The following is a 72089-nucleotide window of genomic DNA, read 5'->3' as shown; positions in this document are numbered from 1 at the left end:
ATACATCCCATAAATGAATGGGGAATATCCCCCATGGAAGAAAAACCGATTATGGTTAATAATATTCATATGAAATATAATTACTGGGATTATATCCAGGCCTTTGATAAGGCACTATTATATGAGAATGAATCTCAAACTCATACATGGTTTATTAAAATCCATGTGGACAATTTAGATGTCCCTTCCTGGTTTATTAAATGGTGGAATTTTTATGGCACCACCCCAGATATACTTCCAGAACTCTTTAAAGAGTATTATGGAAAATGGTTAGAGCTTAAGCCCTCTGAACAGGATTATATTCCTGAAGATTTGAAATTTTTTATGGAATTTTCAATTCCGTGGATATGGGGAGCTGTTCCCACAACGGGTTATACCCAAGACCTATTCTGCCTAAAAAATAGGTCCTATTCAAAATTTTGGAAAACCATGATGGAGGTTGATGAAAATGGTGAGCTTAACTCCATCATCACGATTAATTTATTAAAAAGTAAGATAAATCTTTACTTGGAAGATAAGGAAAAGGCTGATAAAAGCCAAAGAGGAAAGGAGATTGATGCTGTCATCAATTTATGGGCTGAGGATTCTCTGGATATTGAAGAGATGAGTGAAGAAGAGATTAAGGCAGTTTACCAGAAAGCCTTATTAAAAACTCTGAAGAAAAAGAGAGAGGAGGAAGCTTCAACTTCCGATATGTCCATGGCTTCACTACACAGCCAAACCTCTTTCAGCAACCTAATGCAGGATGCTCAGGATCCGGATGATGATATGCCACTGAGCAATGAGGACAGAAAAGCAGCCGAGTGGCTGAAAAATTCAAACAAAACCATCCAGAAGAAGGACATGTGTCCATAACAGATGTTTAACTACTGTTTAGGATAATTATTAAGTTTTATCTTTTATAAAGATAAAGTTACTTTTGTAAAAGCAGCAATAATGCCGTCGGTTATGACGTAAGTGCTTACGCACGTTTATTTGTCTTTTGTTTTCCCCCTGCCTATATAAGGAGGGTTTGTATCATAGTTGAAGGCATCGGTTTTCTCTCCAAGCCTTCTCTCTAAAACTTCTCTTGTAAAAATCTTTAGAATAAATAAAAATCTTCTTCTGAGCACAACCTAAAGTTTGTAAGTATTTCTTTTATCTTTGTATTATTTTGTTTTAAATTAAATTTTTAGTTTAAGGATGAGCCTTATAGGCTAAATCCTTTATGTTGAACTATGACTAACTAAAGGATTTAATTTTTATTCTTCCTGGTAATAATACTCTTGGTGATGATGATACTGGAAATAACGACACTTTTAATACTCCTTTAAGATCTGGCTGATAGTTTAAACTCTTTATGGTTATCATAAACTCATGGGTCCGTTCTGTTTTGCCCGCTTTGCCGTGGATAGGCGTTTTAGGGTGTTTTGAAGTGGACATTGCGTTTATGATAATCTTCCTGTTTTGTTTAGTAAAACCTATCTGGCTAGATGAACAGTGTATGAACAGTGCCGTCGTGTCTAGGTCACCGTCCCTATGGTATCAGAGCCATATATATATATATATATATATATATATATATATATACACAGCCGGGATCCGATGAGTCTAGGGTTTTAAATGAGTCCGTCCTATCATTTCAGACCGTCAGATCCAACACAATGGACGCACAAGATGCTGACACGTTGCATGTCATACGTCAGCCTCCAGTTGAACAAAACCTCCAAAAAACGCGATGTTTCAAAATTTCAAAATTTTTTACTTTCTCTCTCCTCTTCAAACATCTCACAACCGTTTTCCCCAAAAAATATCACCAATACACCGTTATAACAATCAAAAAAATTAAAATCATCAGTTGCTTCAAAAATCAAGAACAATAATCGTTGATATCACTCAATAATAGGTATAATCGAAATTCAAATCTCCTTTTCATGGTGTATATAAGTTTTATCATTTTAATTTTAGTATTGTGATATTAGTTTGTTGTTTTCTACTTCAATAATGGTGTGTAACAATGGTAGTTTGTATACACGATGATGAATTGAAGCAATGTTAACAAAAAAATGCAGGAATCGAAGAAGTATAATGACGAAAACGAGTAAAAAAGTAGATTCAAGCCCGAAAACGAAAAAGGGGAAAAGAAAAAACAAGGATGCAGACGATGAAGTTCCTACTACTAATGCGAAGAAACTAAAGGTGACTTTGAAGAAGAATGTTGGTAATGAATTGGAAGCAAACAATATGGAGAAAGACGTTCTTCGAGCATTTGAAAAAGCCTAAAAGGAAACAAAAGTATGTAGTGTTTCTATTCTTCATTAAGTTGTAGAAAATGATTATGTATCATGTTATATTAATGAACTGTTGATGTTGTTTGTTTACACGGTTAACCTAATTTGTAAATGGATATGAATGTTATACTGAAGAAATATGTATGTTATAGTTTCTATTTGGAAAGTGGAATGTGTAATTGTATCTGTAAACTGTCATAGAAATGGATAGGAATGTTATACTGAAGAAATATTTATTCTGACTGTTAAGCAATGTGTCTGTTACTGTTATTCAATGTGTCTACATTACATTAGCATTTTGTTATTGCATGTTACAGTGAGTGAATTTGTTATTTCTGTAATTTGATTTACATGACTAAATTGTTGTTGTTGTTGTTGTTTATTTACTTTTTTGTAACATGTATAGTTTATGTTGCAGGCCTGTTGAATTTGTAATTAAATGTCGATCAACAACTTTGGTCGAAATTATTAACAGTCTCACAGATGAACAAAAACAAGCAGTTAAAGAGATTGGGTTTGGGGGCCTGTTATAATTGAAAATAACCGAATTCCCAAAGGGGATAATAAAATGGGTGATAAACGCATTCAACCACAACGACTTCTGTTCAAAGCTTTCGGTACAAAGGAGTTTATTCTCGAAAAAGGATGATATCCATGACTTTTTCATGTTACCTAGGCAAGGTAATGAAGTGGAATTTACACCGATTGGTCGTTGTAAACAGATCAAGAGAGGAGCCTTTAAAAGAACAATGGCGCCAAAGGTTCGGATTAGGAGGCACAACAGAGATGATCAAGATGAACCGATTATACGAAAGGTTAAAGCAAACAACCGAGAGTGGAGATGACTTGCGGATGTTTGTGGTCTACGATATGTGCACATTCTTAGCACCTAACACAAGTCATATCCTATATTTCAAGTCGCTTAACGCTGTCCAAGATGTTGCGAAAATCAAAGATTTAGATTGGTGCAAGTATGTGTTTCAGAAATTGGTTAAAGCAGTGGAAGAGTTTAAAGGTGGTAGTAAGAGTCTTTGCGGATGCACTATGTTCCTCATGCTGGCATACATGCATAGAATCGAGTTTAGAGGAGAAGTACAACCAACTGAACTTCCATTAATACAACATTGGACAGATGAAAAGTTGAAGAAAAGAGTTGGTGATGAGAAAGTTGTAGGATACTTGGGGGATGGGACAATGACAAAGACAAAATATCCAATTTGTCCGCAAAAATCGAAACGTTTCGCAAGTAAGGGGAAAAAAAGATGGGAGTCGAAAAACTGGAATTGAGAGAGGGAAAGTTTATGTAGCAATGGAACCGCCTCCGGGGAATTGAATCGACGAACAGTTAAAGAAGAAAGCCATTGATGTAAGTTCAGAACATAGTAGTTATTGTAAAAATCATTTTTAATGCTAATTCTTTTGAAAACTTAAATAACAGTAGTACTTATAATTCTTACTTATAATGTTATACAGAACATTCATTTGCTCTTCCTCGAGATGAAAAGGGATTCTGACCTTTTCCATGCAAGAAATGTTGAACGTATGCAGATATTCAAGCGAAAAGTAGGGTCAGAAACAGGTGTGCCTGATAAAAGCAATGCAGAATCGAGTACCCCAGTTGCTCCAACACAAACTCAGCAACTGTACAAGAATCCCATGTACCATGCTTATATGGACGAGTTGGTGAAGAGGACTAAACATGCCCAAAGCCTTGATATACCTTCTTTTGAAGAGTTTGAAGAATTAATTAATGCATACAACAAGTCCTTAGATGAAGAACAACAGAATGCTACAAAGGCAAACCAGTCGCCACAGAATATTGCAAAAGGCTTAGAAGAGATTGTTTTAAACATAGCCAAGGAAGCCGTAAACCCTGCTGCTAAAAAAACATTGAATGAGGAGACAACAGACAAAGGGGAATTGCTGAATTCACAGAATACAAACAGCAGCGACTTCAGCTACGAGTCTGACCATGGGAATGAGTATAAAGACGGGACAGAGACTCCAACTACAACAAACATGGAAGAACCAGCAAATGGAGATCCAGATGCCACCCAAGACAGAACAACTGATAAGCATTCATATCTACTACACACAAACAAAGAAGAAGAATGCATGGATGTAGTCGATTATGATTTCGGATGTTCTTGGTATGTGGACATGCGAGAAGAGGAGACAATTCTGTTGTCGGAGTACATGATTGAACATAGTGAGTTGATGGCGCCTCTTCTTCGACAAAGAAAGGAGGTAGTAGACTCTTTTTGTTACCTAACCGACCACAACTACAAGAATGAGTAAGTATACAACTCAACTGTTTACATTCGTATACATTCTCTATATTTGTATGATATACATTTGCATATTACAACTTTTTTTTTTTTTTTTTTTACAAAGTGAGAGATTAGCAACATTTGGTTTTTGCACTTTCTGTCAAAGGATGATGCAAAAAGTATGATGACCGATGAGTTGATAACAACATCAGTCATAGAATGTTGGTCAATTATGCTTAATGAACTGATTGTCAAGAAGGTGGTGACTGATGAACCCTACAAATTATATTTGGGAATTAATCATATGGTATGTTATTCTGAAGGGTTATATATGTTATAGTAATCTTGTAATAGTATGTTATCTTGGTAATTTTATTGTATGTTACTACGAAGGAATGTATATGTTATAGTAATTGAAATAGTATGTTATACTGGTAATTATATTGTATGTTACTCTGAAGGAATGTATATGTTATAGTAATTGAAATAGTATGTTATATTGGTAAGCATAATGACAACATTTAAGCTTTCAATTTTCAGGAACAAATCATTAGCTTATTGACAACAGAAGATGATAAAAGGGCAGGATATGTGGAAGAAATATTTAATGCATGGAGAGGTTGGTGCAAGTGTTGCAAAAGTCCATTGAATTTGGATTTTGACATGGTAAGAAAAAATAGTTTCAAACTTTTTCAATAAGAAACTATAAGAATCTATGACTTCCAATATCTAAAAGCTTGTTTCTTGACGTTTTCGTCGGTATTCATTCCAATGATATTTAATAAGCACTTCTTTTGTGCTTGTATAAATTTCATTGACAAGAAGATTGACTACTTAGACAACAGAAAGTATGGAGGGGTCTTTACATAAAATGAGTATGTCGACATGGCAATGATAACAGTACGTTTTCTAGTGGCTTTTGCAATTACAATTTGATATATTGGTGTAAGCTTAGAACTGAGTATCTGAATGTATTTAAAGTATCTGAATGTGTATTGTTGTAATGCAGGCCCATATGTTTGGAGCATTTCTAGCTGAAAATGGTGTTCAAAAGGGCGGAATGGTTAAAAGTTTTCCAATGAGAAATGTGCAATTCAAGTGGAAGTGTACAAAATTGTATGAGAATGTCGACTGTGGGGTGTTTATGATGTTTCACATGTTGTTTTACGTTGGTAAGCTATTTGATTGTGACCTTGGAAATGCGACAACGAGGATTGTATATCGGGCAGAGATATTAGCAAAACTTGTGATGAGTGACCTTAATAGTACAAGGGATAAACTGATGGAGAAGGTTGAAGAAATCAAGACTGAAAGAAAAGCTTTACTGCCTGTGCTTGTTGAGCAGCGTAAGAAAAAGGCTGAAGAGGAAGCAAAGAGTAAGGGTCTTGTACAAAGTCTTTGGATACATATTATATTACATACGTTTTGCGACTTGTAAGTAATATTATTTGCATGAACTGAAAACAGGACTTGAACAAGAACGATTATGGTCAACACCAAAAGCAAAAAATCAGAACAGCTGTGATGACTATCTGAAGACACCTATGTCAGTCTTAGGCAGTTGAATAAAGGGAGCATCAGATGGCATTGGTTGCACATTATACTGCGGAGAACCAGAACCTAATTCTACTCTCGTGTCAAGATTTATGAGAAATAATAAATCGCGTTTCTCATTGATATTGATTACGAGGAAGGAAGTGGCTGATTATTGCTTTCTGGATGACTACATATTTGATCAAAGGTATTAAAAACTGAATCCTATCTACTGTAAAAAAGAATGTAATTACACATGTAAGCTGTTAACTGGTCATTTTTTTTTGGACATAGAGAGTCCGTGGTGGTGTATAATGCAAAAAAGAGTTTAACAAGAGAAGATATACAAACGTTGATGCCAACAGTACATTTAAATCAAAATGCCGTAGAATGTTGGGCTATGCTACTGAATAACATAGCACACACTGAGAAAGGCATAAAAACACTTATGTTTTTTGGAATAAATCACATGGTAAGTAGTCATACTGATCATCTTTAACTGTTACTGTGATTATGCATGTATGTTACAGTGATTGAATAAGTCTGTTATTGTGAATGAATGTGCATTCATTTGACTTGTTATTAATATATCAGGAGGACATCAATGCTCTGGTTGAAAGAGAATCCAATGGTACACAGGTTGATACACAAGCTAACAGTGTGTATGAGTGTTGGGATAGGTTTATAGCTGATAACTCAGAATGCAATCTTGAGGCAGAACTGATTTTTATCCCCTTATATGCTGGAAGACACTACTTTTGCATGTGTGTCGACATGTCAAGCAAGAAGGTGGATGTACTCGACAGCGTGATTCGTAAATCATGGAAGGATAACAATGTGTATAATATTACAAGAGTAGTGGTATGTGTCAATATCTATTCGCACATTCAAATATTCAAATAACACTTTGTGAAAGTTTTAAAAGACTAATTAAAAGAGTGTTGTCTTGTTTGATGTAGGCTGGTGTACTCAGTGATTACTTGGAAAGTAAAGGAGTGAAAGATGCAGAGGCAATAGCAGGATTCCTTATCTTTGAGACAAAATTGCCATGACGAACACATGATGCCACTGACGAGGAATCAGGATATTTTTTAATGATGCACATGATTGCATACGAGGGGGAACCGTATGAATCTGAATTGGGCAAGAAGATTACAAGGCGCATATTTTATGCTGAAATGGCACCATCATTGGTCTTGGCAGACATAAATGAGAAGCGAGCTGAAGTTACTGCAAAGGTGGATGCATTAAAAAGTAAAAAAGAAGAGATGTGGATAGAAATTAAGCGTAGAAGGGATGAATCGACTGAGAAGAACAATGGCAACACTGAACCTGTTGCAACAAATCCCAACGTAACTGAGATTCCTGTGCTACATTCAAGTCCACAAACATTTGCAACGTATGGGAGGAGAGTGAAACAAGCAGCAAGGAGAGAAGGCTATCCAAAAAAGAAAAAAGTAGAAGGTGGAGATGCTGGGAATTAAAGTAGTTAAAACAGATTGTTAATGCATTTTGATGCATTTTGTAAATGTGTTCTGGAGAACATATGTTAAAGTAGTTAAAACAGATTGTTATGGTAATTGTGTTTCATTGTTACAGTATTGAATGAATGATGTTATTGTGAATTAATATTTCTGTTAGCATGTTATACTTACAAGTTGTTGATGTTATCAGTAACAATGTTCATTACGATAACATCATTAATATTTATTAAAGAGTGATATTACGATGTTGTAGTAACAGTTTGATGATGTTACAGTGGAACAGCGGGATTACCAAGAAAATAAAAAATGAAAAATAAACAGTGTCTGTTGCAGCAACACTTTAAATATGTTATAGTAACGTTAGAATGATGTTATTGAGAATCACAATGACATTTTCTCAAGAAAATTATTATTGCTGCCAAAATCATCACATTGACATTCTAAAATGTTGTTACAGTAGTTGTATTATGTTGTTTTAGTAACAGTTTGATGATATTACAGTGAAACAACATGATCACCTTGGAAAAGTAAAAGGAAACAATCAACAGTGTCTGTTGCAGCAACACTTTAAATATGTTATAGTAACGTTAGAATGATGTTATTGAGAATCACAATTACATTGTCTCAAGTACTATTACAGCAAGCATCATAGTTTCCAAAAAACTGTGTAGATATAAAACTGTATGTCTCAAAAAATCACAATAATCGTTTGATAGGACTCTATTTTCTTATAACCTAAAATATGCCGAATACAAAAAACGTAAAGTAATGGTAAAATTGAATTGTATTAATGTCTATCTTGATCATCACTAATTCCACAAGTGCAACAGCATCAGTCAAACAGCATCATCATCTTCTGAAGTTGCCTGTGAAGAAAAGCAACAGTAAAATGATGTTAATCACAGTAACAATGAAAGTTAATCTGAAAACAAAGCAAGATAATTAGATAAAATGTAAGAGAGAATACATCATCTAGTTCCTTTTGAGGGCAATTGCGTTTGTCATGGTTAGCCATCTGTTTGCAGCAGGCGCAACGTCTTTTAGGCTTCTGTGCTTTTGCTATCGACTCGTTCCTGCTGGACAAAAGCCTTTTGCCACTACCCTTGTTCCTGACTTGTTTCGGTGGTAAGATCGTCACTTCTGAAGAACTTGTAAAACCCAAAAGCTGCTCTATCTCTTTCTCTTTAGATAATACCTCTGATGAGGATGAAGGACTGAATTCTTCTCTGAAAGACTTCAAAAGAGCAGCTAATTCTTTGATGCGATCAACAGGCAAGCTTTTTGCAACACCAATTGTCGAATAGAACTCTGACCAAACATTAGAAATCTCCATCTTGATAACATCAGCAGGGTCACAGTCCTCTATGATATTGCCATGAAGAATTGAGAAAGGGTTTCTATATGAAGCCTTACACCAACGAGGAACGATGTATTTGGAAGGAATGCTTTTAAGGAGATTAGCTAAGAAAACCCAATATACATGCTTGCAAAGTAAACCTTTACTTTCAAAAAGTTTGCAACTGCAAGTAACCTCTTGTGTTGCGACATTATATGAAACCTGGAATGTAGAATATCTCAACTCATCATTAATGTCATATACACGAACGTCCCCATTTACAGGCATACCAGCAAGGCCGCAAGAAGAAGTGTTCTTCAATTCAACTTGAACATCATAAAACACTTTATGGGTGTAGACAGATGCAGCATGTAACTCAATTTTAGTAGCCAACGCAGAAGTGACTGGTAAACTGTGCTCACTGTCCTTATCATGACATTTTTGCAAATAACGCTGTTGTTCCATGGCAGTTTCAAACCGCATCCAAAACTCAACCAAAGTTCCAAAATGAGTCTGATAACGCTTATAGAAGGAATTTGAACTCTCGGATCTCTGAGTTGTTCTTAACAACCCTCCCATTGGCATGTCTCTAAAATAGGCAGGGATCCAACAGTGCTTCTCACGATACATGCTTGAAAGCCATTTATGGCCAACAAGGTTGAAATCATTCATAACTGCAAGCCACTTCTCTTCAAACTCTGTTGGTTCTAAAGTAGAATCCCAAACAACCGAATGCAAACGAGAGAGAAAATCAGTCTCTTTGCATATGATTGCACCTACTTTAGAACTAACTTTTTCCATAATATGCCACATACAAAAACGGTGGCGGGCTGTTTTAAAAACATTAGGAATAGCAAGTAACATCCCAGCATCTTGATCTGTTATGATACATAAAGGCTCCTTTTGACCCATACAATCCAAAAAAATTTTGAAACACCATGTAAAGGAGTCTTCATTCTCATGATCAAGCAAACTACAAGCAAATGTGACAGACCGTTTGTGGTGATCAACTCCAGTAAACGGAGTGAAAATCATACCATATTTATTAGTTCCGTATGTAGCATCAAAGCTAAGGGCATCACCAAACTCAGCATAGTTCTTCCTAGACTCAGCATCTGACCAAATCACCCTGCTTAAACACTTCTGATCATCAATCTCGTGTGCAAAGTAGAAACCAGGTTTAATTTTTGCTAGCTCTTCAAGATGATTAACAAAGAGAGTTGCATCCTTTAAACCTATATAACATTTGACATCCCTAGCAAAATTCTTAAAATCTGTCAAAGTTGCTCCAACATTAGCATAACCATCTGCATATTCTTTGCATTGCTGAAAACTAATGGACGCCCCCAGCTGCAACTTTGAGTTATCAATGATTAACTTTTTTTGGAAATAGAAAAGTTTCCTTACAACTTTCTGGAACTCTTTGTCGTTAATAGAGAGAAGACGGTGATTATGGAAAGCAACAAATTGATCAACTCTACAACCTCCACCCTCCGTCGCTTCAACCCTCATCATTGCTGGACACCCAATCCTAGTAACTTTAACATTCCTTGAAACATAAGGCTTAGCAGTAGAATCTTTCTCAACAGGACACTTCAGTTTATTTTTATTCTCTCTGTATCCTTGACGATTACAAACAATAGACTTCCTCAGTAATTCACCACCACGGGTACGTTTTGTAGTATACAGCCTTGGCTCAAACCCACAGGAAATTGCATATACCACAAAAAAACACATTGCTGAATCAAAGTCAACAAACTGCATTTTCAGTTTAGGTGTGAACGACTCCTCAACTAGCCTAGTACATCTCTCACTACCACCAGGAGTGTAGCTCAATTGAAGTGGATGTATTGCTGTTGGATGTGATGTGCAGGTTGGGGTAAAAACAGATTCACGACAAGATTGAACCTCTGAATAATGTAAAGGTAAAAAAAACAATCAGAGAATAAACAAGGTATGTTACAGGGGTATGTCATACATGTTACAACAATATATCATGGCTGTTACGTTAATGCAGCATATGTGTTGCAGTAACTGAAGATGTGAAATTAAGAATGAAACAAAACATGTTACAGTGATTGTTAAAATATCTTGATACAAGAATGTATATCATATCATTACTGATAATTGACATAGTGAAGTTGTGAAACTTTTAACTTATATTCAAATATAGCATGTAACAGTAATGTAGCATATGTGTTACAGTGGCATAAATATCTGTTAAAATAAACATGCGGATTAATGAAAATAATCAATTAAAATTCAACAATAAAATAGCAGAAAACACATAAATTAGCATAGCATGAGTTCTAATCAATGAAAAATAGGTAAAAAAATGCACATGCATGTATAGAGAAAGGAGTGTAAAACGAAAAACAGAGAAACGATGTTATAACCGGGATGAATGTCATCTTCAACGGAAACATTAGTCAACGGAGTAGACGGAACTGTCGACATTAAAACAGAGACCTGCAAACACAAAGTAAATACTGATTAAAACGATGAATAAGCTAAAACGAACAATTGAAATCATAATTTGATGAAAACGAAACTGAAGATGAATTACGATTGAAGCCTTGTACAAAAAAGTGCAGGAAATACCTAAATCAAAACAATAACAGAAACGGATTTAGATGACGATCAGAGTAAGCTTCAACAGCTGTGCAGAAATTAAACAATAAATCGTCTAAGAACAATAACAGTAACAAATTAGGAAAAAACAGTAACAAATTTAACATAAATAATGAGAAGTACAAGTAAAGATGATAAGCGAATTCACCAGAAAAAATTGCGAGTTGAAGGTGAAGTAACAACGTGAGAGAATTTTGAAGAGAGATAAAGAAGAGAGAGAAAGTTGTTATGATTTATGAGGAAGATTACGCAGAAATACGTGTTTATATAAAGCTGAGTTTGAATATAAAATCTGAGATTTAATCTCAGCCATACGATTGAGTTGATTAGGAGATGATCGGATGGCTAGGAATGGTAGGACGGACTCACCCTAAGAGGCTAGACTCAATAGATCCTAACTCTCTCTCTCTCTCTCTCTCTCTCTCTCTCTATATATATATATATATATATATATATATATATATATATATATAGAATCAGGAACCCGTACGAACTAAATTACGGTGCGAACCGTACGAACTAATAAAAAAAACCTTTATTAACGTCATTTTAGGCAAGTCATATCCCCACCCTTATAATACGGAGTACTGTTATCTATAGCACCATATCACACAACAATCATTCAACTACCCTGACCCACTGCTTCATTTCATCATTTTGAGACACCGGTGTCGGTGCCGGTCATCTCTAACAAACAACCAATAAACCCGTCGGAATCTGGCTAGTGTATACGAGTATTGCTTTATTTCGTACCTACCAGCACCATCGTTGGCCCACGACTACCACCATTGTCACCGACAATGTAATCTCCGGCCAAATATTACACTTTCCGATGCGACGGTTTCTGAATATGTCTCTAGTATAGTTGCTTTTTTGGAATTTATTTTCGTTTTTAATAGATATAACAATTAGTTTTTGGAAATTTAAAAAATAAAGTAACAATGTTTGGTTTTTGAGGTTTTGAGGAGCAAAGCATCATTTATTTCGTCTGTGACGGTTGTTGGTGTAGTAAGATAAATTGTTTTTATTTTTTATTTTTTTCTGATTAGATTGTAGATCTAGAACAAATGAAGATTATTTTCAAAAAATCGATTACACCGGGGTTCATGTCGGAGTATTTCGAACCACAAAATGTTATTGCCGGTCAGAGATGATGCACTCGGTGTCATATGTGGAGTCGGCAGCTTTGGTTGATCGGAAAAGGCTTAACGTTGTTGACAAAGATCCCAATCTGAGCTCGCTTTCTATGAGTTTATTTTGGTTAGCACCACAATTCGTCATTGTAGGAGCGGCGGACGGTTTCACCTATGTCGAATTACAGGAGTTGCGGACGGTTTTACCTAGGTCGCCGACATCATATATGGTGATAGATGGTGTCGCCGACGCGGTTAATGGTGACAGAGATGTGGGGTGTAGACGTGTAGTGGCCGGTGGGGTGGTGCGTGGTGGAGTTGTGGCGGTGTGGCCGACGTTGGGTCTGGGTGAGTTGTTGCCGGTGGAGTTGTGGCGGCGGTGGGGTGGTGCGTGGTGGCGGTGCGTGGTGGCAGTCGATGGTAGCTGTGCGTGGTGGCAGTCGGTGGTGGTGGGAAGTAGTGTTTGGGGTGGATACGTGTATAAATACTACTAGATACGTATATGAAAACTACTACATACACATACAATATGTGTATCTGGTAGTATAGACATGCGTATCTCACCGTACTGATATGCGTATCTGGGAGTATTGACATGTGTATCTAACAATAGTGATATGTGTATCCGCAAAAAGTATAAAATGTATCCACAAATAAATAAAACGTATCTGCAAAATATAAGATATGTATCTGCCTTTAGTGACATGTGTATCTGCAAAAAAAAAAAAATAGTATTAAAAAAGTGTAAAAGTGCATATAGAATTTTAGTGTGAAAAAAATGTATTTAGTTATGTTATAAAATGTATCTCAATAAGAAGTGTATATGACAAGCTAATAAAGTGTATCTGAAAAAAAAAGGTACAACTAAGCTAGTTATAGTTATATATATATATATATATTTATATATATATATATATATATATATATATATATATATATATATAGGGTCGGAAAAGTCGATTTAACTAAAGTTAAAAGATTTGAACCATACGAACTAACTTGAAATCCACAAACTTACAATCCGTACTCCCTCAATCACGCGCTGATAATGTGATGGGTTATCATCCTCACGCTACCAATACTACCTCCTCTCTCCTCTCTCCTTAACCTCCCACATACCCAACCACCTGACGATGTCGGTCGATCACCTGTGAAAGTCGCCGTCACTTGACACTCACCATTGCAATCGCAGGACGATCACTATTCAACTATTATAATGATCAATCATAAAAAAATGGAGCAAAGAGAGGATAAAAATGGCCTCAAACTAGCTGTGTTGGTTTCGGTGCATCACTTCTTGGTCCCGTTTCCAAAGAAGAAGCCATTGCTACTGTTTCTCTTGCATTTCAACTTGGAATCAACTTCTTTGATATTTCACCGTAATTTGCTTCCCTTTACAATATTTATTGTGTTTTAATGATTTTTATTGGAGGTTTTCAGATTTTATTGGTCCTCCCATGGTTTTTCAATCAGAAAGATTGAAAATTTTAGTTGCCCATGTGTGAATTATAATTATTACATGTCAAAATTTTCAAAATTTTCAGATTTTATTGGTCCTTTTTTTTATCTAGATGCATTTCTTTTTTGTATTTCAGCAAAGAGAAATGAATAATCTATCATCAAGCTTTGTGCTTTAGCAATTTCGTCCTCATTTGTACCATGTTTTTGTTTATGCACATACCCGTCTCCAATAACTTGTGGCCTTAGGATGTGGTGAAATTTGGCATTTTGTGATTTTTGGTTGGTCACTGGTATTCCCATTTCTGTTAGGGCTAATGTTTTTGTAGCAATGATAATGTTCCTGAAGCGGGGAGTTTTTGCCTGAGTACATGTGACTATGTATGGCTTGTGCTTTCTTCAAAATTTTAGTTGCCCATGGCGAGATTGAGTCTGACGAGCTCTTCACAACCCATTGTGGGCAATCCGGAACGAGCAGAATCAGAATTTCCATGTGGCGAGATTGAGAAGTGTAGGCAAGTGTTGGTTGTGAACGAATTAGGCGTGGTGATGGTTGGGCAGGCATGGCAAGAAGGAATAGCACTGGAACAAGTTCCTAAGAAATTATGCGGTGAGATCCTTATGGTGAAAGACTATTCAACCTATTCAGCTGATAATCCCTGAAAGCCTGCAATCTGGTTCGGTCTTCAAATAAGGAAAAATAAACAGCATGATTCCAGAATTCAACATTGAAAGATCATGTTGAAGTTCAGCAGAAGCAGCAGTATCTCATCCCCTTTTCTTCTCCGAGTACACTGAAGCATCCTGGAAAAAAGTTCGATATATGTCGATGTTTTTTTGTGTGTTAAAGAAGCGACATGGACAGTTTCAGTGCAGATGGGATTCTGAATCCAGACCATAAGCACCATCTCATAGACTCTTTATATGGTGAGCAGTGCAAAGACCTTACATCAAGCTCTTACTGTAAAAAGTTTGTCATTGTTATCTAGTAGGTAAATACAGTTGCGTGGTCGTGGCTGTGTACATTTGATATCCATGTGCTCATAGTTTACAAGTGTTCAACCGCTTATGCATGACCTTGCAACCGAGAGAACAATGTCATCCCCTTTCAAGTTGTAATTTTGATCTTGCTGCACTTGTGTTATAGCTTATTTCACAGTATAGTAATCATACTAATGCGTGGCCCTTGTTCAGAATTGGATACTCTTCCTATCCAGGTTTATGTAGTTAAGTACTTGTTCTGTGTGTTTCCGGGTGTAGTTGCACCTAGTAATTCCATTTGATTCTGCATAAGCGAGGTGCGCCATAGGTTATGCTCTCGAGTTATTTGACGTAGTAGCATAAGAGTATTATTCACACACAAATTCAGGACGAATGTAAAATTGGAAGGAATACGAAAATTATTGACAGAACATTGTCAATTTGTTACATAATATGCCTGGTATTTCATTAATTATGGAGGAAGCTACAAAATTGAGAACGAGTTTTTACTATCAAACTTGTAAATCTTGCCACAAAATTTTATCTTCATCTCTCTTAGTGAAACGCCGTCTTTCCCAAATATTTTCGCTTGTCTATAAACCATATCCAATTAAAACTGATTACAAAAAGTGTTCACATTACTGATCAAAACTTCACAAGGACAAATAAAATTACACTACAAAATCAATGATGCTCAGCTCTGACCAATTCCTCCTAATTATAGAAATGGGAATTACACATAATCTAACAAGGTTAGATTGACAGAAGACAATGCACCCTCTAGACATATAGGGTGGTGTGGAATACTATACCACCTCGAAAAATATAGCCTGTTGAAATATAAAAATGCTCTTTCACATTGAGGTTGTCTCTAGCAATCTAAAGGAATATGTCTTGTATGTCATAGATGTGTATCTCGGTAAGTAAAAAAGTGTATCTAGCACTGTAAATGTGTGTATCTAGCAAGCCTACATGCCAAAGATGTGTATCTAGCAAGGTAAAAGTTTGTATCTAGCAATCTAAAGGAGTGTATTTAGCATGCTATAGAGGTGTATTTAGCAAGGTAAAGAAGTATATCTAGCAATCTAAAGGAGACTATCTAGCTAGCTAAAGACATGTAACTAGCAACTCAAAGGAATAATACTTGCTTACTAGAGATGTGTATCTAGCAAGGTAAATGAGTGTATCTAACTTGTTAGGTATGTGTATATAACAAGGTAAAGAAGTGTATCTAACTTGTCAGATATGTGTATCTAGTAAGGTAAAGAAGTGTATCTAGCTTGACAGAAATGTGTATCTAGTAAAGTAAATTAGTGTACCTAGTTTGATAAAGGGGTGTATCTCATCCACTACTTCCTCTTCACATGTGTATCTAGTAGTTATACGAAGTGTATCTAGTAGTTATATGAAATGTATCTAGGGTGGTATTTTGTGTATCCACTGCCACCACCATCACCACTGCCCCCACCACCGTCGCTGCCACCAACGCCGCCATTACTCAGCCACGACATGCGACACCTACAAACACTACTCATACCCAGGTGTCCACCACCTCTCGGGTTATCACCCCGACGACCACCACTACTAACACCAAGATCCCCCATGAAGCCATGACTACTCCGACAATATTTATCCACCATGTTATTTCCCTTCCATTCGCTCCCCTTCCCCTCCCCGATTACGGCACCGCCTCCACGCGCCACCCTATTCAGCCAAACTCAGGCGATCCATCACGCACCACCCTCCCTTAACCACCTCAGAGAACGACGACCATTTCAATAATTTGCCAAAATAGTTAAGATCCACATCTCCATAAGCTAAATTCGAAAACAATAAATCAGATCTACCAAAAAACGAAGAACAAAATCAAAAAATCTGAGTATGTTGGGGATTATGACGAAATTCCGAACCAAATGACGTTTTCGCCGGGTAGAGACGACGCACTTGGCATCAGTGGTGGTGATGTGAGGCGACTATGACGGTGGTAGTGCGTAGTGAGGTTCATAGGTAGGATCGTAACACCTTCACGGCGCTGTAAAAGTGTTCCGTCGTGCAATACACGGTCAACAAGAGTGGTTGTTGCCGGTTGTCGGAGCTCCGGTGCGTGAGGTTAGTTGGGTGGGTACTGACTTGTGAAGAGGAAGTAGTGGATGAGAGTGATTGCAGACGGGTGAATATGGTTTTGTGTATGAGTTTGAGATCTAATTTGGACCATTAATCAATTTAATCTAACCATCTCTATTTAGTTCGTAAGTTCGCACCGAACTTTAGGTTCGCACATGATCCTATTTCTATATATATATATATATATATATAGAGAGAGAGAGAGAGAGAGAGAGAGAGAAGGGTTCTTATAAGGTCTTCATACCTTATAAGGCCCTAAGTCTTTATAAGAGCCCTTGGATGAAGGGATTGAAGGGATGAGATGAGGAGAGAGGGCGTGTTTTTTAGAGCAAAAAAAAAAAAGGAAAATGGTGATTGTGTGAGAGAGGGACCACTTTCACTTTGTTTATGTATCTTGCGTCCATATCAAATCCCGCGGACAATAGCAATAAACAAAGCCTCCTATATCATTTTGCATGCTTCCCTCCTCTTTTCACCATTCAAAACATCTGAACAAGCAAAAACCCTAAAAAATCCTCAAAAAAACGATCCTAAATACTGTAAAATACAATATCAATCATCAAAAAAATAAGAGAAATTTCAGCGCACATGTAAAACTACATCAGTGATCATCATCAAATAACTTTGTTGAAGAGAAATTAAATTCTCAGTGTTCATCAGAGAAACAAGCAGGAAATGACAGTCAGTGTTTGTGAAATGGATCATATGCAGATTGAAGTTGCCGTCAATGGTGAGTTGTTTACTTTCTTATTTGTGTCTAGGTTATTATTGTAGCTTGATGTTAATGGCAAAAAATGACAGGTTCTGATTTCATTTTGGTAGCTTGTTGTTGATGGCAAAAAATGATGGAAATTTAAAAGCTTGATAAAGTACGAATTATAACTTGGTGGGTTTTAGTATAACTCGACCCAAATATGTATAACTTTGAATGTCTGAGTGTCAACATGCAGTTCTATATTCATCGTGGGTTTTTGTAAAACTCTTTGACAATTTCCTGCAGATTCAAGTAACAGAGATACTCAAACCCTAAATTGTGCGTAAAAACTCTTACTAAACAACCAATTTTGATATAGTTATTCATGTTATAGCTGAAGTTTATACATTCATTAAGTGAAGTTATAGGATGTGGACAGTTGTACATTATCTGCCTAGAGTTATACAGGCTGTGTCAAGAGTTATACATTGTATGATTAGAGTTATACATTGTATGAGTAGAGTTATACATTCTGGAACTACAGTAATACACTCTACAATGTATAACTCTAGGCATATAATGTATAACTCTTAGCATATACAGACTGTGTTTGGAGTTATACATTATATCCATAGAGTTATACATCAAATGCCTAGAGTTATACATTGGATGTCTGGAGTTATAAAGTGTGACTAGAGTTTTACATCTTTGGACTAGAATTATGAATACTGTTACTAGAGTTATACATTATCTACCTACAGTTATACATTCTGTGCCCAGAGTTCGACAGTGTGAGGAGAGTTATACATTAAATGACTAGAGTTATACATTGTATGACTAGAGTTATACAATGTATGACTAGAGTTATACAATGTATGACTAGAGTTATACATTATATGCTAAAAGTTATACAGGCTGTGCCCAGAGTTATATGCCTAGAGTTATACAGGCTGTGTCAAGAGTTATACATTATATGCCTAGAGTTATACAGGCTGTGTCAAGAGTTATACATTATATGCCTACAGTTATACATTTTATGCGAAGAGTTATACATTAAATGACTAGAGTTATACATTGTATGACTAGAGTTATACAATGTATGACTAGAGTTATACAATGTATGACTAGAGTTATACATTTTATGCGAAGAGTTATACATTAAATGACTAGAGTTATACATTGTATGACTAGAGTTATACAATGTATGACTAGAGTTATACAATGTATGACTAGAGTTATACATTATATGCTAAAAGTTATACAGGCTGTGCCCAGAGTTATACATGTTCTTTGCATGTGTTTTTCTCCGTCAAGGTTTTTTCTGTAATTAATAGTCGCTTAATTTTTCTGCGTTTGTTAGCAAAACAAATTAAATAAAATAAAACAAAGAAGATGATGGAGAGGATAGTAAAACAAATCCACATTTAACATACATGAACTTAATTAATAGATATATAGATACATAAACTTAATGCATTGCTGAAGCTACAGTTCTTAGATGTTCATATAGGGATGCAGTCTCTTCTATGATATTCATCCTCTCCTCCTTTGCTATTTGGAGGTTTCGTTCAGCAGTTGCAATATCTTGTAATAGCTGCAGTATCTGCTGCTCTAACAAGCCATTTTTTTTTGCGTCCTTGAGTGCGATCCGAGCATCCTTAAGGAATTCCCTGTACTTCTTCTCGATTTCCCTCAAGCGGCTTATGAAGCTTTTGTTGTACTCGGTCGTAATGCATGTTAAACGAATGGTATCATTCATTATTGAAGGAAGTTTGGAGTTTATTAGGTTTTAAAGATTTAGGGTTTGGAGTTTAGGGTGGAGATAGGGATATAATGGACTCGTTATTGAGATACTGGAATGAATTTATAATTAGTAATGTGTCCTTTGAGTTGTTTTTTAATTAATATATTTGTTTAGGAAGTTGTGACATATCCCTTCTTCAAATCTTATAACCCTTCGCATTCCATATGTTCTGCCGTTTAATTTAATGTAAAGTATGCCTAGAGTTATGCATTATAAACCTAGAGTTATACACAATGTATAACTCTATGAACAGTCATTGTGACTTAAATTAATAGATATAGATAATGTATAACTCTAGTCATGCGATGTATAACTCTAGATACACATTGTATAACTCTTAGCTAGAGTTATACATCGCATGACTAGAGTTATACAGACTGTTCATAGAGTCATACATTAAATGCATAGAGTTATACGAGCTGTGTCTAGAGTTATACATTTTATGATTAGAGTTATACAGGCTGTGTCTAGAGTTATACATTGTATGATTAGAATTATACACATTTTGTCTGGAGTTATACATTGTATGATTAGAGTTATACACATTTTGGCTGGAGTTATACATTGTATGATTAGAGTTATACATTAAATGCCTGCAGTTATACATTCTGTGCCCAGAGTTATACATGTTATTTGCATGTGTTTTTCTCCGTCATTGTTTTTTCTGTAATTATTATTCGCTTAGTTTTTCTGTGTTTGTTAGTAAAACAAATTAAATAAAATAAAACAAAGAAGATGATGGAGAGGATAGTAAAACAAACCCACATTTAACATACATGAACTTAATTAATAGATATAGATACATAAACTTAATGCATTGCTAAAAATACAGTTCTTAGGTGTTCATATAGGGATGAATTCTCTTCTATGATATTCATCCTCTCCTCCTTTGCTATTTGGAGGTTTCGTTCCGCAGATGCAATATCTTCTAATAGCTGCATTATCTGCTGCTCTGACAAGCCATTTTCTTTGGCGTCCTTGAGTGCGATCTGAGCGTCCTCAAGGTAGGTCCTGTACCTCCTCTCAATGTCAAGCAACCGGCGTATGAAACTCTTGTTGTACTCGGTCATAATGCATGTATTACAAATGACATCATTCATTGTTGTTGAAGGAAGTTTGGAGTTTATTATTAGGTTTTAACGATTTAGGGTTTTGAGTTTAGGGTGGAGATAGGGATATAATGAACTGGTTTTTTAGATAGTAGAATGAATTTATAATTAGTAATGTGTCCTTTGAGTTGTTTTTTAATTAATATGTTTGGGGTTTGATGCTTAAATTAATACGAATTTTGTTTAGGAAGTTGTGCCATATCCCTGCTTGAAATCTTATAACCCTTCGCATTCCATATATTGTGCTGTTTCATTAAATGTATAACTCTTAGAATACAAAGTATGCCTAGAGTTATGCATTATATACCTAGAGTTATACATTATTTGCTAAGAGTTATACATTGAATGACTAGAATTATGAATACTGTGACTAGAGTTATACATTATTTGACTAGAGTTTTACATTCTGTGACCAGAGTTATACAGTGTGACTAGGGCTATACATTAAATGACTAGAGTTATACAAACTGTGACTAGAGTTATACATTGTATGACTAGAGTTATACAAACTGTGACTAGAGTTATACATTGTATGACTAGAGTTATACAAACTGCGACTAGAGTTATACATTGTATGACTAGAGTTATACGTTATCTGACTAGAGTTTTACATTCTGTGACCAGAGTTATACAGTGTGACTAGGGTTATACATTAAATGACTAGAGTTATACAAACTGTGACTAGAGTTATACATTGTATGACTAGAGTTATACAAACTGTGACTAGAGTTATACATTGTATGACTAGAGTTATACAAACTGCGACTAGAGTTATACATTGTATGACTAGAGTTATACGTTATCTGACTACAGTTATACAGTCTGTGACCAGAGTTATACCGTATGTGCATAGAGTTATACAGTATATGCGTTGAGTTATGTATTTCTTAATCATTTCATGGATGATTGATTCTCGCTTTCGATGGTCGCAAGGCGTGAAACCGAGTATTGAAAGCATTTGGCAGCGGAGTTTACACCGTGTGTAGGGCAACAATTTTTGAAATCGAGGCAAAGTGACATTCTATAAAGTTTATGCATTGGCAACCGGGTTTGATGTTCGGAAGTACTCGACAAAAAAATGGCGTGACGGTGAAATCAGTCAAAGTTCTTTGGTTTTTGCAACGAGAGAGGGATTCACATATGTCCCAAAAGGAGAGGCGTAATTAAAAAAAATGAGACCGGGATTAGGGAAGAAGGAATGCAATGGGGAAAAAGAACTGCGAACCAGAGGAAATATACAGTCAAGAGGGTAGGGTGTAAAGCACATGTCAGGCTATTTATGAAGAATGGATTACTAGTAATTGACCGATTCCACATGGGGCATAATCACGAGCTTGTATCGAGTGAGGATCGTCGTTTTAAGATGTCGCGGAACATAGAAGATTTTCACAAGTACTTGATAATGTACAACTCCAGGGTTAGTTTACTATTAAACAAACATCCACTAATTAAATGGCAAACTTCTAAAGTTATTCACCGAGATGATAGAGTTATGTAAACCTAAAAGTTATAAATAATAAGAAGTTATAAGAATAGCTGAAAGGGTTATAGTTGAGGAATTCTTGGTTATTAATCAAAGATCGATAAGGATTTGTTGTCCACTGCAGTTGAGGATAGGAGCAACAAGGACGTACAACATGTGTAAGGAGTTCGTAAACGGGTTCGAGAACATTGGTGCATCCTTAACTGATTTTAAGAACTTCCACCGAGATGTGAAGTGCTTCATCCATAAACGGGACGGTCAATTGTTCATTGACCGGTTCAAGAATATGGCACAAAATAGGCAGGGGTTTTATTTTGATTATGAAGTTGATAAGGATAATGACCTTGAAGCGCAATATGGGCCGACAGTAACCGCTAGAAGGAACTACTCCGTTTTTGGAGATGCAGTGTCGTACGACCCAACGTACTCAACAAACAAGTACGATATGATTTTCACGCCATTCACTGGCATAGATCACCATAAGCGGTCGGTGACATTACGTGGGGCATTGATTGCCCATGAAGACCATGAATCCTTCCGGTGGGTTTTCAACAGGTTTTTGAATGCTATGGGTGGAAAGGAACCCAAGTACATTATCACGGATCGGTGTCCGGGCATTATTAAGGCCGTACCCCTTGCTTTCAAGACAAAGACGCCACCGATTTTGCATGTGGCATATAATGAACAAGGTGCCATCAAAGGTCGGGGTGACAAGGGAGGATTATAAGGAGTTCATTCAGAAATTGAACAACATTATATGGGACGACAACATCGAAGGCACGACTTTGACGCTAGGTGGGCGAAATAATGGAAGCGCATGGTCTTGTGAACGAAGACCGGTTTCGTAAGCGTACGATAAAAGGAGCCAATGGGTGATGGCACATTGCAGGGACTTGAACATGGGTGGTGTAATGAGGACAACCCAGAGATCAGAGAGCACTAATAGTTTTTTTAAGAAGTTCGAGCAGAAGTCAGGTACGTTAGTGGAGTTTTGGATGCGTTTTGAAAGCGCTATGGACCATCAACGGCATACGCAGAAGAGACTTGACCATGAAAACCGACACTCAACACCGGCAATGGGGACGCATTTACCCATAGAGGAATATGCGTCGGATGTTTATACCCGTGAGGTTTTCAAGGAATTCCAACTAGAGGTCATTTGCTCAATCAATACATGTAAGAGTGTCGGCTATGCTGAAGTCGATGGAGTTGAAGTGACTGTCGTAAAGGATTCAATCAGACAGAAAAGTTTCAACGTAGAGTACAACCTAGGTAACAACATTTTGGCATCAACTTTATGTAGTAGTTGGTCAAGTTGCTAGATATAGTGCCAAAGTTACATTGTTCGAACATAGAAGTTATACAATTGTTCGATGAACTGCATTATCTCTTTGTATAAAATCGACAACAGATTTGAATAACTTAAGTTTTTCGAATGTATAACTTTTCTTATTATATGCATAACTCTACTTGCAGAATGTATAACTCTTGTTGCCATATGTATAACTCTACCTTCAGAATAACATTAGAAATTCAATTTTTCAATGAACTGTTGTCATTTGTAGTATAACTCTGATTACATTTTGAATAACTTTAGCTTTCAGAATGTATAACTCTTGTTGCCATATGTATAACTCTACTTTCAGAATAACATTAGAACTTATTCAATTTTTCACTGAATCGCATGACTATTTGTAGTATAACTCGATTAGAGTTTGAATAATCGTAGCTTTTAATGTATAACTCTTGTTGCCATATGTATAACTCTGCGTGATAATGTTTAACTCTTATTATTATATGTATAAGACTACTAACTGCATAATTTAATTGGATTACGGGGACACAAAGCTACACAAAGTGCAAAGCTGTATGATGTTTGAAAGGATGGGATTTTAAATGTGCCGACATATAGTCCGGATTTTGTCGGCTAACGGCATGAAGACAATTCCAATTGATTACGTTTCTACAAGATGGAAAAAGGATGCATTGCAATTCAGATTATCGATGTGATGGTGTACAAATGGAAACAAATAGTAGCGCTGATGCAAAAGAAGTTGCGATGGTGAAGTTGTGGTCAAGTTCATTCAACCATTGGTTTACTTCGTGGCGCGAGTGAGACTGAAGTTGTGAACTTAAGCTCGTTAATTAGAGAGTTCAAGGAGAAACTTTTACCGTACAAGAAGGATTTAACAAAGCAACAGGAATTTGAGCAAATCCTTGGTTGCCCCGCCAGTGACGAGGTAACAATACTTCCACCAAAACAATCGAAAAACAAAGGCAGCGGTAAAAGAATGGTGTCAGCGAAGGCTAAAGCCATTGCCTTGGCTTCTAAGCCAAAGCGCATGTGTAATAACTGTAAACAAATGGCACACCACGATAAACGGAACTGCCCTAACCCATTCTCTGAGCATCCACCGTCTTCACCAGCATCTGAAGGAGTAGAAGAAGAAGAAGAGGAAGAGGAAGAAGAAGAAGAAGAAGAAGAAGAAGAAGAAGACGAAGACGACGAAGAAGAAGAATAGAGAACTTAACATGTTGTAGTAGTAGGCGAGAAAATACCCCGTCTCAACAAATTATTTACAATCTTTTTTTCTTTAAAAGGTAAAGAATCTGGTGAGACGGAACGGGTATTTAATAGCTAGCTTTTGTCTATTTTGAAGGGGGATTGCACCTTCCAGATTGTATAACTTCAGTAATATGGTGTGTGAAATTTGAAGCTAATGTTGTACAACTCTTTTACATTATTTTGATGACTTCTGTTCATGGCAACATATTCAATATTTAAAAGTGGCTTTAAGAAGGAATTATAATTTCAGTGGCTTTAAGTACAACTCTTACCCATATATGGATAAATGTACTTCACAGAGTGTATAACTCTTGTTCAAAATTTGTATAACTCTTGTTATTTTTTGCAAAACTCATAACTGTCTAATAAAATTTGCCTTTAAATAAATGCAGTCATATGTTGTATAACTCTTGTACACAGTTTGTATAACTCTTGATGTTTTTTGTATAACTCTTAGCTGTCTAATAAATGTTGTATAACTCCTGCACATAATTTGTATAACTTTACTTCACAGAGTGTATAACTCTAACACTTATCTATAAAACTTGGATTTTAATTATGAATGACCAAGATGATATAGTAACAATCTATTCCAACAAGTTGTCTAAGTTGTTAAGGAGTTTCTTGACCACAATCTAGAGTTGCAAAAAAAGAGAATACAGAATCAAAGGGATCCATTCTATTTTTTCGCAGGTTTTTTATCTCCTCTCCGCACTGCTTTCCGTCTGTTTTCTACTACCTTCATGATCTGTAATTTCTCGCCAATGAAACCATTGACCTTGGTCAGAACTCCTTCCCTGATGATGTTCATGTCAGCTAGGAGAAGCGTCGCTGCCAACTGGATCACCAAATATCGACGGTTCACCTTCCTCTCGAGATCAACGTGACCAAAACTCTCACCCTCGTACATTAACATGTGCATCATGCAGAACAAGCCAGACTCGGTGTCGTTTATCGTTTGCGGATGCCAGGTAAACGGATCTCGACGGAAGCGAACGACGGTATGTCTTTCGCTCTGCTCTTCGCGTCGTCCCTAGCCTCCACGTAGTCGCTCATGAGGCTCGCCTGGCAGAGACAAGAACGTCAAAAAGTGAGATTCGTGAAAGCGGTGAGATCACTTTTTAGTAGAACATAATTACAATTTAATTCCACTTACAATAGCGTGACATGCTTGGCATATCTCCGATTGTCGCGGACTTGAATAGTACTTACTGTCCAGGAGATCAATCGTCCTAGAATTAAAGTTGATACACACACATGCATAATGCGCTTCAATCTTAATGGGTACAAAGATTAAATCAGCCTTCAAGCTGAAATCTTTGCCACAGTCGGTTCGGAAGACGTCCCACGTATGGTACAACATCTCGGTGTCCGGTGTTTGTTGGACAGGGTTTCGTACAAGGCTCAAGATTATTTCCTGTTCAAGTAGCAGTATATGAATGAGGATACCAGTGGAGTTATAGGGGTTGTGCATTGGAGTTTCACAGTATATACTGGTTGTTAATAACTTCTCAAAACAAAATGTTTAACTCCAGGGAGGGTATGTGTAACTTTATACTTACTTTCCACTGTGAAAGTTTTAAAGAGGGTATGTGCAACTCTTATAACATATTAAAGGAATGATTAGGACCATACCATATGACGGATACCGAAGAAAGACGAACGAAACATCGCGCAATCCTCTGCCTCCAATCGATTAAGCAACAAGGACCAACACTCAATAATTTTTTCATCCATTGGCGTCTCGGGGAGCATCGACAACATTTGCAACCTATTAATTGTTCCGTGCCGGCCGTAACTCACAAGTGGTTCACTGTAGTTCAGACAGCAGGTGTTAATCAGGCTATGACGTATACTAAATGGGAAGGTAAATGCTATTAAAATGACTGCATAACTTCACATGTGAAACGTATAACTGCAGTTTAGGAATGTGTAACTCCATTAACGATATATATAACTTCAGTGATGAAACATATAACTCCATGTATTACTCTAGGTATAACTCCAGTCCTCTAATGTAGAACTCCAAATTATAAATTGTACAACTCTGAGCATATTATGTATAACTCTACGCAAAAAAGGGTAGAATTCCAGTATGGATATGTGTCTATATTGATATAGCTTAATATGATAAAACATTAGGATTTTAGACAGCTTACTCATTTGGATATTTGTAGTCATCAAGGAAAACGTAATCAGCCACTTGTTTGCGATACACCGGGATATCCCTAGTTAATGCCTTGTTCATCTTCAGCATCTTGGCGACCACGATAAGGTTGGCGTCTGGTTCCCCGCAATATTTGGTGCAACCAAGGCCATCGCCCTTACCCCGCGAGCGGCTATTAAAATGAGAGGGCCCGACCGGACGGCGTCCGGCCCAGGGCTACTTTGGAAGGTGGAGTCTGGAAGGTTGAACTGACCTTAGAGCAAGGTCGTTTAGCAGAACTGTTCTCTCCGGCGTTTCCAACACCTCTCTTCCTTGCACTTGTGTTGCCGGCTGTCCTCTTTTTATCACGCACCTCCTCCAATTCACGGTCTTTAAGCTCCTTAAAAGCTGATACCCTGGATAACACATCTTCCCTGTCCTCGTTAATGTCACTGAGGACAAGGGTTGCAGCAATTTCCGCTCGCATGAGGTCATTGCTTTCCTCAGTCCCTAGGGTACAATCGAATGGCTCTCCACGGTACAGCAACATATGAACCATGACGTACAGACCACAGTCATTGACACTATGTCCTGCTCCCTGCCAGTTGAATTTAATGTTGACAAAAGGGAACCCTTCAACTTTCTTGCCTTTGTCGAGCCCTTTGTAGGCCATATACTTTCCCATTGCATCAGCCTGGCGGAAGTTTGGTAAGGCGTTTAAAAGGGGAAGACGTATTAACAAAACAAATGGAGCTGATAATTAATCTAGTCACCAGTTTTATAAGTCTTACAGTAATACGCGCAATCCCTCCGTATGGTAATTTCAGAAGATCGTCCTCGTAAGAACGGTTATCAAGATACTCGATCTGCTCAGAGAGGAAATTTATGCAAATGCAAGAGTAATGATCTTCATCGCCAGTGCTTACCGGGACGAAAACCTACAAACATGCATCAAAAATCTAAGAGTTTTGAAACATAATTAGCAGATTAGAGGCATACATATTGTGCGTAGTTGGAGTTATACATTCTATGTCTAGAGTTATACATTATATGTGTAGAGTTGTACATTCAATTTCCAGAGTTATACAGTATATTCTTACAGTATATGTGAAGTTATGCAGTTATACATTCTATGGTTAAAGTTATACATTATATGCCTAGAGTTATGGAGTGAAGTTAGCCACTCATCAAAACTCTAAGCATATACTGTATAACTCTAGACAAATAATGTATAACTTCAGCCCTAGAACGTATAACTCTAGTAATTCTGAAAGCTAAAGTTATATACTGTATAACTCTTGCCATAGGATGTATAACTCTAGCCATAAAATCTATAACTGTAAGCATATACAGTGTAGTGTATAACTCCAGGTATTACTGTAGGTAAAACTCCATGCCTAACTCTAAAGCATATATTGTACAACTCTAAGCATATACTGTTAAACTCTACGAAAATAATGAATAATTCCAGTATGTAAATGTCTCTATATTGATATCTGAGCTCACCATATCGGAGTCCAGTTGGAATGGACTAGGACACGACTCTTGCCACATGTCCCACGAGTAACAAAAGCCTTCAGAATGATCAACAACCAAGTTTTTCTTCCCGCTTTGCCAAATTGCAATTGCTAGGTCCTATAAAAATGATAGACGGGGTTGGCGGCTTGTATCATAAGTTACGTACGATTTGTCACAAAATAACTTGCGGAGTTCGAGCACACTTACAGCGTGAGGTAGGCCAAAGAAACAGCGCGAACTTGAAACAATTTGCGGTGTTCGCGTGCGTAAGTCGATGATTGAGTAGTACTGAGACCAGCGATCGATGACATTTCCCTTAACTGTTTCCGGGCATCAACGACTGGAGATCAATACGCGTTATGCAGTTTGGACAAGGATATGTGACCAATTGTTCCCTACAAAGGATTAGCAAAATTGAGACACGCAGCAAGGGAATGCATTCATGGCCTGTTTGACTGTCGTATTGAAATATAGGTAAAACTTATCTTTTACTTACGATTTTTTATGGTCGTGGAATTCATCAAAGACATAATCCATTACATCCTTCCTCACCCTGAACACCGTCCTGAAACGTTCCTTGTTAAATCGCAACCACTGTGAGCATACGTGCTGGTCAGGTTCAGGTGCCCCGCAATCCTGAGAACAACCTAGGTTCTCAGGTACAATGTCCATACACGGAAGGGGGGCAGTTGAATGCAGTAAGAACGGATGGTGGATCATGTCACATCGCGGCACATAAATAGGGGGTGGGAGTGGCGCAACAGGCTCAACCCTAACAGGTGGGAGTGGCGCAACAGGCTCAACTCTAATTTCAACTACCAAACCTTCTTTGGCAGCACCAATCGTTCGCTCCTCAACCCCGGCAAATGCCTCATTCACATCTGCCGTGCTCATGAAAGTCAGAGGGATTTCATTTCCAGTACATTCCGTTGAAGGATTCCCCGGGGTGATCTCCGCACTCTCGACAACATCTACGTTTACACCCCCATTGTTAGAATGTTGTTCAACATTCTCAATTACATCCTTTTTAACAGTGGCCTGAATGAAAAATAACAAAATTAAACACCAAACGTATAACTCTGGCCATAAAATGTATAACTGTAAGCAAAGAATGTATAACTCTGGCCATAAAATGTATAACTGTATACACTATAATGTATAACTATACTGTATAACTCTAGATATACCTCCGTCTATCTAATGTATAACTCCAAAGCATATATTGTATAACTCTAGTCATATACTGTATAACTGTAGTCATATACTGGTTAACAGTGGCATGAATGAAAAATAACAAAATTAAACACCAAACGTATAACTCTGGCCATAAAATGTATAACTGTAAGCATAGAATGTATAACTCTGACCATAAAATGTATAATCGTATACACTATAATGTATAACTATCTTTGTATAACTCTAGATATACCTCCAGCTATCTAATGTCTAACTCCAAAGCATATATTGTATAACTCTAGTCATATATCTTTGTATAATCGTAGTCATATCTTGGTTAAGAGTTGTACCAACCGCCCGTTGCGGTGGCACTACGGTTAGAAGGCTTCAACATAAGTTTCAACAAGGTTATACTTGATCAACTTAGAGTTATACACGACCAATAAATAAAAAAAAAACACGATTGTATAAAAAGTATTTATCGCAAATTAACAAACTTACCTCGCCACCAGGACCACTCCCGTACGCTGGAAGTCCACGTGCGGCCTTCCTTCATTTCAAAGAGAGAAAACAGACACTCCATCAATTCTTGTGTGTCCAAACCCATTCGGGGACCGTAGATTTTTCCATCACCATATCCGACGGTTGATTGTCCGACAATCTTTCAACATTTTTCGGCAATCCCTCCCCATGAACTTGCTCATGCACCTCATCACCTACCACGGGCCAAGATTCAAAGCATTCTCTCGACCGTCCGTCGCTTGGCCTACAATGTCTGCCGCTCTTTCATGGTCGGTGTCCGCAATCTTCCAACATTTCCAAAGCATTTTCATTCAATCCGTCCCCATGAACGTGCTCATGCCCCTCATCACCTTCCCGCAGGCGAGCCTCATCGTCCTTTGACGGTCCGATACTTTGGTCAATTTCCTCCTCGGTGTAACTCGCCTCCAACAACAGTTCTCTGACAGATGGGACGGGGTGCACACAACCCGATCCTCTAACCCCGGGCTAGCGGTGACAACGGCTTAGAAACGACCGTATCACCTCCCACTTCCTCCATAATCTTTGACCACGAAACTGCAATCGATTTCGTTGGCGTGTCGCCTTTGACGGACTCTCGACGCGGCTCAACACGGGGTTTACCACCCCATCCACCCCCATCATTGCCGAGACTCTCAAGAACTTCACTGATTTGACGCGTAGATGCATCGATTCCGATGATTTTTTTGGATGCTCGTAACTACCTCTCCAAATGCGGGCGTTACCCACGAAACCTTGACCTTTCTCAACTGCTTCGACTTCAGCGACGTAGTTTTGAATCTTTTCACCCTCAAAGAATTATTGAGAGGCCTGACTAGCATTTAGGCCCGTCGGATCACTAGTTACAGCTTTGATCCGTGCGGTTGCATCTGCGTACCATGAATAGAACACAATAGCGTTCCTTTGCATTTGCAGATAAAGCTCGTGAGTACCCTGCATCCAAGAAGTACAGTAAGTTAGTTATATTATAATATATGGGTACGTTCATTTGAAACAGAATCCATCTGCGAGAAATATATAAGAGTTTGCACTTACATCGACAAACTCTAGCTTTCAATTCTGGTCATCCTCGACCCCTGCTTTGGTAGTTCTATCCGAATGAACTTCTTCTCGAAGTTGGGCGGGGTTGAGGGGTTGGGCTGTTAGCAACAGTAGTTTGGGTTCACGCGGGTCGCCGAGGGTCACTCGTCCACACTCCTTCCATAAGAGGGGTCTTGAAGGCACCTCGGGTACCTGGTCTTAGACAAGGTTAAAGTACCCAATCCCCCTTGACCCACCTCAAATTTTACCCTCTCTACAAGCGAAGATTCATCTCAATGTTTAATCAAAGGAAGATCATGTTTACAAGGCTTACCCTTGTAATCATATCGCTGAAAGTAGCTTATCATGAGGAAGGGGATACACCCATTCAACATTGTTACCCCCTTTTACTGATCGACCCCGCTTTCACCGTCATGTCCAAAATATAAGAGCACCAGTCAAAATGCGGGATGGCTTTAGGATCTTCTACAGCCCTTAACAACTTCCAATCTATCCCATTTGTTTGGGGTGGGTGCGAGGAATGAAGACATACGTAACAAAACAAATAGTAAGCAAAATTGATCGTCCGCCTCCTCGTACTCCGAAGTTGCTTGTGAACTTTCCCTAAGGGTATTGCACTATTCCCTTTGGCCACCCCGTACGCTTCCCGCCATTTGTCCTTGACTCCTTATTCTCGGGGTCGGTGGACCCCTTCGCGAGCTCACGGGCACCAAAGGGAGAGGGTTGGGTCCGAAAGGTAACAAGAAACAGTCATGCACGTCATGCTTGCGATCATAAACTCCTTCTTCCGCGAAGCCCCGAACACATATGAGTTGTCGAGAAGGATTCCAAGAACAGCGAACGTGTGCAAGTGGGAAGTCTGCTAATCTTGAGCTCCAAAAGGCCACCAAACCCAATTTTCTTAACAGCGGACACCTGATCCTCATTAAGCTTTTCAATGAGAGAAACAAGTCTTTGAGGTCGACACGAAACCGTGATTTCATGCACCCTCTTTACCCTTGGCTTGGCCTCAACCATCTGGGGAAAAGCAAAGACAACACACAAAATTATACAGACTGTAGTTGCAATTATAGATATTTGGAACAAAGAAATAGACATACTGTGAATTAAAGTAATACAATAGATAGTCAGAGTTATACAAAATATAAGTAAAGTTATACATTCTGATAATAGAGTTATACAAAATATAAGTGAAGTTATACATTATGATAATAGAGTTAATCAGAAAATATCAAGAGTTATACATTCGACAAACAAAAGTTATTCAAAATGTAATCGAGTTATACAACAAATGACAACAGATTATAAAAAGCTCAAACTTTGAACCTGGGAATCAGCTCCTTCTCAAGTACTTGGTGCATCATCCATCTGTAGCTGACAAATAAAAAGGGATTCAGATTATATAATGTGTAAAATTATATGTGTAACTCGAGCCATTAATGTATAACTCTATTATTAAAATGTATAACTCTAGCAATAGAAAGTATAACTGTGGCCATGTAATGTATAACTCTAGACATAGAATGTCTAACTCTGGCCATACATTGTATAACTCCAGTTATACATTATGACAAAGCAAGTTATTCAACATGTAATCAGAGTTATACAACAAATGACTGCGATAAAATGTATAACTCTAGCAATAGAAAGTATAACTCTGGCCATGTAATGTATAACTCTAGTCATAGAATGTCTAACTCTGGCCATACATTGTATAACTCCAGTTATACATTATGACAGCAGAAGTTATTCAACATGTAATCAGAGTTATACAACAAATGACTGCGATAAAATGTATAACTCTATCAATAGAAAGTATAACTCTGGCCATGTAATGTATAACTCTAGTCATAGAATGTATAACTCTGGCCATACAATGTATAACTGTAAGCATATACAGTATAATGAATAACTCCAGGTATAAATGTATAACTCTATCAATAGAAAGTATAACTCTGGCCATGTAATGTATAACTCTAGTCATAGAATGTATAACTCTGGCCATACAATGTATAACTGTAAGCATATACAGTATAATGAATAACTCGGTATAAATTGTATAATGTAGGCATATATTGTATAACTCTATGTATGGAAACTAATTAGAAGTATAGTCATACATATAACAATTAGAGTTTGACATTATGAAGAAGGAGTTGGTCACGAGAATCGAAGAGCTATACATCTAGAACCCGAGTTATACATCTAGGAACCGAGTTATACATATTGCGTACTAAAGTTATACATCTATTAACCAGAGTTTTAAATTAATTAACCAGAGTTATACATATTGAGTACTAAAGTTATACATCTAGTAAGCAGAGTTAGACATCTGGTAACGTATAAATCAAAATCAAAACTTTTAACCTGGATATCAACTCCCGTGTCAATTCTTTCTACAACATCCATCTGTAGATGACCAACAATTGGGATTAGAGTTATACAGATATTTAATTGAAGTTACAAATCATTCTATAAGAGTTATACCAACAAGACGAGATTTTTACCTTCGATTGATTTCTTGGAAGATTTCTTGGCATTTTTCTTGGCAAAAACCATTGTTAATTATCAAATGACCTCGAATTTGTTCTGCACAACCATAATTAACAATTGAACAAATAAACATCAGCAAACCCATAATTGCAGATTGAAAAATCAAATGAACTCTTTTTATGATAGTTTAACAAAGGCAATAATTAACAAAAAACAAACTACAAATCACTAAATAAGGAATGGAGAAAATACCTTATAAAAAAATGGAGACAGGCTCGTTTGCACGCGAGTTGGTATTAATTTGTTGTGATGAAAATGGCGTTTGTTAGGATGGACTTAATTGGTAATGATGAAAATGGAGTTATCAGAATTGTGAAGAAAGAAAAGGAAGACGAAATGACAGGAAATAGAGGGAAAACACAAATACCCGCAAGTTGTTTTGAATTGTCTAGAAAATGAGGAGGGAAATGATCATGGACTGATGGACAAACAGTGTAGCATGCATGGGTTAGTGGGTAAGAGGAGAGAGGTAAATCAAAAATATTAGTTTAATGGGGTTTAGTGGGGTTTGACTGCGAAATCTTGGCCATTGGTTTGATTGATCCAACCGTCCACATTAGGACTTATGGACTTATTATATATAAGGACCTTAGTTGATCCTTTCTCTCTCTCTCTCTCTCTCTCTCTCTATATATATATATATATATATATATATATATATATATTGGGTCGGGGTCAGGTGCGAACTAAAGTACGGTGCGAACCGTACGAACTACCCAAAATCAATAAAACACGCGCTTGACATTTCAATTGTAAACTATTCCCCCACTCTATGCTCCCAGACATTCAATTATTCATATACTCTCTCTCTCTCTCTCTCTCTCTCTCACCGACATAGGCTACTATTCCACGATCTCCGATCGCCGACGCCGAACCACCAATCATAGCCGAAAACACAAAAAACCCCACTGCGACCACCTAATCTACCAGCGATGCTGGAAGAACAAGACCTGCACGCCGGAGAATTAAATTTGTGACGGGAAATCGTCGGCAATAGTATGATCAAATCGTACTTCATGCTCTTGATGATGAATTAGGGTTCTGAACTCCACTTGATGTGCATTATTTGGGAAATAGATCCATCAAATTCGAAGAAATCAAAGATGAGTTACCACCGACAAGTCAAATTCCCAGATACTCCCGATTTTTTCCCCATTTCTTGTTTAAACTTAAAATTACCATACATTCAGCTGTTAATTGGTTATGAGTTTACATTTTTACTGTGTAATTAGTATTTGTTTGCTTGATGATTTGTCTTCTGTCTGATTAGCCAGAAAATTGTGAGTTTTCCTTACATTTTTAGATTACAAAAGGTATAGTTGATTTTCCCTGAAATTGCAACAATTAGATTCAATTGAAATTGCAACAAGCCCTGTTGTGTTATTTCACCTTTACTTGATAATGCACTACATTTTGCCATCGTGAAAATTTTCTGCAGAAGAGGGCTTGTTTCATCATTCTCTGTTTGTTTGTTCTTATACATTTGAGTGTATCTAACAAGCTACGGGTATGTATCTCATAACTTATTGGAGTGTATCTAACTAGCTAAAGGTATGTATCTAGTAACTTAAAGCAGTGTATCTAGCAAATTAAAGGTATGTATGTAGTAACTTAAGAGTGTATCTATCCAAAAGTAGGACGCGTAAGGGTTTAGGGTTGGATTAGGCGGCCCAAACCCAGCCCTAAGCTTTTTCCCTTATTATGTATTAGAAAGCTACACGTATCTATCTACTAATTTAAATAAGTGTATCTAGCTAGCTAAATGTATGTATCTATTAACTTAAAGTAGTGTATCTAGCAAACTAAAGGTATGCATCTAATAACTTAAACAAGTGTATCTATGATTCATCCATTCATAAGCTAGTTCTAAGTAGGAACTAAGCTAAGTATCGGGATTATATAGCTGTAGGAGAAGGGCAAACAAAATATTAACTTAAAGTAGTGTATCTAGCAAACTAAAGGTATGCATCTAATAACTTAAACAAGTGTATCTATGATTCATCCATTCATAAGCTAGTTCTAAGTAGGAACTAAGCTAAGTATCGGGATTATATAGTCGTAGGAGAAGGGCAAACAAAATATTAACTTAAAGTAGTGTATCTAGCAAACTAAAGGTATGCATCTAATAACTTAAACAAGTGTATCTATGATTCATCCATTCATAAGCTAGTTCTAAGTAGGAACTAAGCTAAGTATCGGGATTATATAGCTGTAGGAGAAGGGCAAACAAAATATAAAGTGGTATAATTAAATATGCCTTCCTCATATTTTTAATGCGTATCAAAACTTGGCCCTTCACATGATCCTTGTCCTGGAGGATCATAATAGAGATTTTTTGAAACGACACATAAGTACATAACATAATACCATCCGTGTTGCAAACATGTTACCACAACATCAATGATAAGCCCCGTCAATGGTCCTCCAGGATCAAACACATATGGAGTATCTGATAGTTTTCATCTCTGTTGTGTTTGAGGCACTTGCCAATTTTTATTTAGAATCTGATGGTATATTGCACAAAGTTTTGTTATGATATGTATGTGTAATATGCTAGGGTTAGTAGCTTATAACACGGAGCTTGACATATTAGCGTGAGTTGCGGTATGTGCAAGTTTTCGTCGTTCAAGTTTCCATGCTTATTTTATTAAGGAACATTGCTTCTTTGTGTATGATCATGGTAAATCACAGCGGGATTTTTGCTTTATCTATGTTTGCATATGTACTTAAGTTCCAAGGTTAACATCAATGTATTCATGTATAGGTTGGTTTTACATTTTCAGGCGTTGGTGCTGATACACAGATTCTTTGCCTTGTCACTTGTTGTATTTTTCGTGTTATGGCATTCTTCAGGAGCCTCCAATCTGAAGGTAGGATCACTAAATATTGGCGGTCAGTCAATATCCAATTATAATCACAATTTATTTCTCTTGTAATGCTTTAGCTGTTTTAATCCCTTCTTGTCTCCCAGAATTCAGTCGATGCACCTTCTTCTTCAGAGCATGTTCAAAATCCTGATGAGAATGACACTAATCTCGCCCAATCAGGTTGGGATGGCCACTCGTGGTACTACATCTCAGTTAGAATTGGACTGTTCCTTTGGGTATGATAATATCCTTGTTTTAAGTGTACCTCGGTTCTCTGTTTTGAAATTAAAGCTTCTAATTTGATGTCATCGTACCTCTCTAGATTGCTTTGATGAACCTGATAACCATATCTTCAACATGGGCAAGAGTTGTTGATGTTATGGATGGCGAGGTTTGTTATTGTCTGCCTACCTTCTCAGTGTAACATGTGTGGATTTTCGTGCACCAGAATCGTCATTTGCGTTGATCGGGTTCAAGATTGTTTGGGTTTATTGGTGCTGGTGCTATACTTGGGCAGCTTTTCGGGTCATTATTTGCGACGGGGATGTCTTGGATGGGATCATGTACGTTCTAAACCTAATTTGTTAGAAATACATGGTATGATTGTTTCCTATAGCAACCTGACGTTCTCTCTGGCTTTCAAATTTACTCCTAGTATCTGCTTTGCTGATGGAACTTGCTGCACAGTTATCTAAGGGAATCAAACAAGATGACATTCATCTCTCTGAGGAAGATACTCCAATGATGTAATGAAATTTTTTTTCTTTTATTTTATAATGTTACTTTGAGGTTGCCTAAGTGTGATATTTAGAATAAACTCGTTTGAGTTGTTATGTTGAATTAATTTGCTTTCTTCCGAGCTATGGTTTTTTTAACAGTTGGGAATGCATTTTTGTTTCTTCGTTCGGAGTAACGAAGTTAGCCTGGGTTCTTTGACCCTGACCCCACAAACCTGAAAATGAAAAATAGAATAAATAAAACTGAAAAAAGAAGCCCTGTTCTAGAGACGAAAAAGATCATAGAAAATGCAATGAAGATTGGATTACTCTTTTCCCGTTGGGCTTATGCAGTGTTTTCTTTGTATGTGGCTGGTTAATCATATATATGTTTCTCATGTATGTTCAAGATATTGCGTTCTAAGACACTTGACTTCTAAGACGTATACAAAGTGCACATGGTTAATAGGTGATGTGCAACCCCATTCCTTTTTAACATTAAATAAATTGGTTGTGATTGCCGTTATAACTTTTGACCGTCACAAGTAAGAATTGTTTGAATGTGTATTGATTACAAGATACATACCATTAACTTGCTAGATACACTCTTTTAAGCTATTAGATACATATATTTAGCTGTGTTTGGTAGAGTCTAGACTGCTAGCTCTTGTTGCCCACTTTTCACTTTCCAGCTGAGTTTGTATGTTATGTAGTAATGTTCCAGTGCCTATAGAAGCACATTTGCAAACTTGCTACATTAGTGTATGATGGCCTTATACTCTTAAGAGTTTTGGAAAGTATTTCATATGGATACCATGTTACCATTTTCTACCAAATTATCTGTCAAATGTTGAAACATTTATGCAGATCAAGAACAACGGATATTGCAGAGGAAGGCATCTTACGATCCATTTATGAAGTACGTGACTCCTATAAAGGTGGGTATTTGTATCTGTAGACTGTGGTGCTACTCCTAAATTCGTTGGAGATTGCAAATTTTATATCAACCTGTTTGTTTTGCAGGCATTAGCTTATCTTCTCCTGGCATTTTGGTTTTGGAAATCTCCTATTGCAGCAATTTCCAAAGAAGTTGTTCAACCCTTTGGTAAGGGACATCTACTATTTTGTTGTTCCAAAAAAGATGAATAATCATGGTACTAAATTTCGGTTGGAGGCTTGATTTAATCGGTTAATGTGGCATTATCTCAGTCGTTTTGATATAATGTGACTGATGTCGTCTCAAATTGTGGTTGCAGTAACCTTCAAAACCTTAATAACTTGGTCACATGCCGTGTCCTGACCGATATTTAATACAATGGGGTCAATTACCATCATTAGTTGTTTGTGCCCTAGTTTAATCCAAAAATCAATCGAGTGGAACCTCATTTCATCATTTGTCTACCTTGGTGCAGGAAATGTTTTATCTTGGAAATCAGGCAGTGGTTCGGCAGACAAAGTGACGGTATGTGCCCCATTCTTGTAAAACCTTTTATCTCTAGTCACGTGATTGGTGAGCTGTGCTTATACGAATATAAACCGTAAACTGAAAATGTGCTCATACAAGTATAATTGCAGGTTGGAATCATACCTTGGCTAATTTTGTGCACTCGAGTGAGCAAGCTCATCTGTCGAAAAGTCATCCCATAAAGACTTTAAGAGACGTGCTTTTTTGTGCTGCCACCCTTTACTCGGCAAAGGGTCTTTGATTGAGTCTTTTTCATTCTGGCCTAATCCACCTTTTCACCTTTCACCATTCTGTTAATACAAGCATCTTCTAATTTTCCTGCTGGATTCCCTTATTAATTCACGTGTGTTGATATCATCCCCCTTCCCTTTTGAATTATCCTTCTGACAGGATTTAGAGGTTGGTCATCATGTAATTGAAACTGCAACTAATGATTCTTAGACCTTCAGCTTATACCAATAGGTCGCGATTTAAATTTTAGATTATCATTTTTTGAACAAATATTTGTAATGGTGATGCATTTTAGCTCTGCACTTTTATAACTAGCTATGTCTCTCGTAGACAATGGATAGTACATTCATATCAAAGATCGAACTTTTAAAAAATTCCTGGCACGCGGAAAGAAGACATGTGGGAACGAGGGGAGCGAGAGCAAAGCTAGTTCAAGTGGCGGGATGTCTTCATGGTCCCCAAAAAGGCTTGTTTAATTATGCATTTATAGTTGTAATCCTTTGTTTGGAGAAAAAACAAAGGATGAGAGGGGGGGAGCAAGAAAGAAAGTATGAACAACTCTTCTTGTCTATAAAATCCTTTCTATATTGAAAGTGTTTTGATTTGGATACAATTGTCATGTTTGTAAATATAATCGTTCCCCATTTCATTAATTTTTGTTTCCTCCATACCTCACCTCACCTCACCCCTATCCCCACTAGTGCCATTATACCACCCGACCGCCACGATCGGCCACAAAAACCTTGACGTTTGGCGGGTAGGCACAACCTCCCTCATCACGCTAAAAACCTTGGAAAATCTTTCCAACATAACATGAACATTAGCAAGACACCCTCTTTATGTTGATGACCACAATATTCCATTAGTTTTTTCTTCTGAAAATGGTTTAGTATATAATTACCTAGCAATACGCCACGTTGACAAATTGTACCTCATATCATTTGTGGGATACATATATTTAGCTTGTTAGATACATTTCTTTAAATTACTAGATACATACCTTTAACTTGCTAAATACTCCTTTAAGTTACTAGATACATACCTTTAGTTTGCTCGATACATTAATTTAAATGACTAGATACATACCTTTAACTTGCTAGATACACTCCTTTAAGTTACTAGATACATACCTTTAGGGTGCTGGATACGCTCTTTTAAATTACTAGATACATACCTTTAACTTGCTAGATACACTCCTTTAATTTAAATGAGACTATCTACAAAGTAAAGAAGTGTATCTAGTAAGGTAAATGAGTGTATCTAGCTTGGCAAAATTGTGTATCTAACAAGGTAAAAGAGTGTATTTAGCTTGTCAAATAAGTGTATCTAGCAAAGGTTAAAAAGTGTATCTAGCTTATCAAATATGTGTATCTAATAAGGTAAATGAGTGTATCTAGTTTCTCAAAGATGTGTATCTAACAAGGGTGTATCCAACTTGTTAAATATGTGTATCTAACAAGGTAAAAGAATGTATCTAGCTTGTCAAATGAGTGTATCTAGCAAAGGTTAAAAAGTGTATCTAGCTTAATCACCTATTTATAGAGAATTATTGTGTAAAATTATCCTAGTTTCTTAATTCTCAAGGGCTCTTCGAGATGGCAAGATAGAAAGCGGATGAAGATGACAAAACATAGCATCAACTATTTTTGAGGCAGTTTAATCACCTATTTATAGAGAATTACAACACAAATCGGTACTATTTTTAAGGCAGTTTGATCACCATAAGAACTACTCAATACACAAGTTGTTACTCCCAAGTTCACAAACTAGTGCTCCAGATACACAAATTAATGTGTCTATCTGAAATGTTAATTTGTGTACCTCGAACCATATTTCGTTTATCCAATGCAACAACCTGACTACTCATAGCCCACCGCCAACCACCACAGTCACCGCCCAATACCACTTACCAGCCACATCCCACCAACTACCATCGCCCTACAATTGACCACAACAACTCAGAAACTCCGACAAACATAGAACAACACAATATTGTTCGCACTACTCCACTACGCCCCCAGCTGACTAACACATAAACCTTAGACGCCACCCCACTACAACCCAGCCACCTTATAAATACAACATCATCGCAAAAGGCCCAATAACCTACAACATTATCATCATGTCAACCTCTCCCCTTAGCCCTGTAGCAGCGGTGAAATGGTGGTCTAACGAGCCCACGACGACCGTCACGGCGAAAATAAGGGATTCTGAAGAAGGAGCGTTGACGAGAACAAGGGTAAAGTACATGGTGAGGAAACTACTCCGCCATAGGAGTTAAATAAACTGACGAATGTGGTCAGATCTGTTCGTGATTGTCGGAGTCGTCGTCGTCGTCGTCTGGTCGTTGCAGGCGGAATTAGATAACAATGTATGGTGATGGGAGGATGAACTATAATGGGAGGCGAAATGAAAGCGTGGGTAATAGACGCCGATGGCGGTGGCCGCCGGCGATATTGTTGGAAGGCGGCAGAGGTGAATGGCAGCTGGTAAGAGAGGGAGGAGAGAGAATGTGGGGGGAGTGATTTAGGGGTTTGGCTTTGTGCGTGTAAGGAATAAATAGTTGATCTCATTCGTTCAGTTGTTTTATCTGGTGGTCTTTATTCAGTTCGTAAGTTCGCACCGAACTATTAGTTAAACAGATCCTATTTTATATATATATATATATATATATATATATATATATATATATATATATATATATATATATATATATATATATGGGCGGGTTCAGGTACGAACTGACTTACGACGCGAACCGTACGAACTAGCTTATTTACACACTTTTTTTTAGATACATTTTATTACCTTATGAGATACACTTCTTATTAGATACATTTTATAACATAACTAGATACACTTTTTCCACACTAAAATTATACATACAGTTTTACACTTTTTTTAAACTAATTTTTTTACGGATACATTTTATATTTTTTGCGGATACACATGACATTAAAGCCAGATACACATTATAATATTTCTGGATACACAAATTTATACTTCCGGATACGCATCGTATTAATACCAGATACACATGGTTATACTGCCGGATACACATGTATCCCGTATTAATATGGTGTGTATTTGGGGTGGTATTTTGTGTATCTATCAACTAATCACCATGTACCATCTACCACCGTCAATCACCAGCGTTGCCGCCACTAACACCACCAGCATCGCCGCCACTAACACCACCACAGCCGCCACCATCACCAACACGACCGCCACCGTGCACCTTCCCACCATTCCCGATCGTCTCACTACAACCACACTCCTCTCATAACCATGTGAGCACCACTACACCCCTCCGACCACCATCCAGCACAACATCCGTCGACCACCTCAGAGAGCACCGGTGATACCACCGAATCACCCTGAAAACGGCCATCAGCGCTCAAATATCGCCGCTGCAACCAAAGAAAATCACGAAACCGCCATATAAAACACCACCCTACAGCTCAGTCGACCATCACCGCGGCTATCCCCTGTAGCAATCCAGTCGGAATCACGTCGGCGATCAGGCGACCATCGTCAACAGCGCGGTTTCACCACTTTCAGGTTCATTTCTGCAAATTAGACAAAACAAACCAAAGTAGCCAATTCAGGCCATTTTGCAATACATAGCGATACAAAAAGGCATAGAAATGCGTGCAATAAAAGGCTAAATAGTCTATATAAATTGCACATATCAAATCTCTCCAAACCGAACCTTTACTTGTCCTCGAGTAAACTAAATGCAAACTAATGGAACGGAAATGGAAACTCAGAGCTAGCTATAACTTGTCTACTCAAACCAATTTAATGCAGTCAAAATTAACAGTCACAGCTACAGCAGTCAATACGCAAACGAGTTATAAGATGTCCATAAATAAAGCTGACCTATCGACCATGCAAGACCAACAAAATCGGACTCTCACGGGTCACTCTTCTCTCATGAAGCAAAGGGTGAATATATGTGTAAGAGAGAGAGAGAGAGAAACAGTCACTCACCTAAACTGCGACTTACATAACATGCATGTAATCAAAAATGATAGACGATTCAAATACAATACATACATTCCAACCAACAATGTCCGTCACAGCCGAGGGCTCACAAATGATATGGAAAAGTGAGGTTCAGGTGAGAAAGGGCAAAACAAATTATGGAAATGTGAAGGTAAAGCGTCAAGCTAGCTCCTAAATAAGACCATGTAAAATCATCCGAGTCTCAGCTGACTGCAAAATAAAGCACAAGTGCCCTTCATTGGCACACAACTCACTAACCAAATACACTATCTCCTCAAAAATATATGAATAAGACAGAGGAGTAAGACCGTCACAAGGTAAAAATAAGCACAGGCGATCTTGTTTCATACAACTCAACCTTTTTTTTTTTTCATTTTTTCTTTCTTTTCTTCTTCTTCTGCTCACGTGAATTCATTTTTTCAACTTTTTTTTCTTTCTTCACGTCCCTTTTTTTTTTATTTTCTCATTCCTTCTCATTTTTCTACCAACTCCCAACAGATGAAAACAGGCCAAACTTGCAACATGGATGATTATACCACAAAAGTCACACTAAACTAGCTTAACAAGGCAGGCTTAAATTTGGGTGTAGCTAATGGGTCAAAAAGGCTATATTTGGCTAAAGTGGAGCTAAATGGGTGAAAATTAAAGAAAGAGAAATTTGCAAGCAACTCCCTTCATGTGACACCGACCACAAACCCGAATGTATGCATTTAACAAGAAATCGAATGTCATAAATATGCAAAAGTGATAGACATGCTATGCAAGGAGTACTACTCTCAATTTCTAATGAACTGGTCATGAATGTCACCAGAAATATGGCTCTAAAACTCAAAAATTGTAAAGTAGGTTGCCAATTTATCAGGTCAAGTCTACCCGGTCAGCTAAATTTTTGACATTAACTTGTAGATAAGCGCAAGACTAAACTAATGACTGTCAATAAAGTGCAAGGCTCAAGTAAAAATTACAAGTTAAAGTGCAATTTCATCACGGAAATCAACCGTTCCGACTCAACCTATATGCAAAATGAAACGTGAATATTTTTTGAATATTTGAAATTTTCTATTTTTTTTTGGATTTTTATGATTTTTATGATATTTGAAAGAAATAAATACAATGCAAGCAGAAAAAGGTAAACGTGAATGCAAAAACAATGCAAAATGCAGACTCAAAGGATGCATTACCCTCCCCAAACCAAAACGGACAACGCCCTCATTGTCCTCCAGCATACACCAGCAGATATATACATGGGAACGGGAAAATACAACCGATAAAGAAAGAAAAAATAAAAATAAAAAGGAGACTAAAAGAAGTAAAACGGCAAGAATGGACATACAAAACACGAACTTTCCCAAACCAGCTAGAAAACTGGGGAAGTGAGTAGACCAATAGCTACTCGTCAGCCTCGTCCACCACGTCCTCCACCACCGTGTAGTCTGGGTCCCTCTCCTGCTCTCTCCTCCTCCCCTCCTCAGCTCGGTTCCTCGCCTCCTCCTCAGTTGTGTCCTCATCACTGGTTGGCTGTGGGTACCCCTCCGTCGGGTACCGGTAGAAAGACGGGTGTGGCCAGCCCTCAAGGATAGGATGTCGCCTCATCATATGATACTCGTATAAAGGGAACATAGCAATAGCTATGTCCCGCTCCATATGAGCCTGCCTGCTAAGAAGCTCGAGAAGCAAACTGTCACGACGCCCTTGGTCCATGACCGTGGATGCCTCGAAAGGTGGAGGAGGAATAAAATTAGCCGGGTAAAGCGGCTGTGTCTGGTCAGGCGCGGGAGTAGGGATCGGGGTAGGAATGGCCATGGAAGACTGGCCACCCGTAGACGGTATGGATCCCTCTCCGGTCTCAGGTCTCTTCCGCTTCTTAGAAGCGGAAATGGTAGGAGGTGGAGCAAGTGGGAGGTGGAAAAATGGTAGTGGTGGAGGTATCCTGCCCTTAACAGTAGGCAGGGGACGAGACGGGGCAGGGTGGTACAAGGTAAGGTTGCAGACAAGGAACCACAAATCTTCCATGTCTGCTAGTCAGAAGCAAGCCAAAACATAGACAGCATAGCAGCGAGGTCAAGGTACCTATCAGTGTCTAGGTGCTGTAAGTCACGAGGAAAGGCGGGGAAGATAAAGCGGGCAAGAAAGGTGGCTATGCCACCGCAAACAATGGTGCCTGATGTCTTCTGCCCCACATTATGAAAATATTGAGCAGTCAAATAAGCAACGTTAAGCATAAAAGGTCCCTCACTATCAATGTTCAGGTAACCTCCAAGAATAGACAACTCAATGTTGTTCACATTGACCCCGTCCTCTAGTAACTGAGGAAGAAGCCCGTCCAGTAATGGAACGAGGTACTAAGGCAGCCCGGTAGGCGGCTGGTGACGGCTCAGCAGGGGTCGTCACCAGAGTAGACACGGTACCAGAAGTACTAGCAGCGGTTGTACTAGTAGAGGCATCAGAAACAGAGCTAGCAGTAGTGCTAGCAGAAATATTGGAGGCTAAAACAAGGCTAGCAGCAACAGGAGCGGAGCTAGCAACAGTAGAAGTAGTACCAGCAGAAAGAACAGTAGGGAAAACAACGGTACTGACAGTCGGAGTGACGATGGTAACAGCTGGGACCACCGTCTCAGTCGAGGATGGGACAACGGTCGAGCTAGTCGAAGGCAATGTACTAATTTCCATCCTAATCAAGTAAGAAATGGGGAAATACAATCAATTAAACGATAAAACTGTAATACTCCGTATTTATATGTCTTGGGGTACTCTATCGAGTAGCCCTTACTCTGTCGAGTAAGGGCAAGTTGCGAAATAAAATAGTTTCTGACCTGTTGGGTACTCGATCGAGTAGCTGGGGTACTCGATCGAGTAAGGGGGTACTCGATCGAGTAGCCTTGGGTACTCGATCGAGTGTCTGGTTTTACGGGGGATTTTCTCGGGTTTTGTTAATTATGCGATTAAGGTATTTAAGTTTCGTCGTCATTGTTTTAAATCACTTTTACAAAACCTAAAACCCTGTTTAAGAGAGAAAGCAACCAGTTCATCTTCCTAATCGCATTCTTAGCAATTCCCGGAGTTCAGACGGTCAGTTCTTGTCGTTGTTTATATCGTTGGATTCCTTGCGTCGAGGGTAAGATCTACGTACCCTTTTTATTATTTTTCCCTTGATTTGGTTAAACCCTAATTTAGAGATTGGGGGTTTTTATGAGTAGTGTATGATTTGGTAGCATTTGTATGTTGTATGATAGGAGGAGGTTTTGTACAAGAGGCTTTTGACACAGCTGTAGAGACCGTCTGATAATTGTGCTTTCCAGGTAGGATTTCCTACTCAGTATTAGTCCCATAATGGGATATTGGTGATGTGTTGTATTTGGTTGTTTGATATAGTGATTGTTGTGATTGTGGTTGTGGTTGTTCTTGATTGGTTCTCGAGATGCGTTCTCGACTGAGTGGGGTCACTTGCGGGAGTGACTTCACGCCCTAGTTTCGCCCTTCGTGGAACCCGCCACGGAAGGGGATGTGCACATTAATGGACAGGGTTATCGCTCGGTATGATGAGCGGGGCTTAGGTGGGAACGGCTGCGGTCCCCCACTGGCAGGGTTGGTCCAGTGGACAGTCGGTGATTGAGATTGTTGGGATTGGTGTGGTTGTGTGTGTGTGTGTGTGAAGTTTAAGCTGTCTGTTTATTGGATTGTTGATATATATATGTAAATTGTGTGATTAGTACTGACCCCGTTTAAATGTTTTAAAAACTGTGGTGATCCATTCGGGGGTGGTGAGCGATTTGATTTAGCGGTATATCTTGGATACGCGTGGGATCTAGTGGGGATGGAGTCATCACATATCGAGTCTTTAGTCTTCATTTGTGTTTATTAGAATAGTTCCTTTCGGTTGGTTTATAGTTTGAGAACAATTGTATTTTGCTTACGATTGGTTTTGGTATGTAATCACTTAAACTTATTTAATAAAGTATGTTTCTTCATTGTCTTATGATTATCATGCCTCGGTAACCGAGATGGTAGCATCCTTATACCCGGGTGGTCCTGGTAAGGCACTTGGAGTATGGGGGTGTTACAAATGGTATCAGAGCGACGATCCTGAAACCTGTAACCAATGAATCCAATGAATATAGGGAGTCAATTAAAATGAATCCGGGGTAAAGGTTGTAGGAGCTAATGCAAAGACTTGGGAGACGTCCTAAAGTCGCGAACTCGCCCTATAATTTTGAACCGGTCACATGGGATATGAGTCGGGATCGCTATGTGTTTACCTTGTGCTTTGTGTACCTATGGAGTGATGTGTGGCATGAATCAGTGGATGTATGTATGTGGAGAATAGGGAATGTGTAGAAAAGATGGTGATAATGTGATTTCGTATGTTGTTGATTGAAAGCATGTTGCATGATAGTTGGTTTACAATGTTGGTTGGAATTGTTAGAAAAGTGTATGAGAATGATGAGTAATGTGTTGGCAATAGATGAATTGATTGGAAAAGATGGAGTAGCAATTGCATAAGAATATGAATTTTGTGATTATGAATATGTTTAGGTGACGAATGTAATTATAATGTTGTTGTATTAGTAACATGGGAATAGGATTTGTAATGTATGAGAATGTTTTGTGTTACGAAAAGTTATAAAATTTAAAGCATGAGGTTAGTACATGACTAATGAGTTAAATAATATATGTGCATGATGGATGTTGTTGCTTGATTTTTGAAGATGGTAACATGAGATTAGCAATACTGGTTTTATGAGCATAGAGTTGTTTTTGTTTACCATGTTGTCGTTTACGTTGTTGGGAAGTAAAATCAAGTAGTTGTGTTTTCGATTATAGGGAGGTTGTATTTAAACTGTTATAACTTTAGATGCATAAATGATTTTAATGTGATTCCAATTGGAGGTGATAGCTTGTTCTTTTACGATTCTAACGATAGGTCACACGCCCAAAATGACCAAGAAATGAGTGAGTTATGACTGTTTTACGAAAACTGGACAGTGCTGAGAATTGGGGTACTCGATTGAGAATCCTTGGTACTCGATCGAGTAAGGGGGCACTCGATCGAGTATGTTAGTTACTCGATCGAGTATCCCTGGTGATTTGTTTTACGTGCTTCTGATCTTGACCTACTCGATCGAGTAAGTCCCTTACTCGATCGAGTGGCAGTACTTTCGATCTAGTGACCCCTGTTTTGGGTCATATGCTTATCTTTTGAATTCGTTGCATATTATGTTTAATTCAAAGTTATTATTTTGCTTCTTTATGCATTGTTTTACATGTATGTTGGTCTTGACGCGTAAGTTACCCAATCTGGTGGTGTAGTGAGTGGCTTTTGTGGTGAGTATGAGTTCGGTGGGAGGACATGAGTTATACGTGGTTGTAATAGATAGTGGAAAAAGAAAAGGAAGATTGTTATGGCTTAATTGAGACATAGAGCATGTTTTCTGAGATGAAATGGGATGAGTGATATGAGTGTGTGTTGAGTAACGTAAAAGTAAGTGAATGTGGGCAATGGATGATGTGAGTCTAAGGAACGTGAGAATGAAAGGATTGAGAGTAAGGATATGGATAGTGACAACCAGAGGTGTGTAAAGAATTATGGAGGGAGGTAGTTAAGAGCCGTGTGGGTTAAGAATATACATAATGAAAGTTCGTTTTAAAGGGGTTGAGAAGAGTGGTATATAGTGAACTTTGTGGAGACATGTCGCGGGGTGGAGATTTGGCTTTTTAAGAGATGAAACTATTGTGGGTTTTCCTTGGGCAATTAGCGGTATGAAAGGAATTTTGATTTCTAGAGATGTAAGAAGGGAGATGCAATTGTTGAACAGTAAATGTTGATTCTATGGATGGATTAGTGGCAAGGGTGATTGATGACATAATAAGAGAATATTTGTGGTAAGAAAGAGTGAGATGATATCGATATGAAATAATTAGATGTGAGTTTTGGAGCAGTGAGAACGTAACTGGATTTCTAAAGAGTTAGCTAGAAGGAATAAGGAGTTGAACTATTAATTGGTATTATTGAGTGTAAAGAGAAAAGAAGGATAAAAGTAAGCTGAGGAAAATATTCACCGGAGTTATGTGATATAAAGGTAAGGAATCATTGAAATGTGTGGTAGCGTCACGAGGATGTTAGTTAATGGCTATAGAGGAGTCTTGGGACAACATGATTAGTAATGAGTTTCGAGGAATTAAGGAAAGTAAGAAGTTGGTAGAATATTTGCACGATACGAGATTTTGGCGGAGAGTTAGATGATGTTACAATTAAGGATAGTATTGGGAAGAATGTTGAGGTAATTTTGTTGATGGATTCGATGTTTTTTATATGGGATGTCAACCAAAGATAGGAGAGAAATCGTGATGTTTAGAGATGAGTGTAAGAGGTTTGATGTTCGGACAGTGGTAGTGTTATCGTTTGTGGTGTTGTCACTAGTGGTTAAGAGTGATGGTATATTAGAAAGGTAGCAATTCTAAAGAGGTTGATTTGGTAGGGACCTGATTGTTGTGTATGATTGTAAGAGGGTATAAGATGTGGTTAGATGAGGCGGATGCTAATAGTTGAATAGTAAAGGTATGGTTATATTTGGCAGGAAGTGATGGTTGTGTGAATGGGGGAATATGTTATGAGGGGCATATGAGTTAAACTCGAGCGACAGGTAACCTTTATCGAGGGGTAACTTACGTGATCAGGATTGACTGGTTGGATGTGATTATGGGTCTATGTCATATATATAAATGTTTGTGTGAGGTTGTGACCTCACAAGAAATGGTATGGTGTGATAATTATAAGTTGTTATCTGAATTTTCTGTAATACATGTTGGATACGAGAACGTAATGGAATGATATCCAAAAAGGTAATAATTTGACTGATTTGGCATGACTAGTTATGCTTGTCTGTATTCATGATACATGTCAATATGTGATATGGTAAGGGGATGATATTCACGAGGTTATTATCTGTTTAATTCATAAAATATGTTGTGTTATGATTTAGTAAAGTGGATTTGAGTAAGTTTTTCTTGACTGAAAAGTTATCCGAGTCGTGTGTTTATGGGAGTTGTATGCGATTGTGATGTCTATCGATGTGGTTGTGGTGCCTCGGGTGGTGATCCGGACACGATATTTAGTGTTGTGATGCGGGTATTTTCGCACTACGGTGTGGCTGTTGGTGGCGGTGTTGTGATGCCGTCACCGGTTGTGGTGGATTAGGCGGGATGATTATGATTCGAGTTTCGAAAGTACATACCGATTATACATAGTTTGTTGTTCTGTTTGATGTTGCTCCTGCGAGTTTCGATTTACGCATGTAGACAGTTGTCTTGCTTATTGATGTTCTCTTTACCAGGTTAAGTTAAGAATGAGGTAGAGTATGATATGAAATAGAGTTGAATATGTTTTCGTTGTTGTCATGGTATAGTGATGTTATATTGATGGGATACGGTTGTGAGAGGTTGTTACAGTAATTTTAATCTTGTTCTAGATAGGGCTTTAGTAGACATGGTAATGGAAAATGATCCGTGGAACATGTGTTGTAATGATCTGAAAGCGGCAGGTAGTTCATAATCTTTTGTTGGGACAGTGAGTGTAGGGTGTTGAATAATAAGTGTCGTGTTAAGTTATGTATGAGTCTTGCGGTAATGAATGAAAGAACTTGAGGATCTAGTGTGAGTGTACGTAACAAGTGTAGATCGTGAGTTATGCTTTTGATGATGGGAGTTTCATATAGTTTATATAGAGAGGTATGTCATGTTGCGGTAATGTGGAGAGTTGAAGTTTTGGGTTAAGATAAAGATTTTGAGGTATAGGTTAGATGGTGTGACGAATGAGTTGAGGTATGAGGAATGTTTAAGTAAGAGAGCCTTGGATATATGCATGGCGAGTGTTTAGATTATAAGTGGTTATCTTTGACATGTGATGATGATGAGAATAACGAGAAGATATAACTAAGGATTTAGTATTAGTGAGTTACGAGGACGTAACATTTGTCTTAAGAGGAGTAGGATGCGATAAAAGAGAGTTTCATAGTGGTGCATGTTGTAATATAATTGGAAGTAGAGTGCTAGCGTAGCGTAAAGGAGGGATTTGTTTTGTGGATGATACTTATAAAAAAGGCCACGGTCGTGCTTGTAGTAGTGTGATGCTTCGGAGTATGAGAATATTTTATATAATGTTGACAGTTGGAGGATGATGTTATGAGTCTGAGTAAACTTCGAGGACGAAGTTCCTTTTTAGGGTGGTAGAATGTAACATTCCGTTTGATGTCTATGAGTGTCTTGATATGGGATTTGGTAGTGGATGATATATTTCGGAGCTAGCAGCGTTAGAGGATGGTAGTTGGTAGTGTATGGAGTTAGTGTTGAGAGAGATATAATGGAGTTGATACGATATCGTGAGCCATGTTGTGGAGGTAGGAATAGTTAGTGGAGTTGGTGTTAGGAGTCCATGGTCGGTTGGAGCTTTGTTTTGAGTTCTCAGTTACGTTGCTGTGTCTTGATCGAGTTAGCATGTTTGTTTTTATGTATGGGTTGAACTTCGGGGACGAAGTTCCTTTTAAGGAGGGAAGACTGTAATACTCCGTATTTATATGTCTTGGGGTACTCTATCGAGTAGCCCTTACTCTGTCGAGTAAGGGCAAGTTGCGAAATAAAATAGTTTCGACTGTTGGGTACTCGATCGAGTAGTGGGGTACTCGATCGAGTAAGGGGTACTCGATCGAGTAGCCTTGGGTACTCGATCGAGTGTCTGGTTTTACGGGGGATTTTCTCGGGTTTTGTTAATTATGCGATTAAGGTATTTAAGTTTCGTCGTCATTGTTTTAAATCACTTTTACAAAACCTAAAACCCTGTTTAAGAGAGAAAGCAACCAGTTCATCTTCCTAATCGCATTCTTAGCAATTCCCGGAGTTCAGACGGTCAGTTCTTGTCGTTGTTTATATCGTTGGATTCCTTGCGTCGAGGGTAAGATCTACGTACCCTTTTTATTATTTTTCCCTTGATTTGGTTAAACCCTAATTTAGAGATTGGGGGTTTTTATGAGTAGTGTATGATTTGGTAGCATTTGTATGTTGTATGATAGGAGGAGGTTTTGTACAAGAGGCTTTTGACACAGCTGTAGAGACCGTCTGATAATTGTGCTTTCCAGGTAGGATTTCCTACTCAGTATTAGTCCCATAATGGGATATTGGTGATGTGTTGTATTTGGTTGTTTGATATAGTGATTGTTGTGATTGTGGTTGTGGTTGTTCTTGATTGGTTCTCGAGATGCGTTCTCGGCTGAGTGGGGTCACTTGCGGGAGTGACTTCACGCCCTAGTTTCGCCCTTCGTGGAACCCGCCACGGAAGGGGATGTGCACATTAATGGACAGGGTTATCGCTCGGTATGATGAGCGGGGCTTAGGTGGGAACGGCTGCGGTCCCCCACTGGCAGGGTTGGTCCAGTGGACAGTCGGTGATTGAGATTGTTGGGATTGGTGTGGTTGTGTGTGTGTGTGTGTGACGGTTAAGCTGTCTGTTTATTGGATTGTTGATATATATATGTAAATTGTGTGATTAGTACTGACCCCGTTTAAATGTTTTAAAAACTGTGGTGATCCATTCGGGGGTGGTGAGCAGTTGCTTGGCAGGTATATCTTGGATACGCGTGGGATCTAGCTGGGGATGGAGTCATCACATATCAGAGTCTTTAGTCTTCATTGTGTTTATTAGAATAGTTCCTTTCAGTTGGTTTATAGTTTGAGAACAATTGTATTTTGCTTACAGTTGGTTTTGGTATGTAATCACTTAAACTTATTTAATAAAGTATGTTTCTTCATTGTCTTATGATTATCATGCCTCGGGTAACCGAGATGGTGACATCCTTATACCTGGGTGGTCCTGGTAAGGCACTTGGAGTATGGGGGTGTTACAAAAACACGAAATCCCCAAAAATCAGACGGATTTTCGAACAAACCCGCAAAAACCCTAAACCCTAATTACTCGATATAATTCAAAATAAGCAAATAATCAACAAAAGAGTAATAGAGAGTACTTACTTGATGAATGACCCACGAAAATAAGCAAGAAAGCGACACAAATTGCAGCAAAGGACGGATTTTAATCAAAAAACCCGAACAACCCTAATTCCCAAAATTGAAAGCAACAAAGACGTAATAAAGAGGGAAAGGAGAGGGCAAATGTCGATTTTGGCACAAGTAACACAATGTGGGTGTTTGATTTGGTAAAAGGGAAGGATTTTCGCACAAGCTATTGCAAACAAGGAGGAAAATTAAGTTAGAATGAAAATAAAAGGAAGAAAAGGAACTTCCTGCGTATAATAGAAACTTTCACACGATCAAGTGATTTAAAACCCCTCGATCGAGAACTCTGGCTGTCATTCTGTTCGATCGAACAATATTCCACTCGATCGAGTAATTCTCACTTTCGGCATTTCGATCGAGTGTCTGAAACCACTCGATCGAACATTTTCTTGGGCATTTCTCTCGATCGAGTACAAAAAGTACTCGATCGAGTTAGTTTCTCATGTAACTCTTCCCAATGCGATATAATTTCCCCAAACCTGCATAAAAACACGCAAAAACATATCCCGACAATACCAAATCACAAAATAAGTAGTCTATAGTCTGTTCTAGCTAAGCTAAGTAAACTAATGTCTAGCAGTCTAAAAACGCAATAAAGAAGTCCAACGGAAATTCAAATTTTACAAGTTGTTACACGGGGCATTCCCCGCTTACTGCCCAAAACACTTCATTAGCCCAGAAGAGGGCTTCTAACTGGAGGAGGTCCCTTCAACATCTTTGACCGTCCTCTTCGATCACCATAAGTTTGAATTTGAACTAGTGGAAGGAGAGTAGTTGACATCCACGTATGCACAAACTTTCTTCTTCCTCTTGTCTTTCCCATCAACATTGGCATCACCATCTTGATTGACTTTAATTTCACTTTGACCATTGACAACTCTAGCATCCACTTTATCTGTACTTGCCGCAAGGAAAACAGAAGAATGGTCCTCCTTTTCGCTCTCAGTCTGAGGCGGAGGGGTTACAATTGCAGCACAATATTCAATATCCACACCTGGAGTGTCTCTTTCTGAGTCAGCAGAAAATAGGGCATTGCAAGGTTGAACTTGCATGGGAGCCCTATACGAGATTTGGACTGATGAAAAATCAGCTCCTCGTCTCCGACCTGAAATGTCAGTGTCTTCCCCCAACATCAATCACTTCACGTGCAGTGAATAAAAATGGTCTCCCTAAAATGATAGGGGTGCGAGTGTCCTCGGGGATGTCAAGCACTACAAAGTCTACGGGAATGAAGAATCTCCCGATCGTGACAGGTATGTCACCTATAACTCCTAGTTGCCGTGATATACTATGATCGGCCATCTGAACGGTCGTGTTAGTGCAATTAAATTTGGCCAGACCGAGTCTCTTAGCAAGAGACAGAGGTAAGACGCTCACGCTAGCACCTAGATCGCATAGCGCGTTATCAATCAAATGGGTTCCTATATGACACGGAATTGAGAAGCTACCCGGGTCTGACTGTTTAGGCGGCAACTTATTCTGAACTAAGACAATACCTACTTCAGTTAAAGCTACCGTTTCATGGTCATGTATATGCCTCTTACGCGACAAGATTTCTTTCATGAATTTCAAGTAAGAGGGTACCTGAGTAAGAAGCTCGGCGAATGGACCAGTGACATGTAGGCTTTTCAGAAGCTCGGCAAATTTTCCGAACTGTTGATTAGCTTTATTGGTCTGTAATCGCCTTGGAAAGGGTACGGTGATAGGAATTTCAAGCCCTTTATTCCTTTCTTCCAATGTCTCTGCGGGGCCAAACTCATCTTTGTTCGATCGAGTCTTTTTACCTCTCGATCGAGGCCTCTCAGGAGACTTTTCACTTGATCGAGCATTATCAGCCTCTGATCGAGTTCCTCTATATCAACTGTGTTCGATCGAGGCACAATGCCACTCGATCAAACAGTTTCTTCAGAATTTTCACTCGATCGAGTGGTTTCAACCTCTCGATCGATTCCTTGAATATCTGCTTTACTCGATCGACCACCAATTCCATTCGATCGAGCATTTTATTCAGCATTTCTACTCGATCGACCACCAGAAATCAGTCGATCGAGTATTTTCTTCGTGCAAGGCATGTTTTCAACATTAGACGACTGTTCACCATCAATAATAACACTTATCGGGTCTGATAGGTCCTCAATAGCTGACAATTTTGGTCCTTTGTAAGAACGACCACTTCGCAGGTTAAATAAATTTATTGTCTCATATGGATTCTTCTCGGATTGAGACGGCAAATGACACGGTTTCCTCGTCGATTGGCTCACGGCTAATTGAGCAACTTGAGTTTCAAGTGACTTTATTGATGCTTTCTTTTGTTGTACTCATTTGCAGCTGCTTAGTCAATTATTGGATCATCGACTTTAACTCACCCAATTCACTAACTCCACTTGAGGAAGCTCCTTGATGCGGTGGAGAAAAGGAAGGAGGCTTTTGAAAGCCTTGTTGAGCCTTATGAGGAGGGACATAGGCTTGCTTTTGCTGCGGAGGAGTAGGATTGAGAACATTCTGACTGGTCCACCTCAAATTGGGATGGACTGCACTTTGATTGATGCAATAGGAACCCCCTCCTTGCCTATATTGTTGAAAGGCAAGGACTTGTTCCTTCTCTGTTAGACAGTCAACAACAGTGTGACCGTCATTACTCCCACATCTTTCACAAGTTACGGTCTCTTGTCTAGTCAACAAATGGACTGTCTCTTGATCACCGGCAGCTTGCAATTCTAACTTATCAAAACGAGCATTCATGGCTTTCAGCTGAGGCACAACTGCATTGTCGACCGAATGCATCGTCCGAGTACCGTCCCTCGGGTTCCCATACTCAGCACAATGGGTCGCCATCTCCTCAATAATACCCCATCCCTTATTATCATCATTATTCTTTTGGAATCTCCCGTTGGATGAGGCATCAAGTATAGCACAGTGGTCATCATACAACCCATTGTAGAATTGGTTGCATAAAAACCACTGATCAAATCCATGATGAGGAAGAGACCTCACCAGCTTCTTGAACCGACACCAAGCCTCTTAAAAATTTTCATCAGGTGCCTGCTTGAAACTCGTAATCTTTCCCCTCAGCTGATTAGTACGTTGTGGAGAAAAGTACCTTTTATAAAAGGCAAGAGCAAGAGTCTCCCAGTTGGTGATACCGGCTGCAGTGCGATCAAGATCAGTGAGCCACTCCCTGGCTCCATCAGTCAATGAAAAAGGAAATAAGACTTCATTTATTTTTCCTGGGTCACTCCCTTAGTGGCGGAAATCGTAGAACAGTAGTCAGTAAAGACCTCCATATGTTTTCGTGGATCTTAATCCGCCACACCCTGAAACATGTTTCTTTCAACCAAATTAATGTAGGACGGTCGAATATCGAAAGTACTACCATCTTCGGTCGCACGATTGAACCTTTAGGAATCGAGGAACCTGTGGGCTCTTAGTGACTCGCAATATTAGGCATCTTTACTGGCATGATAGCAGAAATAAGATTGTCTTCTTCACAAGACGGATCTTCAGCAAAGAGAAAGTGTTGTAGCTCGGGTTCGAAAGTACTCAAGTCTTCCTTTCGAATCTTCCTTTGCAGTTGGAGTCTATGCCGAAATAATCTCTCCGGTTCAGGATCAGCATGAACTAATTCTGACCTGTTAGACCTGGGCATACATAACACTGAAATAAATAAATGAGAACTATCTCAAGGAATAAAAATTCCCTGAGACGGATAAGAGATAAACGAAACAGCAAGACAGATAGGGGTATTGTCTTCCCGTCAACGGCGCCAAAATTTAATATTGTCATTTGTGTACCAAAAATAAAACTAAATAAAACTAACAGAGAAGCTAGTGATAAGTAGGGCCAATCTCCACAAGGAGGCAAGATATCTATCCTAAGTCCGTATATCTAGGTCACAGTTGGGGGTTTTTAATTTGATTTCTAAACTACTAAAGGCTTAAAGGAAAAACAAGTAAAGTAAGAGCAATAAAGCGAGAAAATACGGTATAAGTGGTGAGATAAAGAGAGTATGCCAGGATTTCAGTTCACCATGGTAGTCTATTAACTCAGCTGCAAATAGATAAGCTACTGTGAGAAGGATAATGGAAAGGTCCTTCCGGTCCACTTTCTATCCTAGATTTCCACTAACTTAACTTCCTTCCTCATTAGGGTAGTCTAATGTTCATAGCAGGTCTATTTATTCCAATCTTCCGATCCAAGATTAAAGTTAACCAGATTAATATAATTTAGAAGCGTGCACTCAACTAAATTGGTGTTACAATTATATTGCTATGGAGACAGATTCTCACATGTAAATTATCTAGTCTATTCGCTACATCGTCACAATCCTACCACGGATCCCCTAATCATAACATTAAGGGAATTAGCTACTCATGTTATTAATGGTGTCAACAATAATAATAATAATAATAATAATAATAATAAGCATGCTAATTAGAGAAATAATAAAGCAATAACAATCAAACATAAACTAGACTAGGGCAAGAGTAATAAACAAAGAACAAAAGATTAATGCAAACAAAGTATTAAGATTAAGAGTAGAAGAAAGTTTACAATCTTAAGATTCCGGCGTAAAGATCAATCCACAAAGCTAAGCAAAAGGTTTGAGAGATTAAGCAGTAAACGTAATTAAGAGAAGTGTAAAGTGTAAAATAGGATGCAAAGTCGTAAAAGAGATGTTTATTAACCTAATCTCGACTCCCTTATATAGGGGAGCGATAATTAACAAAACTAAACATATCATGGATTAAGTCAACCCGTGTAAAACAGCAATCCTCTCGAGTGATTTCAGACCACTCGATCGAGGTCTTCTCCAGATAATGTACTCGATCGAGCAGTTAAAGCTCTCGATCGAGTAACTCCTATAAATGCCATTTCGATCGAGTAGATAGAATCACTCGATCGACCACTCATCCAGCCAATTGACTCGATCGAACCATAAATCCTCTCGATCGAGTGGATGTCCATTATATCAGCCTCTAACTCGTCTTTTCCAGCTTCCTTGACCTTCCTTCACGCACTCCAAGGTATGACTCTCGCTCCAATATTCCCGTCTCCTTATAATGCATGCTGAACAGGACGAATAAGGCGCGGTTTCACCACTCTCAGGTTCATTTATGCAAATTAGACAAAACAAACCAAAGTAGCCAATTCGGGGCATTTTGCAATGCATATCGATACAAAAAGGCATAGAAATGCGTGCAATAAAAGGCTAAATAGCCTATATGAATTGCACGTATCAGCTACATCTGTATATAAAAAATTATATTGGAAGAGGATATACAGCAATTATGCATGCATGATGATATAAATGAGTGGTAAATTTTAGGAGTACAAATGAAAGGAATACTTTCCTTCCACATTACCTGTTAAGATTATAGATAGGAGAGCATTGCATAATAAGAAAATTGTATATTGATTGTTGTCATTGATAGTGGTAGAATGAACGGTATATATAATACCTTACAGAAAACCAAAGCATTAACCAAACCCTAGAGACAGCCGTCGTGACGTAGCCGTCAGTACTAAACCCTAGATTCCCTTACACCCCCCCCTCAAACTCATGGTAATTTGATAAAATTTCCATGAGTTCGCACAAATATAGAATAAAAAAAACTCCGATCTTCATCTTCTTGATCTTCAAGAATCTTCTTCGTCTTCAAATGTAGGTAAGAAACGAGTATAAGACTCGTCAGAAAATCTTCTTCGAACAAGAACGCTAAGTTTTTCGAACTTGTCGAATATGAGTTAATTTGTAGGAACACTAATCGAACCTAACAAATATCAATAAAACGGAAAAATTATCCGTCAATTTTAAAATCTGGAGAACGTTAATTTTTTCGGACCCCAAATAAATCAAGTACCGCCTTGAAGACGTTGAAGAATTTTAATCAGATTTCAAAGAAAAAGGAAGAAAATGTTTCAATACAAGTTTCCATTGGGGGATGTTAGATTACTAGGCAGAAATAATTTGGGTAGGCAAAGAAAACCATATAGCCGCTTGCTTTGTTTATAGTATATGAGAATTGTCTGATTATTGAAAGCACCTGAATCATGGTTGCCGTGGTCTTTCTTCGCTATAGCTTTTTTTTAGTAGACAGTAAATCATATATCCCGCCGGTGAGCGTCATAGATCTTCGCCCACCGGCAAGAAAGCGGAAACAATTTTCTAGAGTCCTCAAGAAAGAGGCTCTGATACCATGTTAGATGAACCATCTCAACCAAAACTTTAAGGTGATGGTTGAGGCCTAAGTATTATAAATATTCCTATTACGCTCCCTTACTCAAATGTCCGTCGGGCTTGAAGAGTGGTTATTTGTGCACCGGCTCCCCCGTACCGTGTGCTGGGTTTCCACTTCGAGTTTTTGAGGAGTTTTAAGGTTGCCAGGATTTGAACCTGTGACCTTCGGTCACACTGGCTCTGATACCATGATAGATGAACCATCTCAGCCAAATCCTTAAGGTAATAGTTAAGGTCCAACAATTATATTTATTTCCTATTACGCCCCTCACTCGAGTGCCCATTGGGCTCGAAGAAGGGTTAATGCACAGGCCCCTCATACCATGTGCTGGATTTTCACTTCGTGAGTTATTAGAGGCTGACAGGATTTGAACCTGTGACCTCTTGGTCACACTGGCTCTGATACCATGTTAAGATTATAGATAGGAGAGGATTGCATAATAAGGAAATTGTATTATTGATTGTTGTCATTGATAGTGGTAGAATGAACAGTATTTATAATACCTTACAGAAAACCTAAGCATTGCCAAAACCCTAGAGACAGCCGTCGTGATGTAGCCGTCAGTACTAAACCTAGATTCCCTAACATTACCTTTTTTTTTTTTTAAAATTTCTTCCAGTAGTTTCACCTACTCCATAATTGAAATCTATCATTATTTTCCTCATTGGTGAAAGAATAGGTTGATTGCGGGTGGGTTGAGAACTTAGATACAACTACCACATTTTCAGTTTGGAAAATCGGACAAAAAAAAATAGGGTGAAAAGGCATAAACTTGCGAACTACCGCCTTACAATAGATTCACAGTAGCACAGAGAAATGTATTATCAATTGCCCCCATAGTTTTAGTGACACTGCTCAGCCCAAAATTCCGCAAACAAGCCTTCCAAATCACGTGTTTTCATTGAAGCTAAAATTGGAAAGACGGAGATAACGAGGCTAAAATTGGAAAGTGTGCCTCATTAACTCATAATTCAGGCCATATTAGTCTAACTTTGGCGATTTTAGTTTAGTGTTGTTTATCAAACGGGTGACCTGTTACAATATAAAATACCCCTCCAGGATTAAAAAAAACCGTGCCTAGAGGCTGATGATCATGATATCAACCGGGTCAGTAGAAACCGTCCTCCCACAGGTGTCGACATGGCACAGATAGAGACCACTCACACGATGCTTCTTCTGCACAAGTAAAAAAAAAAAGATTAATTAAAAACAAAGTTAAACAAGTAAAAAAAAAAGTTGTTTAACTAAAAACGAAGTAAAATAAGAATTGGAAAGATAGGCAGTAAATTATGTTCGTAAGAGCGATACGTAGCCTACAGTCGAGTCATTCGCTTCGCCCCTCAGCTTTTATGCCACATTTACGTGCTAGGCGCATTCGATAAGCCTTTTAGCGGCCACTCGTACAATCCATTCCGATGGAAAGCAAGGTACAATATAGTTAAATAAAAAAGCAGGGAAGGCAAATGAGATGGAAATGGTAGTTTGATAGAAAAGAGGTTTAATTCGATAGCTTCGAAGAAGAAAGAGCACTTTTTAAAGCTAATATCCTAGCACTTTACATGAGAACAGGGGATTATTTACATGTAGCAGCGGATCTTTCGAATCACTTGCTGCAGGCTAATAGGTTTCAGAATCTCTTTTCCCTGTTTTACAGTAGTTTAGGTCTACAATTGGATGAGTCCCAGGAGAAGTTCATACAAGAGCAACCAATCCCTTGCCTTGAGATTAGGCTTAAGATCTTTCATATATTATAAAGGGTCCGGAAGAAGCTGGCTTTGCCCGATATGAGTCTCAAAACAAAACACTTGACATTTCATCCCCGATCTAATTGTAAAATAAAACAAGAATCCATAGGGCTTGTGATGCAAAAAAAAAAAAAAAAGAGTTAAAGAAAAAAAAAAAGAATAACAAGGGAAATACACCATGGGAGAGGGCACCACCATGCTTATCACATCGTTTAGCCCACAAAGTGCATCCATAGGGCTTGTGATGCAGGCCAGGAGCAGCATTCAGAGCAGGAGCAACATTCAACGCAGGGGCAACATTCGGACTAGGAGCAGCAGCATTCTAACCATGAGCAGCATTCTGACCAAGATTCTTGCAAAAAAACATAAAATTAGCAACAAAACAAAGAGTCACATCCAATTTGATTTTCCAGGTTAAGGATCATTTATTATAATATATGATTCACATTTCACAAAAAAAATCATACAATCAGCCCAAGTAAGGTCCCAGGAACTAACCCTTTTAACTAAGAGTCAAAATACCAAATTGAAGTATACCAAATTATTTTAATTCTAAGGCCTTGTCTGGATAGAGAAAAAACAGGGGAAAAAAGGGGAGGGGAAAGGAGGCAAGATAAATAAAGGGAAGGAAAGAGAATGGAGAATGAATTTCTCATCCTTCCAATTCCCTCCTCTCCCATTCAAATCCCTCAATTCAAACACACCCAAAGAGAGTTCAGGGCAATAACATAGTCTCTCAACATTACAAATCTAATGGATCTCGATAAGATAACTCAAACTCGATATCAAGAAACAACAACTAATTAGCAACAAAGAGTCAAAACGGGAAAGGAAAAAAAATCCTAAACGCGAAATCAGTACGGATAATCAGGTTAAAACAATTTGTATTGATAAATAATAAAAAAACATAAATAATAGGGAGCTTACATTGCTTTGGAATTTAGAGATTAAGGGGGGGTTTTGAGATTAGGGTTTTGGGTGAAAAGTTTAGGACGTGGGATATTTATAGGGGAAACTATCGGAAATAAAATGGGCTATGTCCGATCTTTGGATTGAGGAAGATAGGCCAGGTCAATCTAGGTTAGAGTCAAACACAAAATATACCACAATCGCATTGGGATATAAGGACAAAAGGGTTTCGTAAGAAAAAAAAATTTCTATTAATCAATACGTGTATTTGTATTTTGCCACGAATATTGCTATGTTTATTAGAATTTTGCCACGGTTATTGTTATTATTGTTGTTGTTGTTATTTTAGATTTTTTTACGTCTTTTTTTATTATACTCCCTCCATTCCTGTCATTGGTTACTTTTTAATTTTCTTTCATTAAAAACAGTTGAACTATGTAATTAATTCAACAAAAAATAAATTTTGCAAAATCAAAATTTCTATATTTTTATTTGCGAACTATAATTCAATGTAGATTGAACAGTTAATATTCTTTTGAAAGAAAAGAATTACAAATGTAATTTTATATGAAACATACTTTGGTGGGATGGGAGAGACTTATTTTATTATCGAAAAATGACTTATTTACCCCTACGATTTTACGGTTGGAAAAGTAATTTCCCCTTCAATCAAGCCCTTGCGCCTCTAGAAAGCCCTCATATCAGGTGGGCTTTACCTCAGTTACACAAGTGGGCTTTACCCCAGTTACAACCACTACATCCACTATATATACGCTCATCATTTAACAATAAAACCCTAATTCTTACGAACCCTTTCGCTCTGCACTCATCTCATTCTCACAAACCCTTGCGATCTAACATTTCTCGACTAGGTAATAATCTGTTCCGTGCATTTTGTTGATTTTCTTACTGTATTGAATATACCTGTTACGACTTGCATTTTTACTGTCGAATGGTAATTTTCTTTTGTGTTCCCTCCAATTTCCTCAATCCCAATGGACCCTTAATCAATTACCCAAGTACACATCAGAAGTATAGATCATGAAAGGGTCCGTCTACAACCCATAAAACACGTCTATATAGCAAAACCAAAAAAAAATCAGATCGAAAATGATGATACAACAATATCGATTTCAAAATAGAAACAAAGAACCGAAAAATCAAGAAAAGAGAATAGATGAACCAAAACGGGCATCAGCGGCACTTAATGGCACTCGCCTTTATAGTTTATACGCTTCAATAAATTCATGTTTGCAATAAACTTCTGTCCGAGGGAATGGAAAGGGAGGGGAAAGGGATGGATCCTAAATTCCCCTCTAACAGAACAAAACAAAACCTTCCGATATAGGAAAATTTTGAACTAAAATGTTGTTGCTACATTCTTCCTCCCCTCCCACTCAATCCCATTCCCACCTATTAATTTTGTAACCAAACAGAATCAGTGTGTTGTTAGAAGCGGAACCTGGATTTGAAAAAAATACAGGGAATAAAACAGAAGCAAAAGATCTCATCCAATTAAACATCACATTCTATGTAAAGAGTCTGGAGTTTTTACAATGAGCTCGAAAGCCGAATCAAGTATTGGGGAACAAAGAACCAAAAAATCAATTACCGAAATACACATCAGAAGTATAGATCATGAAAGGGTCAAGGGTCCCTCAAAATAGAAACACCGAACCGAAATATCAACAAAAGAAGAACATAGCGGCGAATATAAACACAAAAGAAAATTACCATTCGACAGTAAAAATGCAAGTCGTAACAGGTATATTCAATACAGTAAGAAAATCAACGAAAATCAACAAAATGCACGGAACAGATTATTACCTAGTTGAGAAATGTTAGATCGCAAGGGTTTGTGAGAATGAGATGAGTGCAGAGCGAAAGGGTTCGTAAGAATTAGGGTTTTATTGTTAAATGATGAGCGTATATATAGTGGATGTAGTGGTTGTAACTGGGGTAAAGCCCACTTGTTTAACTGAGGTAAAGCCCACCTGATATGAGGGCTTACTAGAGGCGCAAGGGCTTGATTGAAGGGGAAATTACTTTTCCAACCGTAAAATCGTAGGGGTAAATATGTCATTTTTCGATAATAAAATAAGTCTCTCCCATCCCACCAAAGTATGTTTCATATAAAATTATTGGAAATTAGAGAATTCAAATAGAGAATAATAGAAAACATTAGCAAAAAATTAATAAAAAATGAAAAGGATTAAAAAACAAGGAGAAAAAAAACTCATCTTTTGTTAAAAACGTCTTTTGGTATAAGAAGATTCATCTTTGCCGGATAAAAACTTCGTGAATGGATGAAAAGAGTAAATTAAATTTGGTAGAGAAAAGTCATTCTTTATTTTATTCCATTTCTCTAACAAATTCAATTTACTCCATCCATACATGGATGTTTTGCTTGAGGAGAACACCGGGTAGATGGTGTGATGTGATAAAATGATCCATGTAGAGTCCAAAATTATGGGCTATTAATAACTTTTACTTTGATAGATGAGATAGAAAAAGTGGGCTACGTATAAGGTCCACAATTTACAATCCATCAAATCTTGTTGTGTTAGTAGTATCCAGAAAAATAGGCCCAACTAAGAAGAATTCTCTTTAGGCGGGAAAACTAAGAGAATATTTATTCTCTTAGTAGTTGGGGGGATGACCGCTTTTCTAATTCTTCAAAAAGGTTTTATGTACATAAGTACAAAACTAATAATACTACTTAGCAAACACTTTCTTAATTCATGTGAAATATTGTCAAACGATATAAAAAATGAAACAAGAATAAGGAATATTATATTATATTTTTGCTTTCTTTATCTAAACCATCCCGTGCAATGTTTACACGGATGTAAAACTAGTAATTGTGGTTCCCCTTTATAATCATTTGTTTACCTTCCTTCTCTTGACTCTTGAGAATGATAGTAGTCCTTCACCTCATTCGTCTTAGCAGTAAATTAGAAATAAATAACCCTACCCTAAAAGAAAATCAATGCTTATATATGCTAAAAATGATAAAATTATTCATCTATAACAATCTACCTAGTATAAAAGCTGAGTTTTTTAAAAACTTCTCATTGGTTGATGAATTTTTACATGTGGGTCCCCCCATGTTTCTTCTACGTATTTAACTATCCTCTCTCCTCAACCCAATTCTTATTTCTAATTCATATTCCTATTTCAATCACCTATATTAAAACATAAGTTAAAATGTCAAAATTTACATAAAATGTTGTAATTTACATACTTTCAACGGGTGTAATATGTCAAATACCTTTAATATAATTATAATAAAATACGGTTGTATATTATCTGATATTCAAATCTAATAGTTATCAAATATTCGAATCTCCAAATATGCCTATTTGTATTGTTACGATATTGAACACTTAATCACGCTCAATTATATGCTCATGTATCTAATGATAGCGCCTGTTATTATCCCGTACATTTTTTGTACGGGTATAAAACTAGTGACAATATAAAGACATATGAAGTATACGAAACAAGCTAGAATTATCATTTTGCATATAAAATTCACAAATTTTTATTAAAGACGGACACTATTCGTCACAAGCTGAAGACGAATAGTGCTTCTCTAAACATGACAGCCACGAACATTTTTTCAATAAATCGTTAAATTCTTAAATATCTTTATCTAAAAAACCGCGCATTTGCACAACACCTATATTAATTGATTATAATTAACATTTTACTATGGAGTAATGTTTTAAGGGTGACTCATGAAATTTCCTAGACATAAAATTGACCATCTTTTGTGGACATCATTTACCGTGTGTACAATGGAATAAAGTTAAACCAAAGTTAATTAAAGAAAGTACGAATGTCTTTTTACATTTTCAAGAGTGACTCAGAAAGTTTCCTAGATTCATAAATTGATTGACCGTGTTTAATGTGAGGTATTCACGGCGGAAGCAACGTTTGGAAAGATGGCAATATAAAGTTAAAACGTAATTTTTTAGAGAAAGAAATAATTATAGGACTAGTGACCTAATTTTTATGACACCCTTAAATCTAGCCTTAATTAATTACGTAAATTCTACAGAAAAACTGGTAGGATATGTTTGTAATTGGTTCAACTAGCCAAAAACCTGTAATTTCAAAAAAATTTCTAAACCAATCACAACATTTCCAACATTCCGGAAGCGGGTGCCAAAACCCGCAATGCTAATGAACTACTTTACATGCCATAGCTAAATAAGAAAATAGAATGATACAAACCAAAAATAGAAAAGGGAGACATATGTCCCTTCAAATTATATACAAAACCAAAAGGTAAAAGGTTTACTAATAGAATAGCCAAAACTAGGTCCAAGGTTCCTTGCTCACTAGCTCGTCTGTGACCCCAACAAAGCATCAACGACTGTCAATCGCATTTTATACAAACACGAAGCCCACAATTCAGTGGGGAGTAACTTCGAGTCCTCCCACCACGAATCGTCAAAATTAATGTAACATGTAATGTAACATGTAAACAATATGATAAACCATGTAATTATCATGTAATCTATCCTATGACCCCTAAACTGACCAAACTAAACTATCATGTGAATCATATAATTCAAATAGTAATCCAAACTTTATCAATCAGAACCGCTTACATCTCACCTATTACAGATTCATAAAATCACCATACAAGAAAGGGCAATATATCAAAGACAGGCATAAGTTCTTAGTACGGTCAATAATCACTTTGTAACTCGAGTCTATACCACGAGGTAGGGAAGGTAATCGAACCGGTATCTTGGCTCAGCGGTTAATATTAATAAAACATGGCCAAGAGACAACACAACCCTAGCCTAAAATCTGCGCAGACCTAGACATGCGGATACACACCACCGCACCCAAGACCCACAATTTTTCTAAAACAAAGTGAGTACCCTAAGGAGTCCACCAAAGGGTTGGCTAGTACTTAAGGTGACCACTTACTATCAAAATAAAATCGAGGTCATGCCCCAACTTGGATATAAATCCACTAGTCAGAAACACAAAGGCTATCAAGCGGTGAACATATACTCGTCAAAGACTATAAAGACCTATCTATGATGAAGGCCGAAATACTCACCTAGGACCTAGTCCCAGCTAGTCCCAGCTTGAATACTTTAGCCCACACCACACAAGTCAAGTAAGACACCCACTTAACCATAAGAGGGCAAGGAGTCCTACTTACCAACATAAATTCTAACATTCTATCATGTGAAAGGCTATATAAATGTCTATTCAAAGATACAAATCCAACAAAGTATCCTCAATAATTATTAAATACCAAATTTCAATTCTAACAATATTAACCATATTAAAGGCTTCAGGGAATCTAGGGCCGTTTCTACAATATAAGAAGCTACTTAAATCAACTAATTACACATGTGAGATAAAAATATAATGAATGGCCTAAAACAAGAAAAAGGCCGACTATCTAATTCATTCAAAATTTCATCCAACCGAAATTTTACCCGCAACCCTGACCTGCGGACAGTGCGGGTTAAATTGCGGTGACCAATCACTCAATTGACTGACATCGAATCAGTCAAAGGGATTAAGGCTCAGTTTTCGGCACAATCATCAAAACATGGCAATTATTGCTATAAAATTTACCTTGAGCCTAATCATTACAATTTCATCTTATAAACTATCCTAACATGTGATAACTATCAATATAAGCTAAATTTTACCAACCTCATTATCTATACTACTAACATTATTCATTTTAAGCCATTTTATTACCATTTCATTTTATAACCTATACTAACACATGTTAACTACCAATATAAGAATAATTTCTACTACTAGTATGGTTCAATTTAAAAGTGTACCCATATGTGACTTATACAACTCTAACATTAATTAACCCGAAATGACCAATATTGTACGAAAAACCGCGAAACAAGCACGGACCAACCCGGGCCAACCCCAAGGCCGGCCGTGGGCTGCCGTGGGCTGCCTGTTCTTTGGCCGTCACCCCTACACCACCATTTTTCCATTTTTGTTTAATAAAAGACCGTCTGAACACTAATTAATCGTTCCCAATTCAACTTTGTTAATTTAAACTAACAAAAGGCATAAATTAAGCATGCATGCAACAAATTTTAACATGTGAAAACTACTACTCAAACAAAAATCACCAAACATACAAAAACAACAAAGCATGTGACGATCTTTCGTCGAGTAACTCGAAATATGTTACCTTAAGCTAGAAAATGAGCAATTAGCACCTCAAAACCCAAACCCTAACAACAACTAGCCGCTATCCTCGACAATATACGAGTCCCCAAACTCGTCTTCCAATTCTTCACCTAAATAAACAATAAAAACACAATAATAAGTACTTAAAACCGAAATTACCGAAAATTCATCTTAAAACAACTTCAAGAAAATTGAAATTAAATTATACCAGGTTATAGATCTCGACGAGAGGATTCCGGAAATATAAATTTTGCGAAAAACGGACTAGTAACGAAGAAATTATGATGAAAATGGTGTTTTGGTTGATGATTATGATAGAATGACGATGGAGATGATGATGGAAAGAAAAATCAGAAAAAATGAAGGGGAAGGGGGTGTGGTCCGCGGGAAAGGAGAGAAAGAAAGGAAAGAGCGGGTTTGAGTCGGGATTTTTCGAGTCGGTTTTGACTCGTTTCGATAATAATTAAAACCGTAGGTCAAATGCAAATTCCGACAAGACCAAAGTTCTTAAACACGAGATTACAAGAAAATTGAATTTTCATACGACCCATTTCCAAATTCGTTTACCCAATGTTCAAAAGAATTGTCATTTTCCCCCCGATACGCCCTTATTTCGAAATAAAAAGTTTTACACGGTTTAAACTATTTTTAACCATCTCGAAACTATCAAAATAAATACTTTTCTTCAAAATATAATAAAATTATATTTCTTTGAATTATTTTTACTTTAAATACTTAAATATCAACTTTTATTTGATTAATAAATTATTTTCGAAATATATTAACGGTCCGAAATTACGGGGCGTTACAATCACCCCTCCTTTTAAAAAGTTTCGCCCTCGAAACTTAGAAGGAGAAATTATAGTAATAAGAAAATACAGGTATCTTTTCAATGAAACGGTGATACTCTTGTTGATCAGACAAGAACATCCATATTCATATCAAGATATAAAAATATTTCTACACCAATAAATGAGAAAACCCATTATTGGGACGTCTCCAACAACGAGATTTAACATTCACTAATGTTAAAACCATTGAAAATCATAAAAGCATTTTCAAACTTTTAGTTTAAAATTCCATAATAAGAATAATATCTTTACTAATTATGATTAAATAAGGCTTAGTAACTCGGAAAAAGAGTAAGAAAAGGAATCATTACACAAAACGAGAAATAGCTTAGATGTCCAATCGAACACTAGGGTTGAAAGAGAGTGAGAAATCATTTTCAAATGTTATAGAAAAAGGTCAATTTGTAAATTTACTCCAAGTAAATGAACCAAAAGTTTACTCAAACTATATAGAATCTATGCAAGATGGAAAACAACTCGGGAACGAGAAGTGCAAGTCGCGATAGGGAACTCACACCCAACAGACAAGAGGGAATTGAACTTTTAAAGGTGGAATTTTTTTTTTTTGATGAAGTCAATAAAGATGTCAACGAACAAGACGCTTTACTCAAGAGGTCAAATGAGTTCCATAAAGGCGAGCACAACGGAACAAGCCAGAATAGCAAGAATGACAATTGTCGGAGATCGGAATTAGGAAGATCGGTACATCGAGAAAGGTTCACTCAATTATCCAACCACAGAGTCATCCTACTAGGTCCTCCGAACATCAATAGGGCAACAACCAAAGGCCACACTAATCCAAAGAGCCCTCTGAACCACTCCTCGACAAGTCTACTCATAAGCTAATCCTTGAGACAATCCTATCCTCTACAATTATAACTTAACAGTTTCCCAATCAAAATGTTTCCACCAGTATTCTCCATCAAACAAACGCAAAATCCAAAGTCGAAACTAGTAACAATATTATACCCTTACCAAGATTCAATATTCTCAAACGCATTCATGCTTGAAACCAACCCACAAGCAACAAGTTGCACTATCTAATCCATAATTAGCACTAACTATAAGATAAATAGGTTCATCACACAAATCATCTGATCGGTTTACTCAAGGTTCACTATCCTACTTCCCAACAATATTCCAATTCCAATAGAAAGATTCCTCAAAGGATTAGATATAAGGTCCAAATTTACAATAACAATCCACAGACTTAACTATCAATCCCCAATTCCGTAAAGTAAGGATCAAATGACAAACGACAATCCCCGAACGACGATGCCCAAAACAAATCCAAAATAACCATAGAAATACTCCACCCAGGTAAACTAATCCCATTAGTCTCATCATCAAATTGAAACCAAAGTGGGTCTTATACCACCAAAACACGCGAACCTTAACTCGCAAGGAGACTACATCATTGCCATCATAAGAATTCCATCAAAAATCTAGCTCTCATATCGCAGGGTCAAATACAGACACAAACTCCTACACTAATTCCCGACAAAAATCAAAATACAAAAATCCTCAAATCATATCCCACTAACTCTGTAAACATGGTCAACAAGGTACCAACTATACTAAGTAGATAAGGAGTTATAACGGAATAGAGAAACGGTAAAATATTTTCGAAGGATGCATGAGCATGACAAGTTAGGAAACTAAGGAGTCGGACCGTAAAAATAACGGTTGACAGAAATAAGAGGTACTCGAGCTAAGAAGATATTTCGGGCAAGAAGAAGATACGTAAACTTCGGCATAAAAACAGGGTTCAACAAATGCTAAAGAGAAGGAGAGGAGAACAACAGCGGCATAATGAAAGGGTTACCGCTTAACCCAAACACTCCTCAAAGCTTATGATTGCTATGATAAAGTTACATCACTAAGGTGCTCAACAAAGACTCAAAAGTCTACCATATCATAGGATTAACAAGGACTCCCAATGGTAGGTTTTCCTCAACTCAATTGGTTCATCAATTCATCACACAAATTCATTTGTTACCATCCAAGTCCCAAGGTATCTCCTTTACAATTCTCGTCATCGAACTTCACTTGCTATGTCATCCCCAAGTACCATGGATTGTGTAACGCCCCGTAATTTCGGACCGTTAATATATTTCGAAAACAATTTATTAATCAAATAAAAGTTGATATTTAAGTATTTAAAGTAAAAATAATTCAAAGAAATATAATTTTATTATATTTTGAAGAAAAGTATTTATTTGGATAGTTTCGAGATGTTTAAAAATAGTTTAAACCGTGTAAAACTTTTTATTTCGAAATAAGGGCGTATCGGGGGAAAATAACAATTCTTTTGAACGTTGGGTAAACGAAATTGGAAATGGGTCGTATGAATACTCAATTTTATTGTAATCTCGTGTTTAAGAACTTTGGTCTTGACGGAATTTGCATTTGACTTACGGTTTTAATTATTATTGAAACGAGTCAAAACCGACTCGTAAAAATCCCGACTAAAAATCCCGCACTCCCTCCTTTCCTTCCTCCCTTTCCCGCGGACCAAACCCCTTCCCCTTTTCTTTTTTTTTTTCTGATTTTGTCTTTCCTTCATCTTCCTCAACTCTCCCTTTTACTAAAACACCATTTTACTTCAATTTCAAGCCAAAATCGTCACCATTTCTTCGTTTCTACTCGGATTCTCGCATAATTTACCTTTCCGGAATCCCCTCGCCGAGATCTACAACTTAGTATGTTCTAATTTCAGTTTTCATTAAGTTGTTTTAAGACCAATTTTCGGAAATTCGGTATTTATGCTTAATTATTGTGTTTTTATTGTTTAATTAGGTGAAGATTTGGAAGACGAGTTCGGGGACTCGTATATTGTAGAGGATAGCGGATAGTTGCTAGTTAGGGTTTGGGTTTGAGGTGCTAATTGCTCTTTTTCTAGCTTAAGGTAACATATTTCGAGTTACTCGACGAAAGATCGTCAC

At 37.7% G+C, this 72089-nt stretch overlaps 1 protein-coding gene and 2 long non-coding RNA genes across 3 annotated transcripts; 2 read left to right on the top strand and 1 right to left on the bottom strand.

Moving 5' to 3' along the window:
• Positions 1 to 8393: 8393 nt before the first annotated feature.
• Positions 8394 to 12290, bottom strand: LOC141614597 (protein FAR1-RELATED SEQUENCE 5-like). The gene is made up of 4 exons (XM_074433344.1): positions 12282 to 12290; positions 11290 to 11362; positions 8525 to 10803; positions 8394 to 8423 (listed from the first exon to the last, which is right to left on the bottom strand). Exons 1-4 carry the CDS (start codon positions 12288 to 12290, stop codon positions 8394 to 8396), a joined length of 2391 nt encoding a protein of 796 aa, XP_074289445.1.
• A 24318-nt stretch (positions 12291 to 36608) lies between these two features.
• On the top strand, positions 36609 to 37148 carry LOC141615286 (uncharacterized). Its single transcript, XR_012529779.1, has 3 exons — positions 36609 to 36720; positions 36822 to 36953; positions 37040 to 37148. It is a non-coding gene; the product is annotated as an uncharacterized LOC141615286 (long non-coding RNA).
• Positions 37149 to 38460: 1312 nt separating this feature from the next.
• On the top strand, positions 38461 to 39360 carry LOC141615285 (uncharacterized). Its single transcript, XR_012529778.1, has 3 exons — positions 38461 to 38538; positions 38846 to 38895; positions 39009 to 39360. It is a non-coding gene; the product is annotated as an uncharacterized LOC141615285 (long non-coding RNA).
• Positions 39361 to 72089: the final 32729 nt, after the last annotated feature.

Source organism: Silene latifolia, chromosome 11 (assembly GCF_048544455.1).
Source record: "Silene latifolia isolate original U9 population chromosome 11, ASM4854445v1, whole genome shotgun sequence".
Classification (NCBI taxonomy): domain Eukaryota; kingdom Viridiplantae; phylum Streptophyta; class Magnoliopsida; order Caryophyllales; family Caryophyllaceae; genus Silene; species Silene latifolia.
The sequence above is the reverse complement of the archived record's forward strand: the minus strand, read 5'-3'. Positions and strand labels throughout refer to the sequence as shown.

Coding starts and splice junctions, on each gene's coding strand:
- LOC141614597 (XM_074433344.1), bottom strand. Junction 10,804..11,289: donor TGAAGATGACATTCATCCCG/GTTATAACATCG, acceptor TACATTATTCAG/AGGTTCAATCTTGTCGTGAA. Junction 8,424..8,524: donor CTCAAAAGGAACTAGATGAT/GTATTCTCTCTT, acceptor TTTTCTTCACAG/GCAACTTCAGAAGATGATGA.